The sequence below is a fragment of the Orcinus orca genome, chromosome 1, assembly GCF_937001465.1.
Source record: "Orcinus orca chromosome 1, mOrcOrc1.1, whole genome shotgun sequence".
Lineage (NCBI taxonomy): Eukaryota > Metazoa > Chordata > Mammalia > Artiodactyla > Delphinidae > Orcinus > Orcinus orca.
Window position 1 is genome coordinate 105,057,685 of NC_064559.1, and position 60,948 is coordinate 105,118,632.

At 47.0% G+C, this 60,948-nt stretch overlaps 1 protein-coding gene, 4 long non-coding RNA genes and 6 other non-coding genes across 14 annotated transcripts; 6 read left to right on the forward strand and 5 right to left on the reverse strand.

Moving 5' to 3' along the window:
- Window positions 1–8,401: 8,401 nt before the first annotated feature.
- Window positions 8,402–19,323, reverse strand: LOC101286424 (neuroblastoma breakpoint family member 6-like protein). The gene is made up of 7 exons (XM_049713186.1): window positions 19,146–19,323; window positions 16,957–17,059; window positions 14,691–14,926; window positions 13,688–13,739; window positions 12,655–12,818; window positions 10,068–10,184; window positions 8,402–8,482 (listed from the first exon to the last, which is right to left on the reverse strand). The coding sequence occupies exons 1-7, from the start codon at window positions 19,321–19,323 to the stop codon at window positions 8,472–8,474; spliced, it is 861 nt and encodes a 286-aa protein (XP_049569143.1). The 3' UTR covers window positions 8,402–8,471.
- A 5,197-nt stretch (window positions 19,324–24,520) lies between these two features.
- Window positions 24,521–47,547, forward strand: LOC125965142 (uncharacterized). Of its 2 annotated transcripts, none has more exons than XR_007478704.1 (3): window positions 24,521–24,714; window positions 26,246–26,344; window positions 47,336–47,547. It is a non-coding gene; the product is annotated as an uncharacterized LOC125965142 (long non-coding RNA). The 2 variants fall into 2 exon arrangements; XR_007478703.1 differs by lacking the exon at window positions 47,336–47,547 and adding an exon at window positions 36,751–37,160.
- TRNAV-CAC (transfer RNA valine (anticodon CAC)) lies at window positions 26,684–26,756 on the forward strand. Its single transcript has one exon. It is a non-coding gene; the product is annotated as a tRNA-Val (tRNA).
- Window positions 32,992–33,065, reverse strand: TRNAN-GUU (transfer RNA asparagine (anticodon GUU)). Its single transcript has one exon. It is a non-coding gene; the product is annotated as a tRNA-Asn (tRNA).
- On the forward strand, window positions 33,752–33,823 carry TRNAH-GUG (transfer RNA histidin (anticodon GUG)). The gene has a single exon. It is a non-coding gene; the product is annotated as a tRNA-His (tRNA).
- Window positions 38,863–42,079, reverse strand: LOC125965139 (uncharacterized). 2 transcript variants are annotated; one of them, XR_007478699.1, is made up of 4 exons: window positions 42,009–42,079; window positions 39,588–39,715; window positions 39,199–39,470; window positions 38,863–39,098 (listed from the first exon to the last, which is right to left on the reverse strand). It is a non-coding gene; the product is annotated as an uncharacterized LOC125965139 (long non-coding RNA). The 2 variants fall into 2 exon arrangements; XR_007478698.1 differs by lacking the exon at window positions 42,009–42,079 and having other exon boundaries at window positions 39,588–39,837.
- Window positions 42,093–53,027, reverse strand: LOC125965143 (uncharacterized). The gene is made up of 3 exons (XR_007478705.1): window positions 52,976–53,027; window positions 42,428–42,467; window positions 42,093–42,160 (listed from the first exon to the last, which is right to left on the reverse strand). It is a non-coding gene; the product is annotated as an uncharacterized LOC125965143 (long non-coding RNA).
- Window positions 44,728–44,798, forward strand: TRNAG-CCC (transfer RNA glycine (anticodon CCC)). The gene has a single exon. It is a non-coding gene; the product is annotated as a tRNA-Gly (tRNA).
- On the forward strand, window positions 51,518–54,782 carry LOC125965141 (uncharacterized). Of its 2 annotated transcripts, XR_007478702.1 has the most exons (4): window positions 51,518–51,588; window positions 53,869–53,996; window positions 54,114–54,385; window positions 54,486–54,782. It is a non-coding gene; the product is annotated as an uncharacterized LOC125965141 (long non-coding RNA). The 2 variants fall into 2 exon arrangements; XR_007478701.1 differs by lacking the exon at window positions 51,518–51,588 and having other exon boundaries at window positions 53,338–53,996.
- A 4,977-nt stretch (window positions 54,783–59,759) lies between these two features.
- TRNAH-GUG (transfer RNA histidin (anticodon GUG)) lies at window positions 59,760–59,831 on the reverse strand. The gene has a single exon. It is a non-coding gene; the product is annotated as a tRNA-His (tRNA).
- A 691-nt stretch (window positions 59,832–60,522) lies between these two features.
- Window positions 60,523–60,596, forward strand: TRNAN-GUU (transfer RNA asparagine (anticodon GUU)). The gene has a single exon. It is a non-coding gene; the product is annotated as a tRNA-Asn (tRNA).
- Window positions 60,597–60,948: the final 352 nt, after the last annotated feature.

Consider the following 60,948-nt stretch of genomic DNA (forward strand, 5'->3'; position numbering starts at 1 on the left):
CTCCTCGCGAGGACAAAGCCTTTCCCTGGTCTTGGAGGATAGGTCCCGCAGAAGCTGGTTTTGAGGGAGATGCCAAAGGAAAGGAGCAACAGCAGCCCCACCAGTGGTCTTGAGTTGCAATGTCTGCAAGTTACTCCAAAAGGTGTTGCAGTTCATATATATGGAGAGAGAATGAGAAAGCAAACGTGGGAAAATGTTAACTCTGCGCGGTTAGGTACAGAATATACGATGTTAGTATTTCAATTTTTTGGTATGTTTCAAATGTTTTATGCTTTTGTTTTTTACTGTTTGGGGAACTCAAGTTCCAGGTTCTCTTTAGATGAAAAACTCTGAAAGCAAGACATTAAATTCCTGAGATGAAGGGAGAATGAAGGCGAGGGGCAGCTCAGCCCTGGCTGTTCATCACATCTCACCTCCTCCAGCCTGGGCGATGCCGAGAATCCTGAGGCAGGATCTCACTGGAGTTTAGGGACTCAGTGCAGAAGCACTTCTGCATCTGGACCTTGTGGCAAAACACACCTGTGGGGTTGAAGAGGAAGACTCCTTTGATTGGAGACGCTGAGAAAAGAGCTTCCCTGACCGGGAATCGAACCCGCGCTGGAGCTGTGAAATTGCAGAATCCTAGCCACTAGACCATCAGGGAGCCACACTGGAGCCCGAATTTTGCCTCTCCAGGTGATAACTATGAAAGTAGAGGTTAGGTTTCAGAGATGTAGAATTGGGGGTTCCCAGGGCCCAAGGCTGAAGGCAGCTCTGCAAGGCTCCCAGCCCTTGCCCCACTGCTCATCACCTTTCACCTGTCCTGTGCTGGGCGACGCTTTGGGCCCTGAGGCCAGGCCGCAAGGTAACTGGCTGGGTTCCATCCTGGTCTAGCTTTAGCGCTGTGTGCGGCAGAGCCAAGGTCATGCTCTCTTTCTGAACCTCAGTTTCCTTATGAGTCAGGTGCTGACTTGGTTTTCCGTGGGTGATGAGCGATTCTGTCTACTTCCTTATCTCTGACCTGGCTCCGGGGCCTCTCCTGATAATGGCACGTATACCGGCTCCTTTTTGTGCCGCGACAACTCAATTCGTGGAGTCTGAAGTTCTTTATCTACCCATCTTTGGCTCCAGCCCCCGGTGCAGAGTTGGGTTCGGTCTCTTTTGTCCTGTCACTCAAATCATATTGTTCCACAAGTGTGCTGAGCTGTGGGAAAGCCAAGTGTGCTTCACAGGGATGAACTCCTTGGTTTTCAGAGACGTGTCAGTGTGTAGAGGAGATTTAGGTGCCAGATGAGATGAGGGGATTTCTGGACATAAAGGTAACCTGAAGTTGGCTTTGTCCTGTGCTGTCCTTAGAGAAACTGTTTGTGGCTTGGTCTCCAAAGTGACTCAGACAAAGGAGGCCTTGTTCGTAGTCCTGAGTAGGCTTTCAGGTGGTAACGGAATGCCTCCCATGTTTCTTGGGGATTGAAAATGCAGCTGCGTCTGCTGCCTCACCCCATACCCCTAGCCTCCTTTTTGTTTTTAAAATGTGAATGTAACTCGGAAAAATCAAACTGTTTCCGCCCGGTTTGGAATCGGGGACCTTTCGCGTATAAGGCGAACGTGATAATCACTACACTGCGGAAACAAGCCAAATGCGTGAGTTTAACGATACATCTGTGAAAACTGTAGGTCCTGCCACCACTGTTCTGGCCACCAACCTTTTAAACTGAAGAATAAACCTGGAAGCACCAGTGGTCCCTCAAGCAAGGAGACTGCGGCTCCAGACAGGCCCTGGTTCAGGTTCCTCGCCTTCCCGGAAGCGAGGACCATGGGACACCGCACCCCCACACACAAGTTTGACTTTGGGATGCTGCATCCAACGTAGGGTCTCCAGTTCCACAGCTATGCCCCCGGGTGCAGGGGTCGCCTACGCTGACTCCTCAGCTCCCGGAAGCCGCAGGAGCCGCGGGCTAGGTGCCTCTGAGCCTCAGCGCCGCCCAGCAGTGTGCACGCCTGATTCCCGGGCTGCGGACTCGAGCTTCGGTGGTTCTTTTCACGGAGCCAGCGGTCAGCGCTCTCGGCTCTTGGAAATGAACCGTGCTTGGAATTCAGGGAACCGTAGGAACGTCTCTCCCCGCCCTCTCCTCTGCTCAGATGCTCCGGATCTTCCCGCTCTTTCCTCTCAAGCCCTTTTGCCTCAGCGCGCTTCTCGGGTTATCCAAGGTGATCTCTCCGGTATCCTCCAGGCGAAAGGGATTCCTCCGGTTTCTATCTCTGTCGCTTAATTCTTTCAATTCAATTTAAGTTCAATATTTTAATCACGCATTTATGTTTTAGCCACTATGTAGCAAAGGCTATGCCTTAGGGCATTTGGCAGTTTTAAAACATGGAATGAACGTATAACATATCAAAACTTGTGCGAAACAGCTTAAATCAGTGCTGAAAGGGAAATTTAAGGCCCTAAAGGTTACATTAGAAAAGAGGTATATAGATGTTTGGATGGAAACAAAGCACTAGAATGCGTTTCCTCTTATAGGTATTAAAAATAGCACTTTTAGGAAACTGATTATTGTAAATGTTTAATTTTGTCTCATATATAGTTGGCATTGGAAGTTTAGCCCTTCCTTGAATGTGTACTGCAGATTTTTAAAAAAGCAAGTTATATATTTATTATGTTTAGTGTGGTTTGAAATACCCCCTTTCATATGTTTTAAATAAAGTGAAATTTATGTGAAAAGAAGAGAAAAGAAAAGAGGTATCAAATCAATAACCTAAGGTCCCACATCAAGAAACAAGAAAAAGTAAAAGAAATCAAGCAAACAGAAGGAAGAAAATAATACAAAGCAGAAATCAATGACATTAAAAACAAAAAAGCAATAGATAAAATCAATAAAATGAAAGCTGATTCTTTGAAGAGATCAATAAACTTGACAAAGGAAAAAGAGAGAAGACAAGTACCTAGTATCAGGAATGAATAGAGACTACAATCAGTACAGATTTTGCAGATATCAAAAGGATAATAAGGGAATATCATGGAAAACTCTACACAGATAAATTTGACCACGTAGATGAAATGGACAAATTCCTCATAAGTACAAATTACTACAACTCACTCAATATGAAACTGATCATTTGTATAGCTCTATAACTGTTCAGGAAAGTCAATTTGTAATTTAAATATTCCAAGGAAAGCAATCCCAGACCCAGATGGTTGTGCTGGAGAATTCTACCAAAAGATTAAAGAAGAATTAATATCAATTCTATACAATCTCTTCCAGAAAATAGAAGAGTAAAAAACACTTCTCAATTCATTCTATGAAGCCTGTATTACCCTGACACCAAAACCAGGGGGAAAAAAGTTCAAAAAGAAAACTATAGCTATCTTACATAAATATATTAATATCCTACAAATTTCCCTCATGAATATAGATGAAAAATCTTAACAAAATATTAACAAATAGAATTCAGCAATATGTACAAAGAATTACACACCATAACCAAGTGGGGTTTACACCAGAGATACAAGGTAAGCTCAATAGTCAAAGAAAAAAATAGTTTAAATGCTCATAGCTATTATCATACTCAATGGGGAAAAGATGAAATCTTCTTCTCTAAGATTAGGAAAAAGACAAGGATGTCCACTCTACTACTTTTACTCAACATAACATTGGAAGTCCTAGCCAGAGCAATTAGGTAAGGAAAAGAAAGAAAAGAAATCCAAATTGGAAAGGAAAACGTAATACTGTCATTATTTGCAGATGAACTGATATTTTATATAAAAAACCCTAAAGATTCCACAAAAAACTGTTAGAACTAATCAATGAATTCAGTAAAGTTGCAGGATATAATCACAATACAAATAATACAAAAATCTGCTGTTTCTATACACTAATAGCAAAAAAATCACAAGGAGAAATTAAGAAAACAATCCCATTTACAACTGTATCAAATATAATAAAATACCTAGGAATAGATTTAACCAAAGAGATGAAAGACCTGTATACTGAAAACTATAAGACACTGATGAGAGAAACTGAAGAAGACACAAAATAAGTGAAAAGATACTCCATGCTCATGGGTTGGAAGAATTTACATTGTTAAAATATCCATACTACCCAAAGAAATCTACAGATTCAATGCAAACCCTATAAAAATTTCAGTGGCATGTTTTACAGAACTAGAACAAACAAACCTAAAATTTGTATGGAACCACAAAAGCTCCCAAATAGTCAAATCAATCTTGAGAAAAAAGAACAAAGCTGGAGGTATCATGCCCTCTGATTTCAAACTATATTACAAAGTTATAGTAATCAAACAGTATGTTATCAGCATAAAAACAGACACCTAAATCAATGAAACAGAATAGAGAGCCCAGAAATAAGCACACAATTAATTTATGACAAAGGAGCCCAGAATATACAACAGAGAAAGGACAGTCTCTTCAAAAATGGTGTTAGGGCTTCCCTGGTGGCGCAGTGGTTGAGAGTCCGCCTGCCGATGCAGGGGACACGGGTTCGTGCCCCGGTCCGGGAAGATCCCACATGCCGCGGAGTGGCTGGGCCCGTGAGCCATGGCCGCTGAGCCTGCGCGTCCGGAGCCTGTGCTCCGCAACGGGAGAGGCCACAACAGTGAGAGGCCCGCGTACCGCAAAAAAAAAAAAAAAAAAAAAAATGGTGTTAGGAAAACTAGAGAGCCACATGCAAAAGAATGAAACTGGACCATTATCTTACACCATACACAAAAATTAATTCAAAATGGATTAAAGACTTAAAAGTAAGACCCTAAACCATAAAACTCCTTAAAAAAAACACAGATGGTAAGCTCCTTGACATTGACCTTGGCAATGACTTTTTGAATTTGACACAAAAAGCAATGCGAACGCAAGCAAAAATAACAAGTGAAACTACATTAAACTAAAAAGCTTCTGCACAGCCAAGGAAACCATCAATAAAATGAAAAGTTAACTTACCAAATATTTGAAAATCATATATCTGTTGAGAGATTAACAGCCAAAATTCACAAAGAACTTATATAACTCAATACCAAAAAATCCCCAAAAATTCCAGGTAATAATGGGCAGAGAATCTGAATGGACATTTTGCCAAAGAAGACATGTAGATGGCCAAGAGGTACATGAAAACATGCTCAATATCACTAATTATCAGAGAAATGCAAATCAAAACCACAATGAGCTATCACTTCACACCTGTTAGAATGGCTTTTATCAAAAAGACAAGAAATAACAAGTGCTGGTGAGGATATGGAGAAAAAGAAATCCTTGTGTCCTGTTGGTGGGAATGTAAATTGGTGCAGCCACTATGGAAAACAGTATAGAGGTTCCTTAAAAACTAAAAATAGAACTACCAGATGATCCAACAATTCCACTCCTGGGTATATGTCCAGTAAAAATGAAAACATTACTTTGAAAAGATATGTGTACCCCCATGTTCACAGCACCCCCACAGTAGCCAAGACATGGAAGCAACCCAGGTACGCATCAACAGAGTGTTAGATTAAGAAGATGCAATGTGTATGTGTGTGTGTGTGTGTGTATATACACACAATGGAATATCACTCAGACTTTAAAAAGAATGAAACTGCCATTTGCAGCAATGTGGATGGACCTAGAGAATATGATGCTTAGTGAAATAAGTCAGACAGAAAAACATGAACACTACATGATATCACTTATATGTGGAATCTAAAGAAACAAAACAAATGCATATGCAAAACAGAAACACACACAGATACAGAAAACAAACTTGTGGTTACCAAAGGAGAGTGGGAAGAAGGGATGGACAAATTAGGGGTATGGGATTAACAGATACAAACTACTATATAAAATATTTAAGCAACAAAGGTATACTGTATAGCACAGGGAATCATATGCATCATCTTGTAATAACCTATGATGGAGTATAATCTGCAAATATACTAAGTCACTATGCTGTACACCTGAAGCTAACACAACATTGTAAATCAACTATACTGCAATAAAAAAAAAAACCTAACAAACCACAAAAACAGAAGTATGGGCGATGGAGATAAGCCGGTGTAGACTAGGGCAAGGAGTTTGATTTTATTTTAAATGCACTAAGCTCATTTCTCCCTAGAAGCCCCACTAATATTTAAAATATCTCAACTAGAAAAAATGGCTATGATGGCACGATTCCTTAGTGGAAGCTACAGACTGCTTGAGAGCAGGCGTTTCACATTTGGGAGTAGCTTCTGAGCATGCTCAGACATGGGGCCCATCCAAGGTTCCCAGTGGCCTGGCTGTAGGTTTGTTCACTGTGGGTTTTCCTTCCCTTCTTCGGATCGCGTTGCGCTGGTAAGTCTTCAGTAAATCATGCTCTGTGGCTGCAAATAACGGTCGCAGTCAGTGCTGGGGTTAAAAGCAAACCCAAAGACTCAGTTCCTGTCAAGATAGATGGCAGACACTGTGGTTTGGATTGAAGGACTACAGGCACAATACAGACTTAACCTTGCTGGTGTGTTTCCTTTAAGATTTTCGACGAAAAGTATTCACACTATTTTGTTGCTTTGTTCTTCGACCACTTGCTTCCTGACAGGATGCAGCAGGAAGCACAAATACTACGTGCTGATCTTTCCAAAAATGTTTAGTTTGATCAGAATGTAGGACACTGAACAAGATAATTAGCCTGTCCTCTTCAGAAATTCAATGCCATCAGAAACAACATAAACAAAGACATCAGGAGAGAGTTCCAGGTAATAAGGACCAAAGTGTAATTTAGAAATTTTAATTAGAACAGGGGAAGATACCAGTACCACAACACACACACTTAATTCTTAATCTCTTGCTCATATATATGTATAATATAGATGCATATATTAAATGCATCTGTATCTACATACAGGCACATGCATATGACATTAAAACAATTGTAAAATTTATACCTGGAGCATATATTAGATAATAGTATTGAATTAGTATTAATGTCCTATGATTTGGTAATTGAATTGTATCTTGGTTACATAGAATGATGCCTTTAACACCAGGAAATACATGCTGAAGTATTTAGAAGTGGGCATTTTGTCTGCATTTATTAAAGCAACATGAATGGGTGGGTGGGTGAGTGCAGACAGAGAAAAGGAGCAAATGAATGTTAATTGTTGTATTTAGATGAGCAGAATAGAGGTGTTCATTGTATGGGTCTTTCAAATTTTCTGTAGGTTTGAAATTTTTCAAAGTAAATAATTGTGGGGGAAAATGATTGTAAAACACAGGAGGCTGTGAAGAGCTGAGTCCTGGACTAAAAATTGGCTCTCAATGTCTCTCTCCCTTACAGAAGGGTGTGACAGTGCTCAATGCCACCCACTCATACAAAAAAATGTAAGTCAGAAGTGTACTGTACAAACCCACCTAAAGGATCCCTTCCTGCCACCCAGGATTTGTCCTCCTTACATGAATCAGCTTTCTAACCCAGAAGTCTGGTAAGTTGGAGGCTACTTTATATGTTTCAAAGCTTCTGAATGTGATGTCCTGATGTTATATTTGATAGCAAAAGACAGACAGAGGGTACAAGGAATTTATTTTTAGAAAAAAATATCCAAATGAGCGTGGAGATATTTGAAAGCTACCAGTTCCATCTAGGTATGTTATCTCTCTCTCTGTGGGCCCTAAACGAGACCTCTAGGATGGAACTTTTGCTAGAGTGTATCGGAAATACAACAGTGAACAGTAAGCTCTCAGGATCCTTCTCTGGCAGAGATTCTATCACTGTGTCCTTGGGTCCCCCGTTAGGTGGATATGTACGAGACCGCGGCTCTGCTTACAGATGCCCAACTGTGGGGGCAGAACTTTTTGTCTGAGTATCTTGGTTCCCAGAGGGTGAGAGAGACACAATGAATATTTTCTTTGTAATAGCAGGTGTACAATAATATTTAATTTTGGAATGAAATGATGCACTCAGACCTGGTTTCTATCACTCTGGGGTATAAATGCAGTGGGCACTTTAAAGTTTGAGTTTCCTGCTTTAAGCTGAAGAAAGAAAGCTTTATAATTTTGATTTGCACAAAAAGATGATAGCCAACAGAATGTATATAAAATAGACTCTATTCTAGGATCTTTATAAACCCCCAACCTTCAAGGAAAAAGGACATGTGCTGAAGAGCTGATGAATGGTCTGCAGCGACACTATTCTGGCTTATTCTTCACCCAAATCCTTGCCATTTTCTTCCAGCTGCTGCTGACTCCAGTTATCCACAGGATGGGGGTGGGAAGGAAAAAGGATTAGGGCTTCTCAAGATTATCTGAGAATTTAGGTATTGGTGTCCCTTAGGCAGTTATCACATTTGCAGGCTGAAGGGCTGTGATTTCTGTAATCAAACTATCCATTTGGAGTAAAAGTCTGGAGTGGCTGTGAAATCTTGCTCTTCCTTTCAGATTTGGACTTTTGCTTGTTTTGTTGTTTTTCTCATCAATTGGGGAAATGTTTGTGACTATGCTTTGTTGAAATAAGACAGAACGTCTCATAGTTCCAGCATTAGTTGTTACCTGAAACAGAAAACGGAAACAAAAACTGAGAATTTTCTATCAGGTTCTGCTGATACCAAACTGAGGTTTGATTGAGAGCTAAGAGAGGAAAGAGGCCACGTGCCACCTGCATGCAGCTGAGTGGATAAGCTATGGTGGTAAGCCTACCGTCTGGAAAGAGAAAGTTGTGCTAGCAGATTAGAGGGAAAGTCCTCTGAAAGATACTGTCTGCACTGTGGTGTGGAACTTAGGCCCCCACCAGCTCAAAATACTGATAGCCCTGCTCAAAGCTGCTGCACCTTTAAGCAGCTTTTAGCTTTAAGCAGCTTTTAGCTAGATCCCTACCACCTCCTCCTCGGTATCAGTTTACTCTCCATTCTACTCTTGTGGAGAAAAATGAAGGCCTTTCACACCTCTCAGGAGAGATGTGCCTGGCTTCAAGCATGCACATTCAGAAACAGGAAAGAGAGGATATTTTGAATGGAAATCGGGCTCCTAAATCCATGTCCAATTCCTTTTAAATAGGAGGGTGGTGCCAAGGGAACAGCCCTGGAATGTGAAACCAGGAGGCTCTCAGACACCACCTGTGTGATGTGATTTATAATAAGAAATGTATATTTGGTCTTCATCTCTGTTTCTGGCATAGAGCTCCTAAAACCCTTGGAATTTCCTAAGTGATGGAGGGATAAAGGTTATTGTGTTATGTTAATGAGGTAACTTTTGGAAGGCAAGGAATGTGGGGGGCTTGTTGCCAGGAAGGTCCACCTTGTGATTAGGGGGTTGGAACTTCCAGTCCCAGCTCCTGACCTCCTGGGAGGGTTTTTAGTGCTGTGAGAGCTTCCGGGTTGGTGAACACATGGAGGTGCTGGGATAGTGGCTTGCTCTGAGAGGGCGTGGAAGCTCCACACCCTTCCCCCGCTGCCTTGCCCTATGCATCTCTTCCATTTGCTGTTCCTGAGTTATATCCTTTTATAATAAACCGGTAATCTAGTGATAGTAAGTAAAATGTTTCTCTGAGTTCTGTGAGAAACAATTCTAGGAAATTAATCGAACCTGAGGAGGGGGTGGTGATATCCTCTGATTTCTAGCCAGTCAGTCAGAAGTACAGGTAACAACATGGGCTTTCAACTGCCCTCAGAAATGGACAGGATATGGGGGTGTGAGGCAGTCCTGAAGGCCTGAATGCTTAACCCTTAACCTGTGGAAGGGGAAATCTCCCTTACCACGTTGGAATTGGTACCAGAACCTATATACCATTCAAATACAGTTCCTTTGCCCATGAGGAAACAGTAGGTCAAGAGGTTAAGTAGTAACTAAAGCCACATGACCTGTAAATTGAGAAACCTGGGACTGGAATCCAGGCTTCAATAATAGGGTGAATTTTGTAACTAAGTGGTGGATTTCCCAGAGCTACCCATTCCTGGAGCCTGGAGTCTTGGGGACCTGTAGAGGGAGCACCTATCTAGGTTGAAAAAACTATGAGAATTCTCCGTTGTGAAATAGTTTTGGTCTCCCCATCATCATCTTTTGTTTCGATACCCAGATGTGGCAAGAGAAAAAAGAAAGATCTGAGAGTGGTCTCACCCTGTGGGTTTTGACCACTTACCTCTGGAATATGACTCAGGTGAGCCAGAAGGCTCTGATTGTCTTTCCTGATGTCTGTTTTCCTTGTACAGCTGGGCAGTGGACTCCAAGATCTGCCTGTAGAAGTGAGAAGTGCATCCTGTTCCAGGAAATAATCACAGTTTAGACAAGTTATGCACATTTGCTTAAGAGGATGCTTTCTGCAGTTCCTTGTCCTGTGCTTCTGTCTCGGCTCAGAACAAAACCGGCACTCAAGGGTTGGGACTTCAGCGTGATGGGGCAGAAGCTTAACTTTCACATGGCCCTTAACAAATGCCAAAACATTCATACGTATTATCACACCTAGCAGCTGCAATTAGAGACATACCTTTTCCCATTAAATAGCTGCTGCTTTGGTGTGGGAAGGGGCCAGGTCACTGTCCCAGCACAAGACTGTGGAATGATGGCCTCTGTGTGAATGCAATCTAAGAGGAGGATGTGGGAACAAGAACCACCTTGGGGACCATGAAGAGTAACCACGACAAAAGGGAGGGGGTGAGGATGGCAGCCGTGGAGACCCTCACTCTGCTTGAAAAAGAGCTCAGAAACCTGAGTTCTGCTGAATGACGATCACACAAGAGGAGAGGAGCAGAAAGTATACAGCACAGGAGTCACAAGAATGGCTTTGGAGGTCAGACAGATCTAGGATGGAGGCATAGCTCAGCCTTGGGGCAAATCTATCAGAGCCTACTTACTCACCTATCAAGTAAGAATAATAGTACCTGCCCCACCTGCCTAGCTGGGCCATTTATAAGAAGTAAGTGAAGTAAGGTATATCAAAGCTCTTGAAGTCTGTGAAGCCCTGCACAGGAGACTGGTCCTTAGAGAGATACACATGGCCAGAAGGAGGCAAACTTGGGCCTCCCCTACCATTTCTTTGGTCAGGAATGCTGAGATGATGTTCCAACTTTTCTGGAAGGCTGGCATTGATGAAAAGGATTTCCTTCAGGTGCTGGCACAGGTTCTGGATCTCATCTACTGCAGCCATTCCCCCAGGACATGGAATGATGTAGAAGGTGGAATGGGGTGGCTGGGGCCTCTCAGCAAGATCCCTGCCTTTCACCATTCTTCTGCCAATTCACCTTCTCATCAGGGAGCGCCAGGTAGCTTCCTTTAAGAGCCCTTAGGCTTTCAAACAAAGCGTGGCCCACGGCCAAGCTCACTCCTACAGCCACCTCCTACACAAGGATCTGGGAAGTATAAGGGAGGTTGACACAAGGTGGGAAAACACTGAAGGCCTCTGAGTAGGTCTTGTCTAGCACTGGGAAAGGAGTGGCCCCCTCTTCAGTATGACTTTGTGGGTACTAGGAAGGTATTCCTCTCTCCTAAATACCTCTCCCATCTGATTTATGACTGAACATCTTTAAGAGATGGCAAAGACCTCCCTCTGCACCACAGGGTGAAATGGGAAGCAGGGGTGAAGATACCTTTGTAAGGGAATGGACTGAGTAACAAAAGACACGTACTTATACCCATCTCTGGCAAAAAGACAAAACCTGATGTGGTTTATATCGCTATGAAAAACTCAGTTAACAGTGAGCAAATTAAGATAGTTTCATGCCTAGAAGAGAATATAAAACGTATTGTCCTCTAACAATCCAAACTTTTGTCCCCAAAGGAAAGTCATTCAAGTAGGGGAAAGGAGATGAAAGTTGAGGTCTTAGTGTGCGCACACACACCAATGAGTCTGTTAACCCAGGGGCTCTTACTCATGGAGGAGCTTCACTGGCTAGTTTGGGTTGGTTTTTTGGAAAGGGGCACGCTAGTGGCATTGCTGCTAGATTCAGCCATTTCTCTAGTAGATATGCTAGCTGTTGGTTTAGATTGGAATACTGCCCTGAGACTAAACCCACAAACAAACAAAAATAACCCCACCAAATCTTGTGTTGCACAAAGAATAGGAACCCTGGTCATTTACCCAAGTGTTGCCAAGATCAGAGCCTTGGCCTTAGGGACACCACCGATATTCTAGTACTAAGATGGAACCTTATGGGGAGACAAGCCACCCGAGGGGAGATGGACACTGGTGCTTGAACTCAGGAACCATGATAAGTGGGCCCCAAATATGGGCAAGACTGCCAATATTCTTGGACAGCTAGAAAAGCCTAAGGGACACCGTTCCAGAACTATAAATAGCAAGAACAATTCAGAAAAGCTAAGATGCTTCATCTTAAAGAAGGAAGTTTATTAGACAGATTCCTTGCATGTGCTGAAGGGTGGCAGAGAGTTTGCCATGATCCCTTCACTCTCTGCACTCTGGTTTGCCTGGGGTTCCTCAGCTTGCATATGCCAGTGGGGGACAGAGGGACAGAGGGACAGAGGTGAGGAGTGGACCAGGAACAATGCAAATGACCAGACTCACCAAGGAGTGAGTAAGTTTTTGTACTTAAACCTTGGACCCAGAACTGTGTTCAGCCTAATCACTTTTTCAAGGTTAGTTTTTAGGGACTGCCTGCAGAGATGATCTCAATCAGCGTAGACAGAAGTGGTGAGCATGTAAAAGCTACCGGAGCTTTATTATTCAGTCTTCTGGCTGTTGGGGGTTATTCTCTTTAATTGGGAGTACTCACTGGCTACATCCACAGCAGAGGTCGCCTCCTGCACATCACACACAAAGGCATTGCTGCTGGGAGGCTGGTGGGAGTCGTGGAGACTGGAATGAGTCAGATACCTTTCATCCAGTGAGTCCTCCAGGACTTCATTCACTTCTTCCTCCTGGAGCCCCCTGCTGAGCCTGGGTGGGGAATGGAGAGGAGGGAGGGTGGAGGGCAGGCGAGACAGGAGATTAAACTAAGGCAACCTGGAACCACAGCCTCACAGCTGGTCCTGATCTGAAGCTCATGGAAGAGGCACCAGAAACCAAAGGGGCCATCCTCTCAGAGAGAGAAAGCATAACAATCCACTTCTGACTGGGGTTATAGTGTGCCTGGAGTCGGGGTAGGAGAGCAGCAAGTGTTCAGTGTACTGACCTCATAACGCGGATGAGGAAATAGACTCAACGACTCCTCTAAAATACACTCTGACACATTGAACACACAGAGACCTGTAATATTGGCTTTAAAATGCTGTGGACAAATTTTATGTAATAGTATATGAAGGAGTCCATTGAATAATGGCTGCTGAGGCAATGTAACCTCCTAGGGCTCTTGCAGCTTTTAGACCTCTCTCTCTCTCTCTCTCTCTAAATGTTTGATATGATTCACTTTATTTTTCAAGATATTTCTGGCTATGAAACATCTGCCAACATATGTCAGGAAACTGTGCAGAAACCAGATAGGCATCTCACTTTAGCTTTTAACCATGCAGGTTTTTAGAAAATAGAAACCAGGGATTTCTGGCTGGTTTACCTTTAGGTCAGAATGACTCTAGTTAACTTAGCTTGAGGAATTACTAAGAAATGGTAACTAATACAAGAACTGCAAAGAGAACAGAAAACATGGATTAATAGGACATATCATTGTATGATGAACAAATGAAATAGGTATAATCAGCAGTTTCTGGTTTCTCCTGGATCTGGGACCTTTGGCCTCTGGGTCTCTTGCTTCTGGAATCCTCTCTAGATTTCACCATTCCATTATCAGCCCTTTCATCATTCAGAGTTACCTGGGTGCCAGTGGCTCCTGTCCGTCTTCATCCTTCCTATCATGATGATTTCCTGTGAACCAAAAATAAAGACGGCTAGTAGGAAATTGAGCAGGTCCCATTTCATGCCTTACAAATACAAGGGCCTATCTGACAGAGCCATAATGCCCTACATGTTTGGGGTTTTTTTTGTTTTTTGGGAGGGGGGTTTACTTTATTTATTTATTTAGAATTTTAGAATTTTATTTATTTTTTTATACCTACATGTTTGTTCATAACGCTCTGAAAGAATTATTCCAGGAGGGCTCAGGTCGTGTCTTTAGAGGAGTAGCCTGGCAGGCTTTCCTGAGCAACAATGAACACTGCTGCTGGTGTGGTGAATCGTCCCCATGATGCGTCCTGTTCCCCAGCACACAGGACACTTGCCCGGCTGTACTCTGTACTTCTTCAGCTGCAACCTTCATTTCCCCCACCAACTTGGTTGAGGCACCATGGTTGTGAGTCCCATTATTCCTCTCACACAGACCCTGCAGCAGCCACTGAGGAGTAAATACTTTAGGAGAAACCACCTGTTTCTAAGCAACTGACTGGACCAGGGGACCTCTGCATGCACAGAACCACAGGCCTGTGCTGTCTCCCTCTCTACCCCTGACCTCACTGGGCGGCCCTGGGGGAGCCGTGTACCCTCCAGGAAGTGTGAGTAATACACCTCATATTCCTCAAAGTTCCCTGACGGTTGTTGCTGAGGTGTATCTTGCAATCATAATAAGAACCACAAGGGCTGGTCCAGCCATAACATTGGCGCCAAAACGGGAACTGTCTGTGGGGGCTTGCCTCGGGCCCAGGGGAGGACCCCCAGGTTTATCTAGCTGACAGCGTCACTATCCTTTGGCTGAGACTGGCACAAAACAGCAGGGCATCTGGCTAAAAAGTCACACTTAGAGTCGTGAAGGCACGGAGTCTTATGTGAGGCTAGGGCCTTGGGAGGAGCTAAGGGTCCTCACACACCTGTAAGCCAACTTACCAGTGGTGAGTTTGCTGGCAAGTCTCTCTGCCAGCTGGATTCCTTGGGCCAGTAGCTCACAGAATCTCTGTCTCTGGTAGTAGGTAATGTCAGTGCTCCTGAGGAGACTCTCAAAAGACTTGACTGTGTCCTTTGCCTGCTGCATGAAAAAATAACAGACACCTTTCCCTTCCTGTAGCTTCTGTCGTAAGTGGGTCAGTTCTCGGGCCTGAGCCTGAATTAGGGGATCATATCTCCTAGAGTGGGAAAGAAAAGTAAAAGTGAAAGTCATGAATGATAAGTTATGGGAATTTCAGCAGAGATATCTCTTCGATTACTCGTAAGAAATTCCCCATGTTGAATTCTTGCACAGGTTGTGTGCCTTGCCTGTGACAGAGGGAATGAGTAAAATAACATTGGGTTTGTCTCTTTCTTTTTTATTAATTTTGCTTTAAAAAGAAGCCCTTTCAGTTCCTCACTTCAGTCCACATCCATTTCAATGTCATATGCAACATCAAGCATTATGCAGAAAGTGTGTGTGGGTGGAAGTCAGGTACAGAAGTATTGGACAGGTACATCTGATACTAATTGAAAGGATGAAAAGAAAAATCAGTGAGAGGGTCAAGATGAAGAGCATTCCTTTGAATGACAAGAAGATAAGCCGTAATTAGTAAGGAGGCACTTAAGAGTAACAATTAAAATTCTGAGTAACAATTGCATTACTCTATGTGGGATTTCACAGTTTTCTAATTATTGTACAAATATTTCTCATAGATTCCAATCTAGAATGTGAGCTCTGTGAGGCTGGAGACAGGGCCGTATTACCCAACTTAACAGTACACAGTAGCGTGTATACACCCAAGTAGGCAATCAGTTAATACTTAGAACCACGTAATCCTAATGCTAGACTAGACATTGTCATCTACCCCATCTGATGCCTGAATCTCCTCACCACTAAGTGATCTTCTACAGATTGTCTTTCAAACTCTATTCCTTAGAGTTCCTGTAAAGTGTCAGAGGAGGTAAAGGCAGAGACCAGGGAGAAACAGGGCTCCAGACCTAGGCCTCCTTCAATCAAATATCTCTGCTTTAGTGGGTCTTAAACAATTGAGCTTCTCAGATTTCATTTTAACCAAGGTTAAAAGACGTCTTAAATGCCACAATCTACCCTATGTTTGAAACTCTCTAAGGATGGGCAATGCTGGTCCTTGCAAATTAATAATTCATTTTGTAGGCAACAGCTGCTCAATTATCTATCTACTCAATGCCCCTCCCAGTTAACACTCCACATTGTCTGATACTTAGAAAAAAAAAATCAAAGTTGGGGAGGAGAAACATTATTATCACGAAATGTATTGGAAATTAGGAGTGTCTCCTTGCCAGCCATGGCCAAGCCCCGGGCCTGTCAAGAGCAGAGGTCCTCGCAGTCCCCAGGCTGCGACCACCCCAGGGACCTAGTCTTACAGAGGCCCAGCCCTGAGGCTGCATAACCTGGGGCAGCCACCATCAAGAAGCCCCTCTCAGGGGTCAGGACTCCTTTGAGAGCATGGATTCCTTAAGTCAGGACTGCATAACTAATAAAAAACAAATCTAGGGCTTCCCTGGTGGCGCAGTGGTTGGGAGCCCGCCTGCCAATGCGGGGGACACGGGTTCATGCTCCAGTCCGGCTGGGCCCGTGAGCCATGGCCGCTGAGCCTACGCGTCCGGAGCCTGTGCTCCGCAACGGGAGAGGCCACAACAGTGAGAGGCCCACGTACCACAAAAATAAATTAATTAATTAATTTTAAAAAAACCCAAATCTAATATTAAAAAAAGATGACAATCGCCACACTTATAAAAAGTAAGAACAAGTATAATAATTACAGTAAATATTTGTTGAGAGCTTCACATGTGTGAGAGAGGGTTCTAACCACTGGTAATCATGCATTTAATCTTCATAACTCTCTGAGGTAGACACTGTTCGTATTTCCATTTTGCAGATGAGGTAGCTGAGGTAACTCAGACACTGGAAACTTAAGTACATTTGCCCAAGGTCACACAGCTAGAAGCCACATTGCTAGTATTCCAACCCAGGCATGTGTCTCCATTTGATTCATATAGTATTTGAGGGAGAATCCAGAGGCCTAACTAGTCCACCATCCAGTTCCCACAGCCCCGCAGGCTGTCTTTGTCTAGTTCTGGGCCTGCCGTGTACATTTCTGCCCTTCTCCTTGCACAGATTTGCTCTTTATTCTATCAGCCTGGGCTTCCCCACTTCACACACTTTCCCACACAGCTTCCTCCTTACCCAAGACTTGCAGCCGGTCTCATCTTCTCTGCCAGCTCCCCCTCCTCAAACAGCATTTCCTCCTCCAGCACAGATTCAATGAGGTCTTTGTACTCTTCACACTCTGGGGAAACAGAGATGCTGCCTCAGGGGAAAGCTGGACAGGCTGCTGGGTCACTGCCTTCAAGGGAGGAGGGAGGGTCCATCCCGGGGACTGATGTAACCTCGGTAGCAGGCTCTACGCAGGGATTTCCACATCTGATTCCTCAGCCTCCCAACTACTTGGCATTTGATTCCTTCCCATGTTAGAGCTGAGGAAAGAGAAGCTCACAGGCAGGTATAATAACTTTCTCAAGATGATTCAACTGGAATGAAGCAAAGTCAGAATTCACATACCCTGAGTTCTGACTCCAAAACTTTACCAAGCCTTGCAGCCTCTTAAGTAGAATATTAACCTGGGGCATGGAGTAGGAATTTCCCGTGTTTTGGGGAAGGCTCCAAGGACTGTAGGGCTGACAGTTGTCCCACACTGAGAGTTTCCGTAATCCCCCAATATTTCAAAGATTTAAAAAAATTTTTATTTATTCATTTATTTTTGGCTGTGTTGGGTCTTTGTCGCTGTGTGCGGGGTTTCTCTAGTTGTAGTGAGCGGGGGCTACGCTTCATTGTGCGGGCTTCTCATTGCGGGGGCTTCTCTCATTGCGGAGCATGGGCTCTAGGCCGGCGGGCTCAGTAGTTGTGACACACGGGCTTAGTTGCTCCGAAGCATGTGGGATCTTCCCGGACCAGGGCTCAAACCCGTTCTTAACCACTGCACTACCAGGGAAGTCCCTCAAAGATTTTAAAGTTTATCTGGAGACAAACTGTGTAAAAATGTGTATGAAGGGAAAAAAGTCTGAAAGACACATGCTCAAATGCTAACGGTGCTGTGTGTTAGTCTGGAGGCAGAACTAATACACAGTGTTTGCCGAGGCCCTGTTCTAGTAGATTTTAGAGAATTATCATCCTGTAATCAGCACCACTACCTGAGGAGGTAGACACTAGTCCTATTACCATTACAGATGTGGAAATTGAGGCAGAGAGAAGATAAACAACTTGGGTTTAAATCCAGGAAGTCTGGCGCCAGGGTACATGCTCTTAATCACTGCACTGTGTTACCTTTACATGAAGATGTTGGACGATATCTTTCTTCTTCTGCAGTTTCAAAAAAAGCTGCGTTATTATTATAATAACTGATACTAAAAAACCTAACATTCAAGGCTTCCCTGGCGGCACAGTGGTTGAGAGTCCGCCTGCCGATGCAGGGGACACAGGTTCGTGCCCGGTCCGGGAAGATCCCACAAGCCGCAGAGCGGCTAGGCCCGTGAGGCATGGCTGCTGAGCCTGCGCGTCCAGAGACTGTGCTCCGCAACTGGAGAGGCCACAACAGTGAGAGGCCCGCGTACCAAAAAGCAACAACAACAACAACAAAAAAAAAACTAACATTCCCACGCTCCAAAGCTTGTCTTTTCACTTCGTTGACAAGTAGGCTTTAATTTCTACTTTTCGGCCCATGTCAGTAAGTTGGATAGCAAATTTTATCCCCCATTGGTTTATTGAAAAATAATGGTAGAAATTTGAAAGCAAACTCAATTTCAGGGTCAGTAAGAATCCTCCCCTTATATCCCTGTCCCTCTCGTGCCCTCGCTCCCCTGTTCCTCAGTCACTACAGCTCCATCCCTCCACTCTCTGTTATTGATGTTCTCATCTCCAGATATCTGTGGTTCACTTGGGAACAGAGAGCTTTAAACTCCTTTAAGGTAGGTGGGGTCTCCTATCACTTCTTTCTCCCTGAGTGCAGCTAGAACTGTGCTTTGCAAATGGGTGCTCATAAAAGTTTGAATTAAATCCTGACATGTTTAAGCCAACAAGGATCTGACACGTATTCCTAGGAGAGAAAAGAAAGTTTAGTGCCTGAACCGAGATCTCAGCCTCTATTCCTCCATACACTCCCACTGCAAACTTTACTCCTTTGTGCCTCAGTGTTTCCATCCTCTGCAAAATGAGGGTAAACTACCCACTTCCACCATTCTAGGAGTATAGTAAGGATGAGATTTATTTTATTTGATTGGATGAAGAAGAGAAAAGAAGGTCTGGAGGGTGTTTAGGTGCTTAGAGGGAAGATGGACAATCATTTATTACTTTGGTGACTGTGAACCCATAGGACTTACTGTATTTCTGCAGCTGTTTGGCCAGGGAGTAGGCAGTAGCTTGGGACATGAGGAATTTCTCTGTGAGGTCTTGAAAGTCCTGTTTGCTTTTTTCCAGCTGGGAGCGCAAGTACTGGTTGGTTTCCAGGATGCTCATTTCACTTCTCTGACCAGAGAAAGTGGTGAGAGATACTGCCATGCTGAAGCTTATGGTGGAAGAAGTAGAGCCAAAACCTGGGGAGAAGAAACCCAAACAAATAATAAATTAAAAACAAGTGATGGATTCTGGTGATGGCCGCACTGCCTGGTAAATTACTAAAATCACTGAAGCATACAATTATATTGGGTGAGTTTTATAGTATGTAAATTATACCTCAATAAGATTTCATTAAGTGAAAAAATGTATTTAAACAGGTGCAAAGAATGCAAATGTAATTCATTACTTAGTTCAGGCCAGACTTTGTCAGCATTCCACAACTGAGAATCCTTAACCACAAAAATAAGGCACAAGATGCCAAAGCTCAGAGGTCAGGCTCTGACAAGAGTGTCCGAGGGAGGACCCAGTGTGCAGGTAACCAAGCGGCGACACAGTAACAGAAATGGAAGGTGGCGCTGTCATGGAACCTTGGGAGCCCCTGTCTTCTAGTTGCCTAGGCCACACTGAGACTCAAGGACACCGGGTCTGTTCTGAAGGTCACCCCTGATGGGGACACACCCTCAGCAGCTACTCTCAGTATCTTGTACTGAAACCACAGGCCTGTCTCTTTCAAAACTTTAATACATTTTTGTACTGTTTATTCTTGCAAGCATAGAAAACACCAAGGAATCGAGATTTTCCCAAATTCTTTCATTGTCTTAAGGACAGTCATGAAGACACTTTTCTTACAGAAAAATTGAAAACTTTTAGTTATATTAAGGGGGTAACTACACAGTCAAAATTATATTATTATTTTTAAAGGAATAAAAATGAAGTATTAGCCTAACTATCAAGGAAAGGAACAAAAATGTGCAACTTCAAAGAAAGCAGAGAAAAGAAAATAATAAAGCAAAAAATTTTTAAATGCTGAATCGAATGGTTGCAAAATGTTGTGAATATACTAAAAATCACTTAACTACATACTGTAAAATGGTGACTTTTTGGTATATGTAAATTATATCTGAAAGCTCTAATAAAAAGAAGGAGTCAGTAAAGAGAAAAGCAGTAGAATGAAATACACTTTAAAATCTGGTTCTTTTGAGAAAAAAATAATGAAATACAGTAAAATTGGCAACGTTCTGGAAAATTTAATCAAAGAAAAAGGAGAGAAAAAGAAACTTTAAAAAGAAAAAAGGGATAAAATAAATATGAAAAAAATTTAAATTATAAATGAATACTACCTGTCAACCCTTACACAAATTTTAAAATTTCAAAAAAAGAAAAAGAAAAATTGAAAACTTTTAGATAGTCTTGGTGTTCTTCTTTGATTCTCTAGTTTTCTCCACACCATTTTAATATTGTGGGGAAAAAAATCCTGAGTATAATACTGTGCTCCGTGTGTGCATAATTAATTTATAAGGATTACCAGCCAGATTGTGTCTTATTTACCTTCTTGCTGGAGACCAATGTTATGGTGGCTTCTTTTCACTCACTAGGGAAGCATGGAGGCTTCTCATTAAACTTGAAATCAGGTTTGACCTCCCTGCCTCCAGTCCCGCCCTCCTCTTCTCCTGTAGGTTGCTTTGTGTTTTAATCTGTATATAAGATGTCGTGCTTGTCACTTGTGTCATCCTAGCGCCACAGGGTTTCTTTCCAACTTGTCAAAGTCACTGAAATACTTTTTTTATGTTTCTTTGAAACACGCAGTGGCCACCTAATTTGGGATGACTTGGAAATGAATGCTGTTCCTTATGCCCAGAGCAGTTTTCATAGAACTCTGACTGATAGTTTGTGTTGACCCAAAGCTATTGACCTGTGGTTGTATTCTCAGCCAGAGCACAGTAAACATCAAGATCATGGGTCTATGGTTGTTGGTGGTGACCACAGCACTCCTGAGCAGTGGGATCTAGTGACATAGAAGCTGAGGTTTTAAAGAGGGGCACAGACAGGCAGGACAGAAAGTGATCTCCTGACCTCTGCTTACTTCCTAGGTATCAATTCGTCCCTGGTTTTGTGAGCCTGAGACTAGGGCAACTCCCCTGAAATATCTATCTCTTCTCGTCAGCTGCCTAGCTTTTCCAGGCTGATGGCCTACACATGTGGGACCACAGCCACCTCCATAAGTTCTATTGAACATTCATGACAAAGTGAAGGAAGGAGGACAGACTACCCAACCCGCTCGCCACCCTGCTTCTAGCCTGTAGTGTTGGTGTGTGAGATGTCCCAAATTTTATATGACTTCAATCCCTGTAAATGTATTTTAGCTTATTTTATGTCTTAGTGTCTAGTCTCCTGGAGAATGTTCTCAGTGCACTTGAGAGAAATTCTATTCTGCTCTTGTTGGGTGGAGTGTCTATAGGTGTCTGTTAGGTCATATTATTTAAATCTTCTGTCTCCTTCTGCTCTTCTGCCTGGTTGTTCTATCCACTGCTGAAAGTGTGGTATTGAAGTCTCCAATAATTATTGTTGAATTGTCTGTTTCTCCCTTTGATTCTGTCAGTTTCTTCTTCATGTATTTTGGGACGCTGTTAGATGCACTGTGTTTAAATCTATTACATCATCCTGATGGATTAACCCTTTTATTGTTATAAAATATCCCTCTTTATCTCTGGTGACATTTTATTGTTGTAAAGTCTCCTATCTATTTTGTCTGGTGTTAGTATAGCCACTCCAGCTTCTTTATGGCTATTATTTGCAGAATTATATTACATTACATGGCAAAAGGCACTTTGCAGAGGTAATACAGTTGACCTTAAAATGGGGAGATTATCCAGGTGGACTGATCTAATCACAGGAACCCTTTAAATCTGGGTCAAGAGGTCAGAACTAGGGAGTTGGAGAGAGTCCAAGCTTGTGAGGGATTCAGTGAGGCTTTGCTGGCTTTGAAGGTTGGGGGAGCCACAGGCAAAGAAACAAATTCCTCAGTCCTACAGCTTCATAATTACTGCTACCTACATACATTCACTGACAACTTTAAAAATGCATTTAGAATGCGTGCTGTACAGATTCAGACGGATTCCCACTGCCTCTGACCACCCTTGTCTTCTTTCAGGTTACTGCATCTGTCGAAATTCGGGGACACAACTGCCAGGGCTTTGTTCAGCCTCTTCTCTTCTCTCACGTGTGTATGGCTCTCTGGAGCCAATGACACTGTTGAGGGCTGGGTGCTGAGCACAGGTTCCTGGTGTGCTTGGAAGCCACAGGCTCCTGATACATCTAGACTCTGAACACCACTCACCTGGAAAGCCCAGTACCTTCCTCAAGCTTCCTGTCAGCAATAAATAGATTAGTACATTCAAGCCTTGCCCTTCTGTGCACCCCTGAGGCCATGGCCTCTAACATCTCAGCCACTTTTGGATGGATATGTCCCACCCCAGGGCTACTCTCCTTCCTGGAGGTTCACTTCCTTCATCCCTACAGCACATTGAGAAGATACTGGTGACCAGCCCAAGGGCCAGCTTGCAAATCAGGGTTAAACAGTGACCTGAGGATGCTTTGTCTAGATCAGCCAGAGGTGTAGGTGAATATGCCAAGGAGATTAGTTCCAAATGTTCTACACTACAGAAACACCCCAGAACCGACTTCCCATGGAATATACATCTGGAGCAGCGGTTGTTTCACCTCAGGCCAAGCACTAATCCCTCCAGGATCACAACCTGGCCCCCAAGGCTGCCAAGCTACTGTTTAGACGAACTCTTGAATATCTTTTATTCCAAAATCATGGCTGGGTTCTCCACAGTTTCTTCAGTTGACAGCATCATGGCTCCTGGCTGCTAGATCTCTACATGGAACAGACTTACCTGTGCAATAAACAGTCCAGCAGAGGTAGTAAAAAGGGTGACTCTTCTAATCTTGCATGCACAATGAAGATTCCCACACATGCTCTGCAGAGGCAGAAAATAAACTGTGGCAGAGTGAATGGCAAACACATACCTTGGCCAGGAGTCAACACTGGGTACTGCACATGAAACCGCAGATACTGCCATTGAACTACGGATGTTCTAAATTCAAGGTTGGGTGCAAGCTCATAACACTCCCAATAGTTCACGTTCTGCAACCACCATATCTGGACTTGGGGACACCACAGCTCCCAACTACACTGACAGCCCTTGTGGTTTGGGAGCGTAGTGTGGAAAGAACCAACTGGACCAGAACTGCAACTAGGATCCAGTTCCTCCTCAAGGCTACAAATTCCCACCTGGGGTCTGGAATCCAAAGCTGTGCCTGTACAAAGGTCAGGGTGCTCCAATGACACCTCTGAGACTTGACTGCTAAGAATTCCCCAAGCCTAAGTTCCATAACGTTCCTCTAGCGAGTTTCCCTAGAGGGATCTTCAGGGGCCTCCATCCCAGCTGCCAGAGAACTGAGTTGAATGAATTCAGAATTCAGAAGTTCAGGCACATCAGAGGACTGCTGTTGGTCAGTTACTCCTTTGATTAGTGTGGTCCAGATGCTTTCAGGACCTTGGCTGATAGCTGAAAAGCAAACATTCGAGTGGTGCAAACCTTTGGAATTTTGTCTTCCAAAAAAGGAGGCGGGGGACGGGAGGCTCCCAGAGTGAGACCCAGTATCATAAAGGACGACGGATGTGGGAACGGGGACGGCCTGGGTGGAAAGGCTTTCTAGGAAGGCCCCAGGGCTCTGAACGAAACTCCGGGTCTTTCCCCTAAAACCTGCGGCAATTGCAGCTTTCCCGCCTTAGTTGATGATCCGTATGCTCAGGCCAAACACACATATCTTTTACGCCGGTCTTTCTCTCACACCACACTTCCTATTTGTCAGAAAATCGTATTTTTTCTTTGATTAATTGAGCACTTTGATCCACACATATTTTTCTTGGTCTGATTTTGGCCCTCGACTCTCCTGAGAAAGGCGTGGAGATCGATTCAACTCGTGACCCTCGGTCAGCCCAGGGTTCAGGGTTTGAGACCTTTAACCTCGGGAGTGTGGGGCCGGGCCGCGCTTGAGACTTTTCTTGGCTCCGCCGGTCCAAATCGGCCTCTTCCGGGCCTGTCCTCGAGGGCCGGGGGCAGGGCCTGGCCGACTCAGCGGGGCCCCTCTCGCCGGGTCGGGAGCCCCACACCTCGCGTGGCGGCGGAGGAGAAGCTTCGGGCGGCGTGGGTTCATTGGCCAGGGGCCCGCGAGACGCAGGGGCGCGGTGCGCGCGGGCGCACACGGCGACTTTGTGGTTCTCGGGCACCCGCTGCCCTTCCGGCTCCTCTCGTTCTCCCTCGCGGGCAGTAACCTCCGGGCAGGAAGACACAGGTAGTAGAAGGGCAGCCTCTCCTTTAAGTCCTGTCCACTCAGGATCCAAAAACGGTCTTGAAGAGACAGAGGGAGAGGTGGAAACACATTAAGGGAAAAGAAGAAATCCTATGCGAATTCCTCATCTAAAGGCACCCTGAAGATGAGGTCGTCGTCCGCAGGGACCGGGTCGTGCCGGCGCTGGTGAAGGTGAGTCGAGTTCCCCTGAGCAGTTGGCGCCAGTGCAGACCACCTTGGCCAGGCGGCCAGCGAATAAGCAGCCCCTCCGCCTCCCCAGATGGGCAGCACTTGATGGCAACCCAGATGGGTTGTTATGTGGACTTAATAAGTTCTTGCACAGTAAAGCCCCGAGGAACAGTGCTGGTCACACAGTGAAGCTCCGAGAAATCTGGTATTATTTCCACTTCTAACTCTACCACTGCTGACTTTCAACATTCCCCAGATAAATTAGTGTTTAATGGTTTAACTGATCTCTTCTGCCTCATATTAGTGACCTGAATCTGGAAAAGTGGTTGGTTTTGATGTTGATCTAAGTGGTGATCTAACTGCAATGGGGGACTGGATCCAACTTCATCAGTTTCTTGGACCTTGGACAGGCATGATGATTGTTCAGCTCACGGTAGACAATATTTTGCACATGCTTCCGGCAAGAAATTTCAATATACAGTCAGTTAAGTATTATAAGAAAAGTCCAAGTGTGTACCAGTGACCCAGTCTTTTTGGTTGCTTTTGTTTGTTTGTTTTGTTTGTAAGAAATAAAGGAGGGAAATATAATTTATCTGGAAGTTGTAGAAGATTTCCTCTCTCGGTTATAGTGCAGTGCTTGTAGCAAAGCAGCACTGACCCTGAAAACAACCAAATAAAGGCTGGCTTAAAGAAATTCTGTTTGAGGTCGTTGGAGAAATACCTATGCACCTAGGACCCCCAGGATCAGCAAGAGAGAGAGAGGAGAGAGAGAGAGAGAGAGAGAGAGAGAGAGAGAGAGAGAAGCTTATTGGAATGAAACTGATTCTCTACCTTTTCCTCTTAGCGCATTTGCCAGTTCTCGGCAAGGCACAAGCGACTGGGAAGCTGGGGACAGGACAGCTGCTGAGGGTCAGGGAAAACAGCAACACTCTAAGTAGTGTCACAAATCTGGCAATCAAATAAAAGGAGGAGGAGGAGGGCGAGGAAGAAAGGAGGGGTGGAGGAGGGGAGGGGAGGGGGAAAGGGAGGAGGAGAAGATGGGGCAGGAAGAAGGGAAGGGAGATGAGAAGAAGAAGAAGAAAGAAAGTAATGTGGGCTGTCCACGTATTCAGACTTAAGGAGCCAATATCCTGGAGTGGCTTGATGAGTGTGTTGGATGCTTGCTTCAGGATTTCCCCTTAAGACATTTGCAAATTAAGCCATGTGCATGTATGACGCTATGAGGGCAAGCAGAGTGTGGCTGAAAGAGAGTGGAATTTCCACCAGTATCGTGGTACGAAGGAGATAAAAATGGAAGTTCAGAATTCCTCAAGGGGCAGGACCCAAGGAAGCACCTCAGGGTCTCAGGTGGGAGCCCTAGCCATCTAGAGCATGGCACTGTGAGAAAACTAGCCCTGGGCTGAGACTTCCCTGCAAATCAGCTCAGTCAAGGACTGGATTGAGGTGATCTTCCCCTCTGCTGCCTGCTGGGGGAGAGGGTGCACAATCTTCAGAGAAAGATAACATCATGACTCTATCATTTTTCACACAACAGGTTCATCCTTCAGTCACAATATTCTAGGATTATAAAGGAACAGAAGCAAGGAAAGGTGGAAGTTGACTCAACAGATGATTGAGATATTGAAGTTAACAGGTAGGAACCTAAAGTGATATGTTTTAACTGTTCAGAAAATAGATGACAGGATCAGTCTTTTTCACCAACGGTAGAGAATCTTAAAGAACCAGTGGAAATTCCAGGAGCTGGGGCGTCAGCGGGGGCGACTCCTGCCCTCAGGTGCTTAGTTGTGGAACTGGAGACACTGCGTTGGATGCGGGATCCCGAAGTTAAGCGAGGGCCTCTCAGGAGTTCAGTCTTCTCGCTTGAGGGGTCGCTGGTGCTTCCCGGTTTATTGTTTGCTTTAAAACGTTGGTGACCAGGATACTGGTGGCAGGACCTAGGTTTTCATGGATGCAGCTGATAGCTCTCAGCACCGTTTCCGTAGTGTAGCGGTTATCACGTTCGCCTCACACGCGAAAGGTCCCCGGTTCGAAACCGGGCGGAAACAGACGTTCTTCCTTTCTGAAACTTTTACCTTCCCTTTCAAAAAAGCAAAACGGCCGAAAGGCAGGGGCTGAGGCAGCGGGCGCAGCTGCATTTTCCATCCCCAAGGGACAGGCCAGGAGTTCCGTTGCTGCCTGAGAGCCTGCTCAGCGCTAGGAGCCAGCCCTCCTTTCTCCGCTCTGAGTCACTGCGGAGTCCAGGCCACAGCCAGCTGACCCAAGTGCGCAAAGGACAAGGCTGACTTCGGCTCATTTTTACATCCGGAAATCCCCTCACCTCCTAAGCAGGCGCCTAAATCTCCTGTACACGCTGACACCTATCATGTCTGAAAACCAAGGAGTTCACTCCTGCGAAGCACCCTTGGCTTTCCCACACCTCAGCACACGCGCGGAGCACGTTGCGTGACAGGCCAAAAGAGCACGAACCCGACGCCGCCCCGGGTGCTCGACCAAAAGACACGTAGATGAAGAATGTCACGCTCCACGAACTGAGCGGGTCGGGGAGGCAAAGGAGCCGGTAACGTGCAGTTATCAGGGGAGCCCCCAGAGCCGGGTCACAGATCACGAAGTAGACGGATCCGCTCATCACCCGCTGAGAGCCCAAATGGGCCCCTAATTTAAAAGGAAACTGAGGTTCAGAAAGAGAGCATGTCCTTGCGTCGGCCGCACCTAGAGCTAAAGTTAGACTAGGATGAAACCCAGCCAGTTACCTTGTGGCCTGACCTCAGAGTCCAGAGTCGCCCAGGTCGGGAGAGCTGAAGGGTGATGAGCAGCGGGGCAGCGACTTGGGCGCCGCGCACTACCGCGTTCAGCCTAAGGGGCGCTGGGAATCGCCTTCTTTTCTGCTCGGCCCTTCTCAGAAATTCAACCTTTACTGTCACAATTTTCAAGTGGAGAGGCCAAATTTGAGAATCTGTCTCCTGCGCGGCTCCCTGGTGGTCTAGTGCCTAGGATTCGGCGCTTTCACCACCGCGGCCGGGTTCAATTCCCGCTCAGGGAAACCTCCTTTCGTGGAAGAAGAATCCGACTCTCTTTTCCTCCTTCATCTCAGAAACCTGATGGTTTCACAGAGTTTTCATCCAAAGACAACCTGCGATTTGAGTTCCAAAAACTCATTAAGACATTTGAAACATACAGAACACTTGAAATACAAACGTATATTCTGGACCTAACCGCGCAGAGTTAACATTTTCCCACGTTTGCTTTCTCACTCTCTCTCCATATATATGAACTGCGACGCCTTTGGAGTAACCTGGAATCCGTTCTCTCCAGGCTTGTAGAGAAGCTTCAGGCGGTGTTTGATTCGGCTGTCCCCCAAGTGCAGGCCAGGCACGTTCGCTAGTAGGAATCCCCCCGGACCGGCTGCCCTCTGGTCTCCTCCCGGTTGCCTTGGCGGGCAGTGGGGTCTTGGGTCAGCCTGAGCGCTGGAACCGCCTACCTGGGGAAAGGCCCTTCAGGGAAGTGCAGCTGCCCCTTGGCTGTTGCCTGGCTCCCCGGGCCCTGCAGAGGGCTGAAAGGTGAAGGATCTTCCGTGTGGTGGGAGGATGAAGGGAGCAGGTGGGAACTGCGTTAAAGGGAGGGGGAAAGTTCTCAAGAGCTTCCCAGAATTGTCTGCACGGGTAGACAATTTTGTGTGCATCACAAGAGCTTAAGAACTTCTGTCTAAACACCACTTTATGTTGTCTTCCGGATTTCTAATGATGTGGAAAGCATTGCTGGCACAGTATTCTAGCGTGTACACGTCTTGGATTTATTTTCTCTTCAAAATGCTCGTGACACTGAACGGCCTAAATTTCCTCTTCTGGTTTTACTGATCCAATAAGCAAACTTTAATTTCAATAGCGATTGAAGTTCGTAAAATTTAGGACTATGTGTTCCAGTAAAATACATGTGCCCTAGAATATCTTTTAAATAAAGATTATGTCGCAGAATTCTGTAAAATCATAGCGACTTAATTATGTCAGTTACAATTTGGGGGTAAACCGTTTTAGGCGTCACCCAATATATCATTCTAACATGCATTTTTCTATTAGGATTCGGTTTGAGTTGCCATTTTAAGATCTATTGTTCCCTTTAAGTTCTCTGGCTGATATTAAATTGAGTTAATTAATGTATAATCTTTGCCCGAGAGTATCTAATTAAGACAGGAAAAACAAAACACTGTCCAACTCGGTATAATGCAGCCGCATATTTTTATAGACTGCAGAGTGGTCAAAGTTTCACAGGTTAGGAGGAGTTGTGGGCATCTTTAGGGGATGATGGTGAACGCAGCCATCATGTCCCCTGAGGAAGAGTAAAACCCATGGCATAAGTGCTCCAGGAAGTAAGGAGCTGTCACTGGAGACCTGCTGTGTTCCTGAGGTGTTTGTTTACTATTATTTTTTTTTTAATTCCCAGTTCTTGGTCACCTGCCTGCTAGAAATGAAGTCATCCATTTTCCCATTCCTTCCTCTGCTTCCCGTGTTTCACTCACTGCTCCTGCCCTTAGGCTCTGGCAGGTGGACGAGCCTGACTGTGTTCCCACTGGGCTGCCCCTTTTGGATGCCTCAGGTGCAGGTGCAGTGGCGCAGGGACTTTGGGTTTGTTCACAATTCAACATCTCTCCTGGAAAGGGGCCTGGCACCTCATAAGCACCGAATTAAGTGCTTGGTGATTGAAGGCATTCTAATGCAAGGTCCTGACACGCTGAAGAGCAGAAGACAGTGGGTAAGATTGGGGACAGCCTAGAGTATGAGGGACAGAGAGAGACAGAGAGACACAGGCACACCAAGACAGAGTGAGTGAGAGCAAGGGGGGTGGGGAGAAAATGTCCTATCACATTTAGCATGTAAAAGCTGAAGAGCTCGGATTTTTGCTCATGAGCTTCAACAGAACAACCATGGGAAGGGAAGGGAAGGCAAAAACACTAAGAACCCAGGTCTGCACAAGATGCATTACCAGGAGCAAGATCCTGTGGTTCCAACAGTTTGTCTCAAATAGGATAATTTTTGTACAAATAGCCCAACACTGTCAAGGAATCATACAGAGACAGTCACGGTCATGTTCATGCACGCTGGTGATATAGCAGGGAGGCCAGTCATTAGATTGTGTGCATCCAACGAAAGCAAAAATACAATTCAGAAGATAAGGGAAGAGGAAGAAATGTCTGGGACCAGTGGCTTCTCCCCACTCCAGTCCATAAGCTGCTTGGCAGGAAGATATCTGGGGTCATTCTCGCCAGTCTACTCTGGACCCCATTAAGTAGGTCACCACCGGAAACAATTACAGTTGTTGGAAGACCTCCTAAACATCTTGGTAGTTTAGGTGCTGAACGTATGCAATAGGGTATCTCTGAGCAGTGCCCACATCGTCCTCTACTGTACCTCTGGCTTACGTGAGTCAGGAGGGCAGCACTCTGCTTGTGACATGTCAGTTAGCGATGCAGAAACTTTGTTGTGATGGCAAGAGTATGAAGAAAAGGCTCTTACTCTGCGTTAGAAAAATACATTGGGATACAAATCGGCCCACCTCCTATTGAAGTCAAGCTAGGAACACATAAAGAATGCCTTCAGCTTCTGGCAAAGGCGGAGTGATAGAAATCAGATTTACCTCCTGCCTGAAATCTCACCGCCGCCCAAACCACCCCCCGCCAAGAAATGAAAAAGATAAAAGACATGAAATACCAGTTTTCCAGACACTGTAAACCAGGCAGCAAAGGACAGCAACCCCGGAGAGATGAGACACAAACAAGGTGAGGCCTGCCACTGGCCCAGCTTACTGCTTTCAGAGAGTTTCCAGGCTGGGTGGGCACCAGGAGGGGCATCTGAGGCCAACTCCTTGGACGGTGGAGATGAAGCTGAGTGTTGGTAGGACAGCAAGGAAGCGAGAGTTCACAGGACAAAGATCCAGTGATAAGAGAGAGAGAGAATCCAGGGTTATGTAAGTGTCTCCCTGGAGCACTCCGCAGAGTAATGATTAGGGTATGCTTCTGAAGAAACGGCCTGAGGCCAAGGAAAGAAACTATTAAAATGATCATGGGGGCTTCCCTGGTGGTGCAGTGGTTGAGAATCTGCCTGCCGATGCAGGGGACACGGGTTCGAGCCCTGGTCTGGGAAGATCCCACATGCCGCAGAGCAACTAGGCCTGTGAGCCACAACTACTGAGCCTGCGCATCTGGAGCCTGTGCTCTTCTACAAGAGAGGCCGCGACAGTGAGAGGCCCGCGCACCGTGATGAAGAGTGGCCCCTGCTCGCCGCAATTGGAGAAAGCCCTCACACAGAAATGAAGACCCAGCACAGCCAAAAATAAATTAATTAATTTTAAAAAATGATCATGGAACAGTGCCTGGTGCTCCCACAGGACAGGCAATTGTACTCGCTTCCCCCAGCCAGACTGGACTTGGACTACTCATAATTCGTGGGTCATTGGGAAGGACATTCAGGAAACTCTTGTTTCAGTAGTGGGAATAATGAGCCCTAGAATGACCGACCCCCAAAATCATGAAAGCAAGATCCAAAGGGATCCAACTGTTTACAAGTCGCTTAACTGTACCACAGAACAAAACTCAAGAAGATATAGAGGAATACCACAATAGCCAGTGCCCAAGAAGGGAAACTCTGACAATGTCTGGCATCCAATCAAAGAATGCCAGGCATGCAAAGAGGCAGGAAAACTTGAGGTGTGAGGAGGAGACTAATCAATCAAAACTGAGCCACAACTGACCTGATGTTAAAATTAGCAGAGAGGACGTTAAGACAGTTATTATGACTGTGTCGCATATGTCCCAAGAGTTAAGTAGAAATGTAGAACACATACAAATGGCCATAATCAAACTGTAGACATGGAAATGATAACATCTGATATTATGTAATTCACCAGATAGAATTAATAGCAGATTAGACATTGCAGGGGGAATTTTAAAAAAAAAGGATCAGGGAACGTAAAGCCATGAACGACTGACGGTATCCTAAAATGAAACTACATACAAAAAAAGTTTTTTAATGAACATAGCATCACTGACTGGTAAGGTATGTTTAAAAGGCCCAATATAGGAGTAAGTTGGAGTCCCTGGAAAGACCAGAAGAGAAGGAACAATTTTTGAAGAAACACTGACAGAAAAATTTCCAAAGAGCCAAATGAACACTATGAGTGCAAGAAACACGAAGCAAAACACACTTAGCCACATCGTAATTAAACTGCGCATGACTCCATTGAAATAGAACAATATCTTCAAAGCAGAGGGAAAAGACACAGTATATACATAAAACAAAAATAAAGACTATGTCAGATTTCTCATCAGGAGCAGTGAGAAGACAGTGGAGCAACATCTTTAAAGAACATGGAATTCTATGCTTCCTCCCCAAGAAATGTCTTTCAAAAATGAAAGTGAATAATGACATCTACAGACAAACAAATGCTGAAAGAATTCGTCACCCGCTGACCCACACTATAAGGAATGTTAAAGGAGTCCACTGCCACCAGATGGAAATCTGGAGGTACACAAAGGGGCGAAGGACAACAGAAAAGGTATCTGCCTGGGAAAGTATGTAAGATTTTTCTTATTATTTAAGTCTCTTTAGAAACATGGGACCGATTTTTCTAAAGTAATAACGGTGGATTGTGGGGTTTAGGACACATGCAAAGTAAGATGCATGATGACAATAGCACAATGGCCGGCAGGGAAGAAATGCGAAGAGGTGTGGCATCGCTTGAAGGCAGACTGTGGTAAGTTACAGAAGTCTGTTATAAAGCCTCAAGCAGTCGCTAAAATAAGAAAAGAAAGAGTGAGACCTAATAAGCCAGCAAAGGAGCGGAACTGGAAGCATATACGAACCGTGTCAGCACTATGTGATCGAGCAACTGCTTCTCCAGAACTCTTCCCTCTAAGAAGACCTTGTACAAGGGGCCAAAGATACCTGTACAAGAAGGATGACTGCAGCATTATTTGTAACTGTGAAATCGTAGAACCAACTTAATTTCAAAAGTATATGGAAAGGGTTAAATAAATACTAGTACGTGCAAATAGGGACGGAAGAAAGTCCATCGTGAAAAGGAACTCATAAACTAAAGATGACAGCCGTATTCTTTCTAGGATTTCCAGACGACCTCTTCCGATAGCACCTTATGTCCTCGTGTTGTGAACACGACACGGGGGACAGGAGGGTAGTAGTGGAGGAGCCTTTTTCGACCTTTACGGGAGAGGATGTGCAGAGCAGAAAGACCCATGAAGCCTTTACTTTCTAAAAGAAGCGGAAGAATTGGCGTCCCCGGGTGGGCTCGAACCACCAACCTTCCGGTTAACAGCCGAACGCGCTAACCGATTGCGCCACAGGGACACACCTACAAAAGTCCTTCTCTCACCCCATAGAAATCAAACACCGCATCCGCGCCAGGCGGAGTAACTCGCCGTTCGCAGGACAGCGACGCCGGCTCCAAAGCCTAGGACAACCGCAGACGTGGAGTCGATGCAGCGCGTTCTTCCCGTGGAAAAGCCGAGCGTCGGGCGATTCCGAAGGCAGAAGGGCAGCCGAGTGTCCCCGCCGCAGATGCCAGCGCCCCGGAAACGCCCCCGGACCTGAGCCGAGGGGTCCCCGAGGGAAGATGAAGGCCAGGTTTGGCTCCGTGACGACTCCCCATTCGCTCCGCGCGCGCCGCCCGCCCTCCGTTCGGCCGCGGTCGCTGGGGCGCGAGCCGGAACCAGGGCCTGCGGAGGGTTGGTCCAAAGGGGCAAACGCGAAGACGCGGGAAAGAAGCCGGCGAGGTGGGCACGAGGACAGCTTGACTTCCCAGGAGGCCTGTGCAGAGGCACGTGCCGGATTTGGGGAGATGAGAATTGGGTTTTGGTTTGGTTTGGTTTGATCATCATGTACCAGAATTGAGAGGAAGGGAGTGGAAAACAGAGAGCGGGCATGAGAGAAGACTATGAATATCGACAATTGTCCAGGCACAGCGCAGTAATTGGAATGATTTTACGTCAACACCGTAACAGCAAGAATTCCTGTCGCCGCGGGGACCGTGGCGCGCCGTGATCGTATAGTGGTTAGTACTCTGCGTTGTGGCCGCAGCAACCTCGGTTCGAATCCGAGTCATGGCAACCTCCTCTGTCTCACATGGCACGGCGGCTCCCCTTTTACTTTGTCTTGAAACTTGCACCGGCCTGGGGACCAGAGAGCACTGCTTTCCCCAGGCCACCTGGCGGCAGGAGGTCAGGAGAAGGGAAGGAAACCCCACCCAGGCCACTCACCTCGTGTCTGAGCAGAAGGAAACCCAGGGCAGTGGTTTCTCTTCGGTCCTGCTCCAAAATAGGGAAGCCCGGCAAGGAGCCTCTTTTGCTGTAACTGGTGAAAAATGTTGTTTCTGTGTTACTCAAAATCTGCAGGATCTTAAAGACCAGATAAAAAATTTTATCAAATAGGCGACTCCCCCTGCCTAGACCTGTTTTGCTGGTTTAATCTTGGCTCCTGGGAATCTCTGCTCCGAGGACTTTTTCAATCCTTGGCTATTGTTCCCTTTAGAGTCACCGAAGTAACCTCTCTAGTGCCTTTCTATACTCTCAAGGATTTTAAGTGCCTGTCGGCAGCCACTCAAAAGACAAACGGTATCCATCAGGATTGGACAACTGGACGACCTTAACAGTCACCGCAGAAATGATGATAACGGTGACTACAGCACCCTCCGCCCTGACGACACAGCTAGTGGACACCAGCGAATATGTGTGATTCTTCTGCCTGCCTGCATCAATGCTGGTACCCGAGAGTACCGTTAGACTGAGAGCATGACCAAAAGCGGAGAGTTGGTAAAAATCAGACACAAATGGAGATCACACTTGAAACTTCCCCAGGCAGACAAACCCGTTTAGTCATACAAGGAAGAGCTCATTTAGCTTATTTTGCAAAACAAGTGAAACTCACCTTGGGCCACTTCTTGTTTATGCCTCTGAAAATCATAAACAAAGCCTAAAACTATTCGCCAAAACTGATGGGAGGTAACCATTTTAACCAATTCCCTATCACGAGGAAAACTCTAATGTTATAACCTGTCACTGCGAAGGACAAAACAGCCACCGCCCCCTCATGAGATAAGTTGCTTTCTAACAGTGTAGCACCTCTGAGCCTCCTTCCATATTCCGTTGGAGTGCTCCCAGTTCCTGAACGGTAAAGCTTTTTGTGCACAGTAAACCTTCACTAATTACTGTTTTGGTGATCACCGGTGGTTTAACGTCTGCTATATCTGAACTTTGACGGTGCCTCGACATTTTCATCCACCAGATTGGACCAACAAGGGAACTCCACATCATGCTGCTGTTGTCCCATGTGCTGGGGCTTAGTGACTACCCAGTCAGTCACGCAGAATCATTAAAATCATTGCCATTGTCCTCTGTTTTATTTGTTAACAGTCACTGTCCAGACTCCTTTCACTTTACCTTTGCCTCTTCTAGAATGTCATGGAAATGGGATCATAGTGCACACACTCTTGCCTGCACACCTCTTCATCTTTGCACAATGTCTCTGACTTTATCGATTGTTGAGTAAAGCAGATGTCATTCTTCTTTCATTGCTGAGTTGTATTCCATGGCAGTAACATAGCACAGTCTGTTTACCATTCACTCGATAATGAGCATTTGAGCTGTATCCAGTATTGGCTATTGTGAATAAAGCTGCTTTGAAGAGTCTTTCCACAAGAGATCTTGTGGACGTAGGTTTTCATTTCTCTCAGTGAAGAATAGCTGGTACCAGGGCGTAGTATACGCTCCACTTCATAAAAACCACCAAAGCCTTTTCCAAAGCAGTTGTACCTTTTTATGTTACCACCAACAATATGACGGTTGTGGTTATTCCACATCTTTGCCAAGATTGTTGGTGTTTCCTCTCCTTATGATTTTAGCCACGCTACTAAGAGTAGTGGTATCTCAACATGGTTTTAATGTCCGCTTCTGTGACAGCTAAAATTATTGAGGACTCCTGGTATGCTTTTTTGGCCATGTGCATATCTTCCTTTCTGAAGTATCTGTGCATATTTTTTCACCCATCTGAAAAAAAGTGGGGTTTTTGATCTTGGAAAAACTTGTTACTGGGCTGGAGGAGCTCATTATACTTTATAATGACAGGCGGTGAGGGTTGTCAGCTACGTGTTGTGAATATTTTCTCCCTGTCTCTAGCTTGCGTTTCCATTTTAGTGGCCTCCTTGGATGAGAAGATACGGCTAATGTTGATGAACTCTAATTTATCATTTGTCTTTGTTTTATACATTCTTTGGGTCCTGGTTAGTAAATCTTTGCCTACCACCAAATCACGAAGTATCCTCAAAATGCCTTACACCTTTAACTTTTATGTCTTGGTCTATGATGCACTTCAGATTGACTTTTGTGTGAGTGTGAGATAGAAATACAGCTGCCCCCCTCCCAATATGGAACCTATTTCCTTTCCCCATTGAACTGCTTTTATTGAAAACTCATTCACTAATTGAGCTATGGGTCGGTTTCAAGTCTCTGAACTCAGTCCATTTTCCAGTTGTGTACCCTGATGCAACTTGCACACTGCTGGTCTATGTTGAGGGGCGGCGGTCACAGTAACTCGTAATGTCAGGTAGTGCAAGTCTCCCCATTCCGTTCTTTTCCACACAGAGCGATACATTTTGCAACATGTAATAACTCAGGTTACCATCCCCCAGGTCAAGATATGCATGCCATCACATCATACTTCTCATTTCCTTGTGGGACACAGGCCCTCCCTCCCATGTACTGGCTGCCCCCTTGTGGCCAAAGAGCCTCTATTTTACTCTCTGGAGATAACAAACTCCCAGTTGCCTGCAGGGCAGCTGAACCATGCCAGAAAGATCTACAAGACTCGAAACAGTCGGGATTTTCGGATGCAGGGCCGGGGGCGGGGGGTGGTGGTGAGGGGGCGGCGGGAAGTTAGCTCACTTTTCAGGCCTTTGGTCTTAGCGAAAGTTTCCTTTAGTCATTCCTAACCGTGGAAAGTACAAAGCTTTGTGCTGCTTAACATTTCCTCTTCTTTCTAGGCAGAGAGAGTCCCACGGAGCATACCTAATTTGCGAAATTGTTCGCTGGGTGTGATGTTGAAAACTGGAGGCTGAGGGAGAGCTCTATCATGTTTTGTTTTGTGTGAATAAAAGAAAATGAGGAAGAAGCGGAGATACAGAGAGGGGAATAATAGGCTGGATGCTGAAAAGCGATCGTAGGGTCTGGCCCTGGATGTCAGATTTTGGAGAAAGAGAAGACATTGATGAGCATCTCCAGGGAAGGACTTCGTTGGAAAGAGCAGACACTTAAGGCTATTTTATGACGTTTTCCATTCGTTTATATGTACTTCTCCTTTCCCATCGTTGTAGGTAAGGCACAGGTGAGCTTGATTCGTTCGTTGCTTTTTGGAATGCATGCTTAAACAAAAGTGACTTCCACACTTCAAATATTCATCTGTGAACCTCCTAGACTCCTCTTAGGCGCCACCACCTGTGCATTAAAAGTAAAATGGGTCCAACCTGGGGACTCTACCTGGGAAAGTGCAATTAATATTAAGGGGGTGGGTGAGAGAGAAATGAGACAGTCTCAACAGTGGTTGCTTCCCTTACTGCAGTGGTTTTCATGTATGCTCCACACCCGATCGATCAATCCTTTCCTCAAGTCCTTTCCTCCTTTTCTCAAGCAGTTGAGAAAAAGAATTCAGTGAGTTGCATCCTGGAAATGCATGGATTTCGTGGCTAGGGAAGTTCAAGTATTCCCAAGTGGGAAGATTGGGGACTGCCTACTCACTGGTACCCGGGCCATCGTTGTCTGCTGTGTCTACTTGGACTGGACTGGACAAGGGGACTCCACTCGCCTTCGCCAGCCAGGGGTAGGACGCGGTTGCAGAGGCGGTCAACTTCATGGTGACTCCAGATCCTGAGGCCTCATAGGATTTTTCTTCACTTTCCCTCTCATGTCTCTTCTGCCTGCCCAATAAGAGAGGATTCACTGCCTTTCTCTCTGTCAGGACCCTTTTGGGGATCCCTTGTGGACAGGACTGAAGTGGGCCTCTGGTTCCCCCTAGGTGTCCCTCCTGGCTTGGGCGTCTCCGGAGCTCAGGCTGGCCCAGTACGGAACCCCCGGCTGGTGGGACCGCGGGGAGCCCAGAAGGCTACAGTAGCGGTGGTGGAGGTGCGAGCCCCAGGTGGCAGGTGCCACAGTCAAACCCTATTCTTCCCCGTGCACCTCCTCCTCGGGGATGCACGGGGCAGCTGGAATAAAGCGGCCCCTAAAACTTCTCTGCCGACTGAATCCAAAGAGGCATGAAGTCCCAGAAGCGGGGAGAGGAACCTCACTGAGCAGACTCAGACTTCTTCCCGGCTGCCTCTCCTGGGCAGGCTCAAAAGAAGCTGATGTCGAGGATGGAACCAAAGAAAAGGCTTCATGGCAGAAAACCCCGCGATCTCGAGAGACATGAAAGTCTTAAATCCTAACGTCTAGATGAGCAGGGGGCCAAGTTGAAATCCACCCCTGTGCCCTGATCAGGAGAGTCATCTGCATGAGTTCAGAGGCCAGGAACAGGAGTGACTGTGCATATCTCTGGTTCTCAAACGGGGGCGATTTGGGCTCCCACCCTCATCCCTGGCCCCCTCTGTGACACTGGGCCTTGTCTGGACACATTTTTTATTGTTAAGACTGGGGGAAGGGGGACGGAGAGTTTCCACTTGGCATCCAGTCAGTAGAAGCCAGGAGTGTCACTAAACATGCTTCAGTCCTCAGGCGGAGCCCTCCCCCACAAAAAATGATCCCGTCCAAAATATCAACACTGCACAGGTTGAGAAACCCCCGTGCAGATCAATGTCCACACACTTGAGAGACGAGAAAACATGAATTCCTGACTACTGGGATGTGGGGTCTGAGGAAAACCGTGGCATCAGAGAGAACTCCAAGATCGCTGACCTGGGTATAGAGAACGATGGAGTTGGCATGGACTAAGGCGGGCAAACTGCAGGTGCACCAGGTTGTAAGGGGGAAGATCTGTTATCAAATGGCACTCGGGTCCTCTGGCCCATTGCACAGCAAAGCCAATCAACGGACACCAGGTAATGGTAAGGAAAGTACAGCTTTTATTGCAGGGTGCCCGAGCAAGGAGAACGGGCAAAGCTCAAAAGACCCAAAATCCTGGATGGCTTTCAGGACAGTGTATTTAAAGGCAGTGTGAGGGAGAGGGTCTCAGGGTGCGTGATCAGCTTACACACAGTTCTCTGGCTGGTTGATGGTGAGGTAACAAGGTGAAGTTTCAGGAATCAACATCATCAATCTTCTGGCTCTAACTGGTCTGGGGTCTATGTGCTTGTGGTCAGCAGTTTCCATCTGGTGGGGAATCTGGGTTCTGTAAAAACAACTTGGGAATGTGCATCCAACAGTGTTATCTATGTCCTTCAGGGAGGAACTACAGGTCCCGTGGCTCTGCTGTATGACTGATATATTGTGAAAATTCTTACCAGTTCTCCTGCCCGACTGCTGTTCTTTGTTTCTGCATGTTTTCATTCCTCTAATCATTAATTCTTGGGTCAGACTTTTTGCAACTCAGGGAAGGCTCAGGAGACTGAAGTTTTTCTTTACGGAGAGCTGGGGACACGATGGGATGGGTTAACCGACAAAGCCCATCCGGGGATTGCTCGGCTTTCGATCCGGAATCCAATTTAGCGCCTTGGAGCCTGGCTGAAAAGGGTTTTCCATCCAAGCCGTCTCCGTTGCTGCATCCGCCTGAGTCCTTTTGGACAATGGAGATGCCGGCTCTCGGTGCGTGGCCCCTTCTCACCCCGGGCACATTCCCTCCCGCCTCCTCCCGGCCACCGTGCCCCTCGCACGCTCCCCGGGCCTCGCTGACCTTCTCTCCACACGCGGCCACCTCACAAAGACGCGTCACAAGGCTAGTTCTCAAGGCGAGGTGCGGCCGGGATGAGGCAACTCGCTCGGGACTTGCGGACCCGGCAGGCCCCGCGGGCGTTCGGGCTCCTTTTTTGGAGGAAGCACGGAGGGAACGGCCTTAGGGAACGATTTCTGCAACGACGGATGACCCCTCCGGAAGGCTCAAGGCCTTCCAGAGCAAAGGGAAAAGGTCACTGTAGTCAGCAGCACGAGAAAAGCCATCCACCAGCAGCTCCCTGGTGGTCCCGTGGCTAGGATTCGGCGCTTTCACCGCCGCAACCGGCTCGGGTTCGACTCCCGGTCAGGGAAACCTTTTGGGCAGCTTTCCATCCCCTGAATTGTGTTGCGGCGTGAGCCCCACACCGAGGAAAACCAGAGTGGCCGATTCCCAGGGCACCTAGGTCGTTCTCATCTCCAGGGCAGCCCTACCCCACCCGCGCCCGCACAGCGCCACATCCCCTCATCTCCACCGCACAAGTGGCTTTCCAGGGCCTCCGAGCATCTTGCTCAGGTTTACACAGCCCTGCAGAGGTTCAACTCCCTGTTGGGTTCAAACCCACGCCCGTTGCCACCCGGGGCGCAGGTCATGTTGAGTTCTGAATAACCGAGAGAGGCCAAGCCGAGTCTTGGTGTTAGTATCAATAGATGCCCTGGATGAAATGCTTATTAGGCGCTCGGCAGAGGTGCCTGGAGGCGATATCCACGAGGGTTGAGAGGAAGGTGAGCGCTGGGTCGGATCCTGGTGGTTGTTCCACTTGTAGATTAAGCGGCGTAGGGAGTTAACATCATTTAACTGACGTAACAAAGGCAGCAGGTGAAGTATGCGCAGAATGGAAAATTGTAACACTGCTGCCGTAAGCAGAAGGTAGGAGTAAAAATCAACACCGCTACGTCAAAACGATGCTACCCACCACAATCAAGTCCCACAGTTTCTACAATGGCTGTTGCATTTATACCCTGCACACTCTCCCAGGCACTGGGTGCGTTTTCCCTTTTCCCTTCGACGCTCACTCCGAAGACCTGTTGGGATAAATGTTGCGTCCACTGTAAGGCAACAGGAGAGAGAGCGAGAGCGTGGCAGGTGCTGCGGACGGAGCCTCAGAGGCAGCAGGTGGCGTGTGTAGATGATGAGACAGCGCAATGGCTGCGGGTCGGTGGGTTGGGCGCCACTGCTGAAAGGCGGTCAGTCTTGTAGGCCGGGAAGTGGGATCTCCTGTGTGTTGGGTAGGCGGGAGTGGGCGATCGGTGGCTTTTCGGAGGTCGGTTTGGAAGAACAGCGAGGGGAGGGGAGGGCAGGGTGTTGACCGTGCCTGCGGGGTGCATGCTCATAGTTACCGGGCACGGGAGAGACTGTGGTCACGAAGGTAGTTTTCCCAGGACGAGGCTCGTCTACTGCACTCGGGGCGTGCTGATGTAGGGATTTGTGCTAATGAGAGATTGCGTTCGTGCTCTCCCCTGATACCTCTCGGTTCATGACAGACGACGTCTCTTCCGTGGTGTCTCGCTGCGCTCCGCTCCCCGGGCGCAGGGCGAGAGGCGCAGCCCCAGCCAGCGCTCCACAGCTTGGGAAATCGGGTCTGCACCCGCATCTTCCGGGCTTTCCTGTTTCGTGACCTAAGTGTATGGATGGGTCCTATTCTTGAGCCACGCCTCCTGTCTGTTCACAGGTGCTGGACGTGCCTTCTCCTCCAGCCTGCTGCCGGCCACGCGCGTGTGTGTGCCCGCGCCGGGACCCGCCCACTGGGCCCCGCTCTGGTCTGGGCAGTTCCCGCAGGCTGGCCGACAGGCATCTGTAGGAGAAAGGCCACGCGGCCGCGGTGTTGCGAAAGCGTGGGTACGTTGCCCGAAGGTCTCGCGCTCCACAGTCCCCTGGGGGCCAGATCGGAAAGAGGCAACCCTTCCAGGAACAAGGAGGCCCGAGGCCTGCCTTCGCAAGGAGGCTCCCGGAGCCGGCGCGCAGTATCCTTGCCTGGGCTAGCCAGCCCTTCTGGCCTTCCACCCGGCCTCGCCTTCCTCCTTCTCCTCTTCCACCCCAGCCGTGTTCCTGCGGAGAGTTAGCGCTCCCTCCACCCGCCCCTCGGCGCCCCCCGCCCACCCCACCCCACCCCACCTCATCCCACCCCAGCCCTCAGAAATGATCTAGCTGCCTCTCCGGTGCTTACGGCGGGAGTTGGATCAGTGTTTTCCTGCAACGGGAGGAGGGAGAACCTGCGGCTGCAGGAGGCAACCCGTTCCCTTGCTGGTTCTCTGGGCTCAGCCCATCGAGGGGACTAGCTCAGGGGCCTGGGTCTCGCGCGGCCCGAGGAGCCGGCCAAGTTGGCGTCTCTCCCACTGCTCCTCAACGGGAACAGCAGGAATATCCTGTGGGGTCCACTCTTACCCAGAAGAGGCACCCGGGAAATCATCCAACACAAGGCCGGACGCTGCGCGATGGACCACTTGGGAGCAACGCTTCCGTCGGTCTGTCCTTCCCTCCTAGGGCTTTGGGGAGCGGAGAAATCATCTAGGACGACGCGCTCTTCAGCGTCCTGTCTGAGACAAAAGAGGGAAGGAGGGTGTCTTCCAAGAAGGCAGCAGCGCCGAAGCCTGTGGTCGCAGAGAGGCCTGTGGATCAAGGGCGCCCTCTCTCGACCAGGGTTATCCAGCTGCTGCGGAAAACTCACCTGGCTGAGGCCCCCTCCTCCGCCTCCTCCCCATCTTCCGCCTCCTCTGCCCGCCCCTCCTTCGCCTTCCCCTCCTCCTCCCTCCCTTCCTCTTCCCCCGTCTTGTTTTCTATCCTGGGGTTCCTTGAGTGCCTACCTTCCTTTGTGCCAGAGGACCTCTCACCTCCGCCGGAGGGCTGCAAAACATACAAACAAACAAAGAAACAAAACCAAAAACATATCCTGTTGAGGGCAATTTCTTAAAGTCTTCTTGGGAATTAACTAAATGGGCACACTTGCCATTTGCCTCCCTTTACCGCCGTCCCCTCTAGTGGAGACTAAGAACGACACAAGTTGCCCTCAACAGGATTTTTTTTTTTTTTTTTTTTTGCAGCCATCCAATACCGTGAAGAGAGCATGTTTTTGAAGCTCCATGTGTGTCTGCTGGATCTCTGCGGTTTGGAATACTTGAAACTGAAACCATTGTTACTATTATCCTTTCTCCTATCCTATTCTTGGGCTATATCGCACTTGGAGTGGGGATGAAGAAATGAAGGTCACTGAAGGACTGTAGCTGTGACGGGAGGGGCCTCAGGGGCCCAGGGAGGGGGACGTTTCTGGGGAGGAAATCGTGCGGAGATGCAGGAAGTTGCGGAGTGGGGCCTCTGACCTTGGTACGCCTGAGTTTACCGGTCTTGGTATAATTCAGGACAAGGAACGACCTGTCTATGCCAAGGATATTGCCCATGGAAAAGGGGAGAGGCAACCGAAGAAAAACAAGCATTGGCCTGGAATCAAACCCGGTTCTACCGCATGGGAGGTGAGAATTCTACCCTTGAGCCACCAACGTTTCCACCTGTGCAGCTCGACTAGGATTCCTCTGGAAGAGGCTCGGGAAGGACTTTGAAAAGAGTTCTGAAAACAACAGGCCTCTTTGGTAGACATGCAGAACAAACTAAAAAACGAACAAACAAGAAAATACCCAGAGCAAAAGCTTGCATAGGAGGCTTACGTCAGGCAATACCATCAAGCTGTGGCTTTCACATCAAAATACTGCGGGCTTCATTTCCTCACTGACGATGCAGTCATTCTCTTTGCTCCCCCCCCCCCCATCGCTTGGTGCCTCCCAAACTTGTCGAGGCAGAGGGTGGTGTGTGATGCTGACAGGGAACTCACTGGTGTGTTGAGTTTTAGCATTTGTGACTCTGAGACGCATAGGGGGCATGGATTTGTGATTTAGGAGTTGTGAGTGGAAAGTGCAGGTTTGTAGTTTAGAAAGGGGTGTGGGAATACCTGTAGATCTGGTCGATGTAGTTGGTAAATGAAAGCATGATGGCCAGAGCTGGCGTGTGTCTTTGGTGTTGGGCAGAGGGCAGATAGAGCCAAAGGTCTTCAGGGTCAAGGAGATGGTTGTTTTCCTTGTTGAGTTCAAGTTTCTGACTCAGCCTCCACCTAGCTTGGCTTCTCAGCAAGAGAAGCATGACTGCACGTCTGCAGCTCCTATCTTTCAGAAAGGCATAATGGTTCCTAAGTCCCAACATGTGGGGGAGCCCCCCCGCCAGGTTCCTTTCTTCAGTGTAATTTCCCCCAGGAAAAATTGGGAAAGAAATCTCTCTGTATTTCAATTTCATCAAAGGACCAATATGTTAACCTCGACACTATTCTAAAAATTAGTCTGCTCCTTATATAACCAAAACACCAAAGCCTACGTCCCACATGCATCTCAGAGTCACGAATGCTAAAACTCAGCACAACACAGAGTCCCGTTTGGGAGATTAGATTCTCCCATATAATCAAACATTGGTTGCAAACAATAGTAATTAACCTTTTAATAATTATGATATATCACATATCCTTCCAAATGCTTTGAACACCTTAAAAAGCAGACGCATACTATTGTTATAACGGTTACAAAAATGACTCACTATTCTTGTACAAAACAACGGTGTGTTTCTTCGTTACCTCTCTTTTGATTCTGGCCCTTTCCTTCTTCTCATTCCAGTCTAATTCTGCTTCTGTTTCTTATTTCTTGCCTGGATGAGAATTTCACTTGCCTAACCTAGCAAGTTGGATTATTTTCTCAGACTCTCTAAGGTAAGAGTTTGAGGTTGAGAGTTGCAGGTATAGGGTCATAAACAAGGGATCTGGATGAATTTCCGATGTTTTTTCGGCAGGGGTCTGTTGTACGGTTAGAAAGAGCCTTTTTCAGAGTTGTGGTGTGAGCTGACGAAGCCGATATTTTGATATTTTCATTTGAATGTTCCCACTTCATGCTGTTGCCTGCTTGTAGGCCTTTTTCGCAAGGCTTTGTTCCGAGTGCCTGTCGGTCTGTGAGCTCTGTCTTTCAAAGACAACGCTGTAGGCCCATTTTGGAACCTCTTTGTTTTGCCGCCGCGGGTCCCTCGGTCGCCCTGGAGATGCTTTCTGGAGAGCCGTCAGAGGCTTGCACGGAAAGGGGCATTGGTGGTTCAGTGGTAGAATTCTCGCTTCCCATGCGGGAGACCCGGGTTCGATTCCCGGCCAGTGCAGAGTGTCTCCTCTCGATCCGTTTTCCGGCCCAGACTTTTCACCCTTGGTTTTTGCCTGCTGCACACACAAGTCCAATGACGTCGTAGTTCTGGCCACAAGGAGTACGAAGATGAGAATTAACACCCGAAGGCAGTCCTGAGCGGAAGACGTTAAGGAGCGTCTGAATGGGGACTTTGCAGAGCCCTGGGGCTGTGAGGGAGTACGATACGGCAGCAACCACCTCGCTGGCCAGTCGGTACCTTTCTACCTGCAAGTGTCCTCCACCTCCTACTCATCCTCCTTCTCCTGGCCCACTTCCTCCCCTCCTTATCCCCCTCTTCCCTTCCCCTCTCCTTCTCCTTCTCCTTCCCTTTCCCCTCTCTCTCCCTCCCCCTCTTCCCCTCCCCCTCCTCTTTCTCCTTCGCCATCTGTAATGTTCCCTCATTGGGATTTCACTTCTAATATCCCTTATTCGTTATGAACTTGAGCACCATTACATATTTGTTAACCATTTGGATTTTCTCTTATAGGTTCTCCCCCACCCCCATCCCCACCCCCAAGACCTTGGTGATTTTCCTACAGGTCTTTTTTTCTTGTTTTGAAAGAATTTATTAAATATCTTCAGTACCAGTTGATTATGCTGACTGCAAGGACATTCGCTCAAGTTGTGACGTGTCTTTTTTACTCTTTAGTCTGTGGTTTGATGAACAGAGATGCTTGATGTAGTCCAATTGATCAGTCTTCGTTAAGAACTGGTCTTTTTTTCCTACATTTTATGATATATTCTTATTAGTTATCCATTATACATATTAGTGTATGTATGTCAATCCCAATCGCCCAATTCATCACACCACCACCCCACCCCCTGCCGCTTTCCCCCCTTGCTGTCCATACGTTTGTTCTCTACAGCCGTGTCTCTATTTCTGCCCTGCAAACCGGTTCATCTGTACCATTTTTCTAGGTTCCACATATATGCGTTAATATACGATATTTGTTTTTCTCTTTCTGACTTACTTCACTCTGTATGACAGTGTCTAGATCCACCCACGTCTCTACAAATGACCCAGTTTCGTTCCTTTTTATGGCTGAGTAATATTCCATTGTATATATCCATTCTTTATCCATTCATCTGTCCATGGGCATTTAGGTTGCTTCCATGACCTGGCTATTGTAGATAGAGCTGCAGTGAACACTGGGGTGCATGTGTCTTTTTGAATTATGGTTTTCTCTGGGTTTATGCCCAGTAGTGGGATTGCTGGGTCATGTGGTAATTCTATTTTTAGTTTTTTAAGGAAACTCCATACTGAAGAATTGGTCTTTTTATCTTATTTTTAAACTCCTTGCTTACCCCTGAGATCATGGAAATACCCTGCTATATAACACCAACTAAAATCATTTTAGGTTTCATTTCACATTGAAATGATTTTGGTTACTGTGGAGGTAGGAGTCACCTTTCATTCCCCTGTCCCCTCCCCAGTGCATGTGATTGAACTGTGTGGTATAATTGTTGAACATTTAAAATGTTTTTAATACCTTTGTTTCTTGAATCCTCAATTTAATCCAATTGAATCCTCCAATTTAATCTGATTTTAAAATATTTGTATATACCAAATAAACTCAATTCTCTTAATAATTCTAGTAATTCACCTTTCATCCATGTAAATAATTATAGTAGTCATCTTCACTTCTTATACCTTTTCTTTTTTCTTGCCTTTCCTCACTGGCTAAGATCTCCATCACAATGGTGAAAAGATGTGGTCAGAGTGAGGCCTATTTGTCTGATTCCTGAGGGTTCCTGATTGGTAATGGGGGTGGGGGGCTGGGAGCCAGGGGTTTATTACCCACTATAATGTTTGCTGAAGGTTTCTTGTTTGTTTTTGTTTCGGAAGCTACCCTTAGCAGATTAGTGCTGTTCTCTTCTAGCCTATTATGCTAAAGGGTTTTTTTTTCAAAGTTAAATCAATGGTGAATTTTTTCAAATACCTCTTCTGTTTTAGTGATTATGATTTCCCTCCTCTACGTTGTTAATGTGGTGAGTTAGATTAATTTATTTTCTAATGATAATCAACTGTTTTCCCAGGATAAGACCAATTTTTCACAATTAAAAAATGTATTGCTGGATTCAGTATTTTTTTTAACATTGCAGCAATAAGACAGGTCTGTAATTTATATTTTTCACATTGCCTTTGTAGGGGGTTGTTGGTTTCAACATAAACTCATAAAATAAAGTTGGAGAAATGTGCCATCTTTTAATTCTTTTAGAATTTGTTTGCTTTGGAGTCATTTCTTCTAATGAACTTTTTTTTGGTCCTGGAGCTTTCTTTGAAGGAAGATTTAAAAACTCTGGTTTAAAAAATGTAATGCTTGTAGGACTAGTCCATTTTATTTCCCTAAACTCACTATTGGAATATGTTCATTTCCTCTAAATTTTTAATCAGTTGTCATATATGTGTTTATGATATTCATTTATCATTTCCTTATGTCTTCGAGTTCAGTAGTAATGGCTTCCTTCTTTCCTCTCTTTTTTTTAAATCTATGTATATTTCTTTTTATTTAGAATTTCCACAAACTGTGAAATTGGGATTTGAGATAATTTTTTTAGCTCTCAAGGATTTTGGAGACCTCTGCTGACATTTAAGAGCCGTACAATGCCTAAGAAGAGGCACTGGAAGTATTTAAGAAAACACTCTCCTGTGTCAGTCCCACATTCGCCTCCCACTCTGGGCTATTATTTCTTTAAAATATTTGTAAAAATTTTAAAAATTTCAAAAATACGAAAAGTACAAAAAATAAATATGCATCCCTCACCTAATTTTAAATGATGTTATCCTTTTGCCATGTTCTTTTTAGAATTTTCATAAGAACTAAAAATACTGCAGATGTTGCCGAACTTCTCCTCACCTCCTTAATCACTTTACCCCATTCTCCCATTTCCCTTCTAGAAATAACCATCCTCCTGATGCTGGTGTGACATCTCTTTACATGTTTTGGTACATGACAATGAATGATTAAAGACATATATAATATATCCATCTATTTTTTTGTTTTAAGAATTTATATGAACACCATCATACTATGTCATCTTTTGTCACTTGATCTTTTTCACTCAACTTTGTTTTTCAGTTATATCCACATTGATAGATAGAACTAGTTCATTCATCTTAATAGCTGTAGAACAGTCCACAGAAAGTATAAACCAGAGTTTATGTATCCTTTCCCCTCAGAGGACCATTGGGTAGTTTACATGTTTTTATAAGTACATGCAGTGCTTCAGTGAACCTTCTTGCACATGTCTTCAGAAGCACACATGTGGGGGGCCTTCTTGCCTCTTAACAGTTTTATCAGTTTTAGTAGTCTTTTCAAAGAGGCAACCACTTACTTTTTCGCTTCTGTAAATTTCTAATTCTTAAATTCTAATTCTTCTAATTCTTAAATTCCTGGTTTTCTACATAATTTCTGCACTTATCTGCTTCTGTTGTTGTTGTTATCCTTTTTTGTAACTTTTTGAAGTGGAGATTTAGCTCACTAGCGATCAGTCCTGATTTTCATAATTTACATTTAAATCTGTGTATTGTCCTCTAAAGACCGGTTTAGCTGCACCTTGTGTGTATACACAGTATTTTCCATTTTGTTTGATTCAGAATATTTTCTAATTTTCATTTTCATGTCTGCTTTGATACAAGTGTCGACAAAAATTCTATTAACAATCAAGTTAAGAAGAAAAAAGAGGATTTTATTCGAGTCAAACTGAGGATTATAACCTGGCAGAGAGACTCTCAGAAGCTCTGAGAACTGTTCTGCCTGTTAGAAGTGGAAGGCACAGTCATGTACATTTCTGAGACAAAAGGTCATACATCCAAATGACATACTGACATTTTACATAAAGTTCACCAAAGATACATAGTCCAGGTAAGCATGTACAAAGCAAGCAGGAAGTCACTTGACCACTTACAAAGTTGGGAAAGAATGCTAATCTTTTAAGAAGTTACATTGCTAGTGTCTGAAGAAATGGGGGCGGGGGCGGGGGTGGGGTGAGGGGACAATCTCTGTAGTCAATGGGGCATTTACACCTCTGAGGAGGTCTGGTTATGGTGTAATGCAGATGGACTTTTCACATGAAAGTGGGGAGAGAGGAGGCCCAAGAGGACAGAGAGAGAGAGAGAGAGTTTTATGCTTAAATTTTCTCAACCTGCTTTAAAATATAAATTTCATTTCATCACAAGGATTGATAGAATTGTTGTTAAAATTCCAGATGCATGAGATTTCGTTCTTATGTGTTAAAACTGAATTCTAGATGCTAATTGCTTCTCTTGAAATGTTATTTGTGGATACCTCTACAGCCCTAGGATGAATATATTTTCCTCTGAATATAGTCTCCTCTGATAGACTCCTGGGGTTCGTTAGCAGCTGGGAAACAACACACCAAGTTGATGTCTTATGGTTTCCCAGACTACCCAGGCTACGAGTACTCAAGGCTAAATCCGCTAGAGGTTGAGTCCGTGGCTACTATTTCTCATGAACTTTAAAACTTCCTTATTCTTTACACTGTTTGTGGCACCAAGGCTGCCTGGTCCAAAGAGCCCTGGGATTTGAAGGGGCAGGACTAGATCGGATGACCCTTACCCCTGAGGGCTTAAGACTTTGGGGTCCCACCTTAATGTAGGGAGGACCTCCTATAAGACTTCTCAAGTTAGCCTGGGATTAAAACTTGGCTTCTGTGTTCCTTGTGCCCAAACAGAAGATGAAATAAGCTATCTTGGCAATTCACCTCAGAGTGTAAGCAGCTTTGAGGCTTCTTTTCCTTTTTTTTGCACTGGCATTGCACTGGCACCTGCAAGCGTTAGTGGCACGCTTGCCATCTACCTTGAGTCTATGCTTTTTAAAGCTACTGATGAAGCTTTAAAAAACAGAGAAACGGGGCTTCCCTGGTGGCGCAGTGGTTGGGGGGGTCCGCCTGCCGATGCAGGGGACGCGGGTTCGTGCCCCGGTCCGGGAGGGTCCCGCGTGCCGCGGAGCGGCTGGCCCCGTGGGCTGTGGCCACTGGGCCTGCGCGTCCTGAGCCTGTGCTCCGCAGCGGGACAGGCCGCAGCGGTGGGAGGCCCGCGTACCGCAAAAATAAACAAACAAACAAAAAATAAACAAACAACAACAAAAAGCCCTCTTCATTGAAATTGAAGTAGACTGTATTCTCTTACTTTGAAAACTATACCTTTATAATCACCAAGGATGAATTTAGAATTCCTGGACTTCTTGGAGTGACACACCAGAGAAATGAAGCATAGTGAGGCCTCCACCACTGCTTGCCTACTGACCTGCTGGAACCAGGTTTTGTCCTGCACCTCCAACACGTCCATGCTACATCCACTAGCTCTCCCTAAAAGCAGCCTCTTGACACTGCACTGCCCACAAGCTCTAGGTCTGAGTACAAAAGGAAAAAAAAAACACACACACACACACACAAGTGACTTTTGCCCTCAGTTTGACAATGCCAAGAAGAAAGATCCAAAAATTTTACACATGAACTAAAAGACACTTGGGCAAGGGATTCTGGGATTCTTTGCACATTTTGGGAACGTCTCCTTGGTTCCATACAATCTTTGCCTAATGGAAGAAGGCACGGCCAGAAGAGGGCCACAGTGGGGCCCATGGCAGATCTCTTCTGCCCTGACTCCAACCACAATATTGGCTAGACCAGCATGTGAACAATGGTAGCATTAACATTCCCCAAGCAACAGTGGTGTTGCCAACCATTTTATTGGGAGGCTGTGACCTAAGAACAGAAGAAAACAAAGAGATCAGAATAGAGCACTGGGTGGAAAAATCTCTGTTTCAGCTAATCCGGGGTATTGTGCCAGTTGTCCACAGCCCTTGAACTGAGATGGTAACGAGCTACGGCAATTCGCCCCCCCGGGGGTTTGATTGCTGGCAAAGTTTTGTAAAAGGTATTTAACATCAACAGATTGGCTACAGAGTGGATAAAAGAACAGTCTGTGTCCTACAGAATTGCCAATGATATATGGTAAGAATACTCTCCACACACTGTTTTTCATAATAAAATGGCAGAACCAATTTATTATTCAACAAGTATGTAAGGTTTAAGTGTATATTAATATTTTCCGACAATGAAAACGCACTTGTTAAAAAAGAGACAATTCTGATGATTCAAATGATGTTACTGATAAAAATAAGAGGTCACCATTACTGAACATTCGTGGCACTGTTACACACAATTCCTTATTTGAAGCTCAGAACTACCCAAGGAAATGTTTAACCTGTGGTGGAGATGAGAGGTCCCCTGACACAAGGAAAGGTAGGCACTCAGGTAAGGTAGAAAACAAAGAAGGGGGAAGACGAAGGGGGTGAGGAGGAGGGGAAGACGAAAGAGGAGGAGGGGGAGGGGTCGGGAGGAGAAAGGGGAGGAGGGGAAGAGGAGAAAGAGGAGGAGGGGAGGAGGGGAGGAGGGGAGGAGTAGGAGGGGAAGGAGGAAGGGGAGGTGGAGAGGAGGGGGAAGAGGAGGCCTCAGCCAGGTGAGTTTTCCGCAGCAGCTGGATAACCCTGGTCGAGAGAGGGCGCTCTTGATCCACAGGCCTCTCTGCGACCACAGGCTTCGGCGCTGCTGCCTTGTTGGAAGACACCCTCCTTCCCTCTTTTGTCTCAGACAGGACACTGAAGAGCGCGTCGTCCTAGATGATTTCTCCGCTCCCCAAAGCCCTAGGAGGGAAGGACAGACCGACGGAAGCGTTGCTCCCAAGTGGTCCATCGCGCAGCGTCCGGCCTTGTGTTGGATGATTTCCCGGGTGCCTCTTCTGGGTAAGAGTGGACCCCACAGGATATTCCTGCTGTTCCCGTTGAGGAGCAGTGGGAGAGACGCCAATTTGGCCGGCTCCTCTGGCCGCGGGAGACCCAGGCCCCTGAGCTAGTCCCCTCGATGGGCTGAGCCCAGGGAACCAGCAAGGGAACGGGTTACCTCCTGCCACCGCAGGTTCTCTCTCCTCCCGTTGCAGGAAAACACTGATCCAACTCCCGCCGTAAGCACCGGAGAGGCAGCTAGATCATTTCTGAGGGCTGGTGGGGGGGGGTGGGGGCGGGGAGCGCCGGGGGCGGTGGAGGGAGCGCTAACTCTCCGCAGGAACACGGCTGGGGTGGAAGAGGAGAAGGCGGAAGGCCAGGCCGGGTGGAAGGCCAGAAGGGCTGGCTAGCCCAGGCAAGGATACTGCGCGCCGGCTCCGGGAGCCTCCTTGCGAAGGCAGGCCTCGGGCCTCCTTGTTCCTGGAAGGGTTGCCTCTTTCCGATCTGGCCCCCAGGGGACTGTGGAGCGCGAGACCTTCGGGCAACGTACCCACGCTTTCGCAACACCGCGGCCGCGTGGTCTTTCTCCTGCAGATGCCTGCCTGCCGGCCAGCCTGCGGGAACTGCCCAGACCACAGCAGGGCCCAGTGGGCGGGTCCCGGCGCGGGCACACACACGCGCGTGGCCGGCAGCAGGCTGGAGGAGAAGGCACGTCCAGCACCTGTGAACAGACAGGAGGCGTGGCTCAAGAATAGGACCCATCCATACACTTAGGTCACGAAACAGGAAAGCCCGGAAGATGCGGGTGCAGACCCGATTTCCCAAGCTGTGGAGCGCTGGCTGGGGCTGCGCCTCTCGCCCTGCGCCCGGGGAGCGGAGCGCAGCGAGACACCACGGAAGAGACGTCGTCTGTCATGAACCGAGAGGTATCAGGGGAGAGCACGAACGCAATCTCTCATTAGCACAAATCCCTACATCAGCACGCCCCGAGTGCAGTAGACGAGCCTCGTCCTGGGAAAACTACCTTCGTGACCACAGTCTCTCCCGTGCCCGGTAACTATGAGCATGCACCCCGCAGGCACGGTCAACACCCTGCCCTCCCCTCCCCTCGCTGTTCTTCCAAACCGACCTCCGAAAAGCCACCGATCGCCCACTCCCGCCTACCCAACACACAGGAGATCCCACTTCCCGGCCTACAAGACTGACCGCCTTTCAGCAGTGGCGCCCAACCCACCGACCCGCAGCCATTGCGCTGTCTCATCATCTACACACGCCACCTGCTGCCTCTGAGGCTCCGTCCGCAGCACCTGCCACGCTCTCGCTCTCTCTCCTGTTGCCTTACAGTGGACGCAACATTTATCCCAACAGGTCTTCGGAGTGAGCGTCGAAGGGAAAAGGGAAAACGCACCCAGTGCCTGGGAGAGTGTGCAGGGTATAAATGCAACAGCCATTGTAGAAACTGTGGGACTTGATTGTGGTGGGTAGCATCGTTTTGACGTAGCGGTGTTGATTTTTACTCCTACCTTCTGCTTACGGCAGCAGTGTTACAATTTTCCATTCTGCGCATACTTCACCTGCTGCCTTTGTTACGTCAGTTAAATGATGTTAACTCCCTACGCCGCTTAATCTACAAGTGGAACAACCACCAGGATCCGACCCAGCGCTCACCTTCCTCTCAACCCTCGTGGATATCGCCTCCAGGCACCTCTGCCGAGCGCCTAATAAGCATTTCATCCAGGGCATCTATTGATACTAACACCAAGACTCGGCTTGGCCTCTCTCGGTTATTCAGAACTCAACATGACCTGCGCCCCGGGTGGCAACGGGCGTGGGTTTGAACCCAACAGGGAGTTGAACCTCTGCAGGGCTGTGTAAACCTGAGCAAGATGCTCGGAGGCCCTGGAAAGCCACTTGTGCGGTGGAGATGAGGGGATGTGGCGCTGTGCGGGCGCGGGTGGGGTAGGGCTGCCCTGGAGATGAGAACGACCTAGGTGCCCTGGGAATCGGCCACTCTGGTTTTCCTCGGTGTGGGGCTCACGCCGCAACACAATTCAGGGGATGGAAAGCTGCCCAAAAGGTTTCCCTGACCGGGAGTCGAACCCGAGCCGGTCGCGGCGGTGAAAGCGCCGAATCCTAGCCACGGGACCACCAGGGAGCTGCTGGTGGATGGCTTTTCTCGTGCTGCTGACTACAGTGACCTTTTCCCTTTGCTCTGGAAGGCCTTGAGCCTTCCGGAGGGGTCATCCGTCGTTGCAGAAATCGTTCCCTAAGGCCGTTCCCTCCGTGCTTCCTCCAAAAAAGGAGCCCGAACGCCCGCGGGGCCTGCCGGGTCCGCAAGTCCCGAGCGAGTTGCCTCATCCCGGCCGCACCTCGCCTTGAGAACTAGCCTTGTGACGCGTCTTTGTGAGGTGGCCGCGTGTGGAGAGAAGGTCAGCGAGGCCCGGGGAGCGTGCGAGGGGCACGGTGGCCGGGAGGAGGCGGGAGGGAATGTGCCCGGGGTGAGAAGGGGCCACGCACCGAGAGCCGGCATCTCCATTGTCCAAAAGGACTCAGGCGGATGCAGCAACGGAGACGGCTTGGATGGAAAACCCTTTTCAGCCAGGCTCCAAGGCGCTAAATTGGATTCCGGATCGAAAGCCGAGCAATCCCCGGATGGGCTTTGTCGGTTAACCCATCCCATCGTGTCCCCAGCTCTCCGTAAAGAAAAACTTCAGTCTCCTGAGCCTTCCCTGAGTTGCAAAAAGTCTGACCCAAGAATTAATGATTAAAGGAATGAAAACATGCAGAAACAAAGAACAGCAGTCGGGCAGGAGAACTGGTAAGAATTTTCACAATATATCAGTCATATAGCAGAGCCACGGGACCTGTAGTTCCTCCCTGAAGGACATAGATAACACTGTTGGATGCACATTCCCAAGTTGTTTTTACAGAACCCAGATTCCCCACCAGATGGAAACTGCTGACCACAAGCACATAGACCCCAGACCAGTTAGAGCCAGAAGATTGATGATGTTGATTCCTGAAACTTCACCTTGTTACCTCACCATCAACCAGCCAGAGAACTGTGTGTAAGCTGATCACGCACCCTGAGACCCTCTCCCTCACACTGCCTTTAAATACACTGTCCTGAAAGCCATCCAGGATTTTGGGTCTTTTGAGCTTTAGCTGCCCGTTCTCCTTGCTCGGGCACCCTGCAATAAACGCTGTACTTTCCTTACCACTACCTGGTGTCCGTTGATTGGCTTTGCTGTGCGATGGGCCAGAGGACCCGAGTGCCATTTGATAACAGATCTTCCCCCTTACAACCTGGTGCACCTGCAGTTTGCCCGCCTTAGTCCATGCCAACTCCATCGTTCTCTATACCCAGGTCAGCGATCTTGGAGTTCTCTCTGATGCCACGGTTTTCCTCAGACCCCACATCCCAGTAGTCAGGAATTCATGTTTTCTCGTCTCTCAAGTGTGTGGACATTGATCTACACCGGGGTTTCTCAACCTCCACAGTGTTGGTATTTTGGACGGGATAATTTTTTGTGGGGGAGGGCTCCGCCTGAGGACCGAAGCATGTTTAGTGACACCCCTGGCTTCTACTGACTGGATGCCAAGTGGAAACTCTCCGTCCCCCTTCCCCCAGTCTTAACAATAAAAAAATGTGTCCAGACAAGGCCCAGTGTCACAGAGGGGTCCAGGGGTGAGGGTGGGAGCCCAAATCGCCCCCGTTTGAGAACCAGAGATGTGCACATTCGCTCCTGTTCCTGGCCTCTGAACTCATGCAGATGACTCTCCTGTTCAGGGCACAGGGGTGGATTTCAACTTGGCCCCCTGCTCATCTAGACGTTAGGATTTAAGACTTTCATGTCTCTCGAGATCGCAGGGTTTTCTGCCATGAAGCCTTTTCTTTGGCTCCATCCTCGACATCAGCTTCTTTTGAGCCTGCCCAGGAGAGGCAGCCGGGAAGAAGTCTGAGTCTGCTCAGTGAGGTTCCTCTCCCTGCTTCTGGGACTTCATGCCTCTTTGGATTCAGTCGGCAGAGAAGTTTTAGGGGCCGCTTTATTCCAGCTGCCCCGTGCATCCCCGAGGAGGAGGTGCACGGGGAAGAATAGGGTTTGACTGGCGCCTGCCACCTGGGGCTCGCACCTCCACCACCGCTAGTGTAGCCTTCTGGGCTCCCCGCGGTCCCACCAGCTGGGGGTTCCGTATTGGGCCAGCCTGAGCTCCGGAGACGCCCAAGCCAGGAGGGACACCTAGGGGGAACCAGAGGCCCACTTCAGTCCTGTCCACAAGGGACACCCAAATGGGTCCTGACAGAGAGAAAGGCAGTGAATCCTCTCTTATTGGGCAGGCAGAAGAGACATGAGAGGGAAAGTGAAGAAAAATCCTATGAGGCCTCAGGATCTGGAGTCACCATGAAGTTGACCGCCTCTGCAACCGCGTCCTACCCCTGGCTGGCGAAGGCGAGTGGAGTCCCCTTGTCCAGTCCAGTCCAAGTAGACACAGCAGACAACGATGGCCCGGGTACCAGTGAGTAGGCAGTCCCCAATCTTCCCACTTGGGAATACTTGAACTTCCCTAGCCACGAAATCCATGCATTTCCAGGATGCAACTCACTGAATTCTTTTTCTCAACTGCTTGAGAAAAGGAGGAAAGGACTTGAGGAAAGGATTGATTGATCGGATGTGGAGCATACATGAAAACCACTGCAGTAAGGGAAGCAACCACTGTTGAGACTGTCTCATTTCTCTCTCACCCACCCCCTTAATATTAATTGCACTTTCCCAGGTAGAGTCCCCAGGTTGGACCCATTTTACTTTTAATGCACAGGTGGTGGCGCCTAAGAGGAGTCTAGGAGGTTCACAGATGAATATTTGAAGTGTGGAAGTCACTTTTGTTTAAGCATGCATTCCAAAAAGCAACGAACGAATCAAGCTCACCTGTGCCTTACCTACAACGATGGGAAAGGAGAAGTACATATAAACGAATGGAAAACGTCATAAAATAGCCTTAAGTGTCTGCTCTTTCCAACGAAGTCCTTCCCTGGATATGCTCATCAATGTCTTCTCTTTCTCCAAAATCTGACATCCAGGGCCAGACCCTACGATCGCTTTTCAGGATCCAGCCTATTATTCCCCTCTCTGTATCTCCGCTTCTTCCTCATTTTCTTTTATTCACACAAAACAAAACATGATAGAGCTCTCCCTCAGCCTCCAGTTTTCAACATCGCTCCCAGCGAACAATTTCGCAAATTAGATATGTTCTGTGGGACTCTCTCTGCCTAGAAAGAAGAGGAAATGTTAAGCAGCACAAAGCTTTGTACTTTCCACGGTTAGGAATGACTAAAAGAAACTTTCTCTAAGACCAAAGGCCTGAAAAGTGAGCTAACTTCCCGCTGCCCCCTCACCACCACCCCCCGCCCCCCGCCCTGCATCCAAAAATGCCGACTGTTTTGAGTCTTGTAGATTTTTCTGGCTTGGTTCAGCTGCCCTGCAGGCAACTGGGCGTTTGTTATCTCCAGAGAGTAAAATAGAGGCTCTTGGGCCACAAGGGGGCAGCCAGTACAGGGGAGGGAGGGCCTGTGTCCCACAAGGAAATGAGAAGTATGATGTGATGGCATGCATATCTTGACCTGGGGGATGGTAACTTGAGTTATTACATGTTGCAAAATGTATCGCTCTGTGTGGAAAAGAACGGAATGGGGAGACTTGCACTACCTGACGTTACGAGTTACTGTGACCGCTCCCCCCAACATAGACCAGCAGGGTGCAAGTTGCAACAGGGTACACAACTGGAAAATGGACTGAGTTCAGAGACTTGAAACCGACCCATAGCTCAATTAGTGAATGAGTTTTCAATAAAAGCAGTTCAATGGGGAAAGGAAATAGGTTCCATATTGGGAGGGGGGCAGCTGTATTTCTATCTCACACTCACACAAAAGTCAATCTGAAGTGCATCATAGACCAAGACATAAAAGTTAAAGGTGTAAGGCATTTTGAGGATACTTCGTGATTTGGTGGTAGGCAAAGATTTACTAACCAGGACCCAAAGAATGTATAAAACAAAGACAAATGATAAATTAGAGTTCATCAACGTTAGCCGTATCTTCTCATCCAAGGAGGTCACTAAAATGGAAACGCAAGCTAGAGACAGGGAGAAAATATTCACAACACGTAGCTGACAACCCTCACCGCCTGTCATTATAAAGTATAATGAGCTCCTCCAGCCCAGTAACAAGTTTTTCCAAGATCAAAAACCCCACTTTTTTTCAGATGGGTTAAAAAATATGCACAGATACTTCAGAAAGGAAGATATGCACATGGCCAAAAAAGCATACCAGGAGTCCTCAATAATTTTAGCTGTCACAGAAACGGACATTAAAACCATGTTGAGATACCACTACTCTTAGTAGCGCGGCTAAAATCATAAGGAGAGGAAACACCAACAATCTTGGCAAAGATGTGGAATAACCACAACCATCATATTGCTGGTGGTAACATAAAATGGTACAACTGCTTTGGAAAAGGCTTTGGTGGTTTTTATGAAGTGGAGCGTATACTACGCCCTGGTACCAGCTATTCTTCACCGAGAGAAATGAAAAGCTACGTCCACAAGATCTCTTGTGGAAAGACTCTTCAAAGCAGCTTTATTCACAATAGCCAATACTGGATACAGCTCAAATGCTCATTATCGAGTGAATGGTAAACAGACTGTGCTATGTTACTGCCATGGAATACAACTCAGCAATGAACGAGGAATGACATCTGCTTTACTCAACAATCGATAAAGTCAGAGACGTTGTGCAAGGATGAAGAGGTGTGCAGGCAACAGTGTGTGCACTATGATCCCATTTCCATGACATTCTAGAAGAGGCAAAGGTAAAGTGAAAGGAGTCTGGACAGTGACTGTTAACAAATAAAACAGAGGACAATGGCAATGATTTTAATGGTTCTGCGTGACTGACTGGGTAGTCACTAAGTCCAGGCAATGGGACAACAGCAGCATGATGTGGAGTTCCCTTGTTGGTCCAATCTGGTGGATGAAAATGTCGAGGCACCGTCAAAGTTCAGATATAGCAGACGTTACACCAACCGTGATCACCGAAACAGTAATTAGTGAAGGTTTACTGTGCACAAAAAGCTTTACCGTTCAGGAACTGGGAGCACTCCAACGGAATATGGAAGGAGGCTCAGAGGTGCTACACTGTTAGAAAGCAACTTATCTCATGAGGGGGCGGTGGCTGTTTTGTCCTTCGCAGTGACTGGTTATAACATTAGAGTTTTCCTCGTGATAGGGAATTGGTTAAAAGTGGTTACCTCCCATCAATTTTGGCGAACAGTTTTAGGCTTTGTTTATGATTTTCAGAGGCATAAACAAGAAGTGGCCCAAGGTAAGTTTCACTTGTTTTGCAAAATAAGCTAAATGAGCTCTTCCTTGTATGACTAAACGGGTTTGTCTGCTCAGGGAAGTTTCAAGTGTGATCTCCATTTGTGTCTGATTTTTACCAACTCTCCGCTTTTGGTCATGCTCTCAGTCTAACGGTACTCTCGGGTACCAGCATTGATGTAGTCAGGCAGAAGAATCACACATATTCGCTGGTGTCCACTAGCTGTGTCGTCAGGGCGGAGGGTGCTGTAGTCACCGTTATCATTTCTGCGGTGACTGTTAAGGTCGTCCAGTTGTCCAATCCTGATGGATACCGTTTGTCTTTTGAGTGGCTGCCGACAGGCACTTAAAATCCTTGAGAGTATAGAAAGGCACTAGAGAGGTTACTTCGGTGACTCTAAAGGGAACAATAGCCAAGGATTGAAAAAGTCCTCGGAGCAGAGATTCCCAGGAGCCAAGATTAAACCAGCAAAACAGGTCTAGGCAGGGGGAGTCGCCTATCTGATAAAATTTTTTATCTGGTCTTTAAGATCCTGCAGATTTTGAGTAACACAGAAACAACATTTTTCACCAGTTACAGCAAAAGAGGCTCCTTGCCGGGCTTCCCTATTTTGGAGCAGGACCGAAGAGAAACCACTGCCCTGGGTTTCCTTCTGCTCAGACACGAGGTGAGTGGCCTGGGTGGGGTTTCCTTCCCTTCTCCTGACCTCCTGCCGCCAGGTGGCCTGGGGAAAGCAGTGCTCTCTGGTCCCCAGGCCGGTGCAAGTTTCAAGACAAAGTAAAAGGGGAGCTGCCGTGCCATGTGAGACAGAGGAGGTTGCCATGACTCGGATTCGAACCGAGGTTGCTGCGGCCACAACGCAGAGTACTAACCACTATACGATCACGGCGCGCCACGGTCCCCGCGGCGGCAAGAATTCTTGCTCTTACGATGTTGACGTAAAATCATTCCAATTACTGCTTTGTGCCTGGACAAATGTCGGTATTCATAGTCTTCTCTCATGCCCGCTCTCCGTTTTCCACTCCCTTCCTCTCAATTCTGGTACATGATGATCAAACCAAACCAAACCAAACCAAACCCCAATTCTCATCTCCCCAAATCCGGCACGTGCCTCTGCAAAGGCCTCCTGGGAAGTCAAGCTGTCCTCGTGCCCACCTCGCCGGCTTCTTTCCCACGTCTTCGCGTTTGCCCCTTTGGACCAACCCTCCGCAGGCCCTGGTTCCGGCTCGCGCCCCGGCGACCGCGGCCGAACGGAGGGCGGGCGGCGCGCGCGGAGCGAATGGGGAGTCGTCACGGAGCCAAACCTGGCCTTCATCTTCCCTCGGGGACCCCTCGGCTCAGGTCCGGGGGCGTTTCCGGGGCGCTGGCATCTGCGGCGGGGACACTCGGCTGCCCTTCTGCCTTCGGAATCGCCCGACGCTCGGCTTTTCCACGGGAAGAACGCGCTGCATCGACTCCACGTCTGCGGTTGTCCTACGCTTTGGAGCCGGCGTCGCTGTCCTGCGAAAGGCGAGTGACTCCGCCTGGCGCGGATGCGGTGTTTGATCACTACAGGGGTGACAGCGAGGAGTTGCACGTGTGTCTCTGTGGCGCAACCGGTTAGCGCGTTCGGCTGTTAACCGAAAGGTTGGTGGTTCGAGCCCACCCAGGGACGCCTTTCTCTCGCCTCTTTTAGAAAGTAAAGTCTTCGTGGTTCTTTCTGCTCTGCACATCCTTTCCTGTAAAGGTCTAAAAAGGGTCCTCCACTACTACCCTCCTGTCCCCCGTGTCGTGTTCACAACACGAGGACATAAGGTGTGATCGGAAGAGATCCCTGGAAATCCTAGAAAGAGTACGGCTATCATCGTTAGTTTATGAATTCCTTTTCACGATGGACTTTCTTCCATCCGTTGTTTGCACGTACTAGTATTTATTTAACCCTTTCCATATACTTTTGAAATTAAGTTGGTTCTACGATTTCACGGTTACAAATAATGCTGCAGTCATCCTTCTTGTACAGGTATCTT

Excerpts from the sequence above, each read along its gene's own strand:
- LOC101286424 (XM_049713186.1), bottom strand. The coding sequence starts at position 19,323 with ATGGCAGTATCTCTCACCACTTTCTCTGGTCAGAGAAGTGAAATGAGC. Across the intron at positions 17,060-19,145 it reads CAAACAGCTGCAGAAATACA|AGTGTGAAGAGTACAAAGAC; the intron begins GTAAGTCCTATG and ends CTGTTTCCCCAG. Across the intron at positions 13,740-14,690 it reads TGCCAGCAAACTCACCACTG|GAAATCATCATGATAGGAAG; the intron begins GTAAGTTGGCTT and ends TTTGGTTCACAG.